Genomic DNA, 71,718 nt, shown 5'->3' on the forward strand with positions numbered 1-71,718 from the left:
CATAAAAATATGAACACCTGCACTTCAGAAACAATCACACAGGTTAGCTTAGCTTCCAAGCCTTACTTGTATTTCAGGCTGCCATTCCCCTTAGAACTTTCTCTATGTTCTGTAGTAAATTAGCCCTAACATACTCTGAAAATTTGTTCTCCAGCCTCCCACTTCAATGGTCAAAGACCACTTCTTTAACAAGTATGAACGTAAATAAATTGTCACCATGTCTGTTTGCAACAGGGTCTTTCAGATCATTATCCTGTTACTGCAGGACACCACCAGTACAGCCCACTTAACCTGCACTGTCACTGTGGTCAGCTGGGAAAAAGAAGGAACAGATCAAATCAATGAATTAGTGGTACACAATCCTGAAATGGTTTCAGTGATATTCATTCTTGCAAGTAAGCACACTGTGTAATCCCAAGGATTGCTTCCTTCTGGTGCTTCCACTGATCTCTTTTCCCAGAAAAGCCCTATGGAGGAAGGTAACGTGGCGAGACAGGGTAACCACTCAAAGATGTGCAACATGAATGACCTACATGAAAAAAGTTGCAATGTGAGGCACCTGAGATATTAGAATGAAATAGATCTTTAAGAAAACAAAAAAACAGCACTTTGAATCACTATACTTTATTAATACTTCAGAACCATCAGATCCTACAGTGGCAAGTTCTTATCCCCACCTGTTTCCAATCACTGTTTTGAAACAACTTCTTGCAATATGCAAATAGATACATGAGGCACTGTGTGAATACAAAAGTGACAGTACAAAAAATTCCCAACAATTCAACCTCATGCAATACATACATATATAAAAAATATGGTAATGTAGCATAATACACACAAGCACTATTAGAACAATCCATGTAAATGAATGTACAATATGCATAGCATTTAATGATCAATGACAACAGGTTTTCAACTTGTGCATAAAACCAGTCAGCTTAAATAAGAGTTTTAAGAGACTAGATAACTGGTCAAGCCACACCTTATAAAACCTGCTGTACTGCAGCTTTTCTGCTCAGGGTCACAAGTGCAGATTAGCATATAAAATAAATAAGGACTATGATTCTACACAACTTGGCTAACAGCTCCTATTTCAAAGTCACTGGCCCTCTTACTTCCATTCAAGGTTCACCAGCCAACACAGTGGCAAGATATGTGCCTAAAGCAACGGCTCTGCTCTTGTACTGTTTTAATACTGATAAGAAGATACATTTTTAAGTCAGCAGGAGTAGTTGCACTCCTCAAGCACGGGACTGGCGATACAGTAGGGGCAGACCCTGAAGAACGGCACTGACAGAGGTCTGAGCTGCTGCTCCCACCCTGCCTGCTCAGCCAGCTGGGGTGGGACAGAGAGCTGGGCAGGGCAGGCAAGGCAGAAAGCTTTTTCCCCCCACTCTCAAACAGTGCAAATGTTTGAAAGGACAAACAATCTGCAGGAATAAGGAAAGACAGAGACAGGAACATTTCTGAAGTAATCAGGGTGAGAGCTGCTGTTACCTGAAATAAGCTGAAGTATTCCTATGAAGTAAAATACAAATATCAGGATTTTCTTCTTACATATCCAATACTGGTCCATACCAAAGCAACAGTTATTGTAGTCTCTTATCTTCCTAGCTGACATGGTTCTTTTTACACTGTTGGTGTTGAAGGCCTCCAAAGATCAGACCAAATTCACTATGGACACAGATGAAGTGAAAATTACAAGGTGGCAACTAAACTGACTTAACAGCCAAGAGATTTTATAGCTAAAAAGCAGCATTTTTGGGAGGGAGAGGGTGACAGTGTAAAAGGACATAAAAGATAGAGAAAAAGAAAATTGGGAACAAAATAGGGAGGACACAGCAGAACTGACTTTCAGAAGAGGAAGTTAAAAGTAATTAAAGTCATTAAGTTAAAGGAACTTAAAGATAAAAACTTCATACTGGCTTTTTTATTTGTCAGTATAAAGTTTTGACCCCAAATAAAAAAAAATGCTATTATTAAATACACTAAAGAAAAAAAAAAGTGGGAAAAACAGACAAAGAAAGCAGCATTAATCATGCAATATTCAGCTGAATGCCTTTTCACAAAGGTTTCACCCTGGTTTCCTAGCTATTATTTCTCTATCCTTGGACATCCAAAAAGAAGCATCATTGCTTAGGTAAAAGGATAAACAGTTCCTGGCAGGAATGATGGTCACACATTCCAGTTCCATTTGCCAAAGCAACAAACCTTTTACCTGCCTAATGTATGGCCTCAAAAGGGATAAATAACTTCAAGGAGCGATCCAATTGATCAGGAAGGACCAATGACATTCCTGTGCATAGAAATCCAAAAACTATTTAATCAGTAATAATTCCAGTATTTGATATATTAATATCTCCTGGAAATTAGTAATCAGGCTTAATAGTTGAGAGAAAATTCAATAATCAGGAGCTAGCACGTCACAAAGCCCAGATATATTTAACTTTCTAGGAACTTAATGTCTCTTGTCTCTTTAACTAAAAGGCACATAATAAGACATAAAACTGACTGAGAGGAGTTTGTTATCAAAATAAAACAGACACTACAACACAGCCAAATTCATTTGCTGGAAACAGTGGTTTTCAGCTGACAGTGCACTGCCAACTCTTTTAGGCTGCCTTTTTTTTTTAATCCCATTGTTTGCATTCCAAGAAGCTTGAAAACATTTCTTTTCCTATTGATTTTGTCCTCTTCTACTTAACAAAAGCTGCATCTTGCTAAACTTCTATGTGGCCAACACAGCTGTCCCTTGTTTATTTTTGTGTGCATCAGCAGCAGCATGTGCAGCTTGGAACGTGCATGAAACCAGGGACACTGAAGAGCTTGTGAGTGTTCAGGTCTGACAGGTCACACCAAAATAAAGGTTTATGTGATTCTCTGGAAGATTTTGGTTTCCTGTTCCATGCAGAGATAAAGTTATCTGTCACAAGATCCTACCAACTCATTTTAAGGCATTACTTTAACAAGTGTCTATGACAGATACATGTTCAGAAGTGCAGTCACTCCAAGTCTCCATTTGTTTACTTCTTAGCTGACACGACTTATATAAATAAAAATAACTTTAAATTAAATAAAATCCAACCAAAATACATGCAGAAAGTTTCTGGCTTAGCTCTTAAGAGCTGTAAATGCTGCAAAACAAATACTCCACAGGGCTGGCTGGTTGAGTGGCTCGATTTCGCAACACAGAGAGGGCCAGCCTCTTGGTTTTGATGCTCTTTGAAAGGTTTTGATGAGCTTGGCAGAAACCCCCCTGGTTTCCAGTACTACTCAAATGCAACCAGAGCTGCTATAAATTTGTCTTTAGGGAGAGTACATAACTTCATGTAGATTGGGCAGTTTCACATTCATTTGAAAGCTCATTTTTCTCTTTCCCCAATCCTTCCCAGGTGGTGTTTTGTTCATCAGAAGGGTTTGCTCCTCAGAAAGGGGGAGTGAACCATTTTTCCCTAGTCTGAAGGCACAGGCCCAATTGCAAAAGGGACAGTAATAGAACTAAGCAGGGAAATTTAATTCAGGCTTAACCAGAGCTAAATTATACATGAATCATCTGCAATCTGCTCTGTTGTGGCTAACATCCCCCCCACCTTATCCCTAAAGCATTTGCTTGATACTTCAGTACTATAAGACTAGACACAGACAATGGCTGGTGCTGCACATTCAGTACCTGCACCCACAAGAACACAAATAATTTAACCTACAGAGTCAAATTTGCACTGAGAGTAGAGCTGGAATATTAACTTAGACTTTGCTGTCTATGCCCTTTCTAGATTGAGGGTATTTGCTGGTTACCTTTCATGCAATGCCATTTATAAATACCATTTACAAAAGTTCTTAGCCACTTGTTTTGGAAACACCTTTTTTAGGTTAGGTTTTAGGTCTTGATTTCTTGGACTTTTTTTGCCTGGGAGGGAAGCTTCAACCCCAAATAACTGATTTAAGCTATCAACTGAACACAGGTTTTCCAGTGCAGACAGCCAACTTATCTCCAGAATTCAGAAAACAAGAGAAGTACTTTTCCCAACATCCAACAAAAAAGTGGAAATTTTAGTGCCTCCTCATGACAGAAGGTTAATGGCACTGGAAATGCTTTTTAAAAGAGCAGTATCACATCTGACTTTGAATTGAGATAAGTGTCTATTAAATGCTATTAAAGTCATCACTGTGATTAACACTACTCAGCTGCCAGCACTGCTGTAACCACTCGGTGCCCAATTACTCATCCTGCAGGGCTCACCATCCCCTCCACTCATTAACACACTCCAGGTTTACTCACAGCAGCACTTGCACAGTGACCAGGAGCTGCAGAGGCTGGGTGCTCCCTCTTAGCACCACTTTACACGGGAGGATGTTTGGAAAAATCCATTTAGGAGCATTAGCTTCCAGGGTAGCGTTGAGGGGTCGCAGTAAGTCACCTTGGACACTTCAGTGCTATTCCTTCTCTGGCTCTTTGAAGACAAGAGTTACCACAGCTGAGCTCTGCCTTTTTAATGGGTGTGTTTCTAATTCTTTCAAGCACTGGTATTTCACTCTAAAGAACTGACATTTGTAGCTCTATTTTCCAGCCCACTTCCTTTTTAAAATAGGCATTAATAATACTTAAATGCATTCCTGTCTCTCTCTTTCACTCCTCCATCACTCAGAGGGTGGATTTTACTTAATCTCCCCCTGTTCTAAGAATTTTCTTCTGTTTCTATCATACGTATTCTCAGAAAAAAAAAAGCCAAAATGAACCCCCCCAAATGTTATTTGTCAAACTTTAATCTTGTCTCTGTCAGACCCAGAATATTCACTGTATTAGGTGTGTGGCTTGGAAGGAGAGGATGGGGAAAGGAAGGGAAGGTAGAAGCATGAATTACCCATAAGCAAAAGAGATGTTGGATACCCACTAAGCAGAATTGAAGTCAGTTTCCAGCCAAGCAACAAAAGAATTTAAGTGTGCTCTGTTTTAAAATTTCAGGCTCCTCTAAAGAGCAATTCTTCCTTCTACTGAGTGCTAAAATGCACTCAGCAGACATTCATTTGGAGTCCAGTAAGACATGAAAATTATTGAACATTTGTCTTGAATCCTTCAGCTAATTTCTACAGCTTCCCCCCAAACTGTATTTGGGATTTTCCTGTAGATGACACGTCAGGAATTATTTATTCTAGCTATGGGATACAAACTGCCTTTTTTGACCCATTACAATTTCTGTTGACCTAACCAGACTTTTTAAAGCTAGTGAGAAGTATTCTGAAATGAGAGAAACACTTTTAATCCATGCTGTAATCTCTACCACTTCTCAAAGACTGTTCCTATTCATTTACATCTCAAAGAAATGAAGCACTATGTCAGTCAGAATGAATGCAAATGTAAGGGAACAGCTTCTAAGAATGCAGAATTTCTTCCCTAGAGCATTGCTTGAGAATTAGATTTTATGATTGCTACAGACAGCTTTCTAAAGGCCCACTTCACTTAGCTCCCATAAAACAGAAATTATCAAATTTGAAACAAAAAAGGATATTCTCACATAGCTGCAAGCATCCATCAAAAGACTTAGCACTTTCTTTCCTCTATAATGCCAATCTGCCCAGAAAACATTGAAAAAAAATAACCATTACAAAGAGTTGGCTTGTTCAGTCCCTTTCAGCTTTGAGGAAATTTGGCAAATTTCACAAATGAAACCATATAATGAACTTACAAGTATTTCACACCTTCCTTCATAAATACAATAATTTGCCCCTCTCCTGATAACCCTCAGATATCAATCAATTCTGCATGATTCTTACTGTATTAATAACAGAATTATTTCTAAGACACCAAGAGGCACTAGTGATCATCAGGATTTAGCTTGCAATTGAGTATCTGGCTAGAAATCAAAGACAGAGGAATTGATAAGTCCAAGGAGATTACTGAACAACTCTAAGAGCTTCCTTAACTGAAGAAAGTTCACTACAAACACCAGGCTGCCATCATGGAAATCCTTCCCCATACATTTTAAGACACCAAAATGTAGGGTGGAAAATTGCTTTCAAGCTTCACAGCAGAAAAGCCCGTGTGTCAAAACAAGGCAGCTGCTGTCTGAGCTGCTGTGTAGTGAGAGAGGAGGTCACTGAGGAGTTCCTACATTAAAAGCTGTAGGATCATCCACAGTAATTGCAGCAGAAGCCTTGGGTCACTGCACCATCCCACATCAGCGAAGGATCCAGGCTGTGGACACAGACAGTGCTGCTCTGTTCTTCCTCTGAGCCTTTCCAACTCTTCTACCTCAACTTCCTCCCCAAGCAACATTAATGCTCACCATATTTTAATCAACAGGACTGACATATTGCAATGACATGTGCTTCTAAATGTGGCATACAATCTTGCTGCCAGATGCAAAGCACTTCTTGTTTAGACACTGAAATTAATAACAAATTTACCATTGAGCCTTCAGATCTTGTTGAGTCCTGCTAGCCAGGCAAGACAAAACACAACCACAGGCTCTAGCACGTCATGAATGGAGCACTTGTGCAAAGACCCTCACATATTCATTACACTTCTTTCATCCTCTGAGCTTCACAGATCCTTAGAAAGTTATTCTGACCCAAAAGGTTCATGAAGTGTGGCCCAATTAACCTTCCATTAGGGAAAAAAATGTTACTAAATTGTTTCTAGTTTGTGTTACTAAATTTTTTTGTGAAGGCCAGAAGTTACTTCTTTTTAAAGGAAATAATTACTCAGATTGTTACTTTATGATTAAACCCCTAAAGCTTTCTGCACAGGGCAGAGAGTAAGTCACAGTGAAGCTTTTACTACAAACCACAAGATTTGGCAACAACGAAATATGTTTTCTTAAAACCTCATTACCACTAAAATAATTCACAAACTGAAACATTTAAGTGCATCAATGAAAACAATAAGTCACATTTTAAAAATTAGGAACTGGCCCACCAGACTACAATAGGCAGCCAGAAATCCTTGGGTGAAATATTTAAGGCACTTGAGGGATAGTCAGTTTTTTTACACCAGGTAATAAAGACAGAGCCACTTTAAAATTCCAGTTTAAATAGAACTCACAACAAAATAAAGTAACACTGCAAAACATTCCTCAAATGTAAAGTTCAGAAAATTAACAAATAAACACTTACAAAAAAATAAATTCTTCCTTTGTTATAGTACACAAAATAGTGGCAGGAAGAGGACATTTACCTGCTTGAGCACATAAACTGTAAAGATCTTTCTCAAACACCACAAGAGGGGTCTTTTCAGGTTGCCAAATAGCCAATAAGCATGTTTGCTAGGGAGAAATAACTCAGTGCAGTTAAATATCAGATTCCAGTTTATAAACCAGAGCATCCTAGAAAGCAGTTGATTTTCTATCATTTTCCCTGGGATATTTCTAGCTAGTTTTCCTGCTTTTCTGGAGCATCCAATTTTATTTTCTCCTCTCCATACACACAAATGCTAAATGTTTCTGTTTGAATAAAGAGGCCACATCATTCTTGTACTATCTTTGGTACAAACCAAAAGCATCTTACACAGCACACTGGTGTCACCCAGTCCCTGCACCCCAAGTCTGTTCCTACAGAACACACAGGAAGAAAATTTTCTGTGGTGGGGACAGCTTCTCCCCTCCACCTTCCAAAGTAACATCACAGTTAAGTACAACATAAATAGTGCTCTTTCAAAGCACTAATTCAAATTTTCACTCAGAATTCATGAAATGCATATTCTCATCCATTAGCTTATACCTAGTATGGTTTCTTACCCTTCCAGGACAGAGGGATATGACCAACAGCCCTGGGACACACTTCAGTGTCTGCTCCCAGAGATGAAATAGCTGTACAAATCTCCACACCTGCTCAGTGTTTTTTGAGGGAAGGGGGAGAAAAAAGGGAGAAGGAAAAGACAAATGGGAACTCAGTAAAACAGGTCTTGCCCTTCTGTTCCACATTTGTCCATTTGTCTTTTTTCCTGATACGTTTTGCCTACTGTATTAGAGGCTTCTTCAATGGAAAGCAGTTCCTTACATGAACTTACTTGAACCTTCTGGACTAAACAGATTCTGTCACTGTGTGGCTGCTGCCTCGCAGCTGAGGAAGTTAAAGGGTGAGCTCTGAGCATCATCATCAGCCCTAGGGCTCTTGGAGTCTCTGAGACAGTCTGCCAGGATGTCCTGAGGATCTCTCAAGAAGACCACCAGAACAGTGATGTTGTCACTGGATCCATTTTCCTTGGCAGCAGTCACCAGTCTCTCTGCTGCTTTGAGCCCCACTCCGTTGGTCTGCATCAAATGATCCAGGACCAAGTCTACAACCTCATGGGGCTTGATGGCATCAAAGAATCCATCACAGGCAAGGAGCAGGTAATCTTCTGAGCCAGTCAGCTCAAAGGAATCTCCATCTGCATCACCAGAGACATAGGGCTTCTGGCAGATGTCACCTGAGACAAACATACAAAGCAAAGGCTTGATTACCTCAGAGGTAAACAGGTACTTCTTTACCCACCAATTGCTTTTGCCATCCTCAAGGATGGTCAGATCATGTTCCAGAGGTACCTGATGCAGGATGAGAGTAGTCAAAATCCATAGAGGAATAAACACAGACTTCTGTTTCTTTGAAGATGCTTGGAACCTACCTAAATCCAGTGGGTTTCTAAGGAGTTACTTTAATTTAAAAACTAAAAGTAACTCCTTAGAAACTGTCCTAGTTTTGCAGGGAAAATAAGGAATTTATTCCTAAGTTTTTTCTCTCAGAAATGTATTTGTGTGAGGACATAGGCATTCATTTTGCAGATGTGCCTCCTGTACAGCCTTCAGAATGCCATGAAAATAAATTTTTTCTCAGCTATCCAGATATACATCGCAATTCCCTAAGAATCTGCTCGTTGTGTTTAGTTTATCAGTTTTGTATGGACATACTTACCAAACATGGGTCGCTGCTGATCCAAATAGCATTATACAAATTCCAAATAGCATTATATAAATTCCATACTAATCTGCTCCCACTCATATATTACATTTATCTACTGTATTACTCAGGGGTTATTTCTCTTTCTAATTGCCCTAATTGGCAATTAGCAAAGTAAGCTTGTTTAATAAGATTGTGAGAATACTACAATTAAAATGCCCTAAATTGCTGGATATTGAAGGAGAATGCAGTGATTTGACTTAAGCAGAAAGATCCAAAGTCAGGAGAAAGATTCATTCATATTAAAGTGGACAAAATCCCCTCACAATTCAGACATTCGAGCACATAAAAAAGGCTAGACAAATATTTATTGTTTCCTCCACTTTCATAAATTAAATGCTGCATATCTGTTAAACTACTATAAAACATTACAATACTTTAGGCATTTATAGGAAGCAAGATCTTAGTAGGAAAAGAATAGGACTATCATAGCTAGTATGTAAAATAAAACAACATTTTATGCACATGGTAAAACCAATAAGCTGATATAGCTGCAAGCCATATAAGTCCTTGCCTTATGGGAAAGACAGTAAGTAGTTTAATATTTGTTTGATGCTGAACAAGACACCATTTACAGTAAACACAGTCTCATGTGGTGTGTTTCAATCAAATTTAATCCAAAGTTTACTGATTCTGGTGGCCTCTCTCACCAATTGCTCTGGAAACAGCCAAGGTGCCATTAACCCGCCAGCAGTCCATGTAGGTTACACAGCCACCCAGAGTCTCAATCCTTGCTCTCTCATCCTGAAAAACAGTGGAATACATTTTGTTTGCTGCACCAGCTTCTGTATTTCTACAATGAATATAGCAAAGACACATATCAGAATCTAGCACAGAAACAGGCACATAGGTTTACTGGAAACAAGCCATTACTTTCCATCCCTGCTATGGCATGGCCACAAAAAGGCAGAATTCTCCAGTTTTTGTACTGTCACATGCTTTCCAATATGGGTGAGTAAATTTTCCTGCCACTTCTTCCCATTCCATACAGCAGTTGGGTGAATATATAAATGTTCAAAATGGAAAACATGATAACTAAGCTAAGTAACAATAGTCTTTGCATTGATACTCCTTTAACTACTCAATTGTTACAAATATTCATGCAGTGAAGGCAAAGGGTCATGCAATGCCAGTTAAATTTGCAAAATCCCCATCCAATTTCATGGAATAAAATATCTGGCTATTTAAAATAGATAGGAAATGCAATACACTTTAAGCCAGTTAGGCCAAAAGATTAACATTAGTTTTTCAATGACAGTATTGCATATAATGAAAGATTTGTGCTATGCTAGTATTTTAAATTGCTATTAATCTCAAATTAGTAAGATATTTTGTAACAGGCAGATTTAAATTCACACACAAAAATCCTGTGAAAGTCTGTAATTGCTGCAAATTTTGAATAGTCTGAGCAGGAACTGAAGTCAGGACTACCAGTACCATTCATTAGTACTTCCAAGCAGGTAAGGTGTAGAGATCACCTTGTCAAGACACAGCAGTGAATGCAAAATGAGAAACTGTTAATTCCATGCATCCTAACATACAGTATATATAATTATGTAAAGCACCAAACACTTAAAAAGGCTTGACTCCAAAAGGCTTCAAGACAGAATCTGACATCACACACTTAAAATGAAAAAAACGAGTCAGACTTACTTCTCTTTCTGGTTTGTGAGGTTCCATTAATGTCACAGCTTTCCCTTGCTGCACCAGCATCACCTGCGAGTCCCCCAGCCAGGCTATGTGCAGTTTGTTCCCTACAATCAATGCAGACACACCCGTTGTGCCACTCCGCAGCTTCTACAGAAGGAAAACAGGCGTGTGAGGTGAATATTCAACAAGCCCTACCAGGATATATGGCAACATTGAAAACTTGGGTTTAATCACACTAAATGCTGCAGATCAGACCTGCTAATCCTAATTCAGGTACTTGAAAAAAGGGTAAAAGATAGTAGAGAGATTTGAAATAAACTCTTTATAAACACATTTTCTAATATGCAGATGATAAATACTGTCTCTTATGTTCTTCCTTCTCTTGCTATTAATTCCAAAACTGATCTAGGAGACTAAGAGCTCTGTTGTTTAAAACAGAGACAGGCAGAAAAGCAAAAGGATCTGAATTTCAGTAAAATGAACATTTCACAAACAAACACATCTCTCCGATCACTTTCACATTCTCCACCCTAGCAACTACAGATACCTTGCTGCACACAGATCTCCTTATCCTTGGGTATGTAAATGAGAATGTCAACAAAGGAAAAACATCTAAGTGTCCTAGATTCCCTGAAAAGATTAGTGAGAGTCAGACCTTATGAAATGCTGGTCCCTCTTTCATACCTCGTTGGCAGAAATAAAGATATTGACAAGGAGTACTTCCACAGCAGTGCTATAATAAAGAGTTCTCAAACAGTGTAATGTAGTTTTGAAGAAAGAATGTTCATTGTACCAACTTAATTCAAAGTTTAATCAATCAGTTTAATGAACTGAGGAGTCTGATTTAAATCACAGAACACATTTTTCAGTTACAATCACCAGTGACACTAATGGTGGGACAAGGGAGAGGAAGATAGCAACCATATTATCAGGAAGAAAAAAACCTCTTTTCCAGGTAAGAGGTAAGACAGCAGAACATCTATAAGCTGCCTGATTTAGACATGGAGGCACCAGTATTCTCTCAAATAATTGATATGTCAGAATCATTTAAATCACTTCAGCACTCCTTTTCAATTACTCATCTTGAAAACCCAAGCACTGGTTTTCCTCAAAATAAGAAATAATTTGATTAAACAAAATCTTTACATGTAGCATAATTTCATAAAGAAGCCAGTGATTCAAATAAACTGTACTGTCAGAATTTTCTGGATAATACTACACTGTCCAACAGTGCTCAATGTCATTTAAATACAATGGAATTAATCTCTACCCACTCACCTCTCTTTTGGCTTTGAAAAGAAACATTTCATCTGTCTTCTGGAAAGAGCATTTCAAGGCCTCAGCTGGATTCTTAACAATCTCTTCATGTAACCCAACGTTTACATGTAAGTGGGTTGCTGAGTAATTGGCAGCATCCACTCCACCATGGCCATCAAACACCGCAAAGTAAGCACGATCAACATCATCCTTTTGCAGGGAGGGAGAGACAGGAAGACATTCATGTTCAAAACCAAAATAGCTCAGACTGGTACCAACAATCAAAGATTCTTTATTCTGGGCTTTCTTCCATACAAATGACAATTTAAGTCCATTTACACATGTACAAAATGGATAAAATGGGTACTTTGCAGGCCAATTACTTTTCTTTGTTTGCTGTTAGTCACTTAATGTCCTTAAAAATAACCTGGCATTGAAGCAGCAGTCTGCTGGTTGGTTATACAGTCCTCCAGCAGTTTCATGAACTGCACTTGTACAACTGCTGTTCTCCATATCATAGAATGATTTGGGTTGGAAGGACCTTACAGACCATCTAATTCCAGCCCCTCTGCCATGGGAAGGGACACCTTCCACTAGACCAAGTTGCTTCAAGCCCCTCTCTTGTAGCCCCTTTAAGCACTGGAAGTTGCTATAAGGCATCCCCAGAGCCTTCTCTTCTCTCCAATCTGAACAATCTCAGCTCTCAGCCTGTCTTCACAGCAGAGGTGCTCCAGCCCTCTCATCATCTTTGTGGCCTCCTCTAGGCTCGCACCAGCAGGTCCTTCTCATTTTTATGTAGGGAGTCCCAGCGCTGGACACAGCTCTGCAGGTGGGGTCTCACCAGAGCAGGGTAGAGGTTTCCCTCCCTCAGCCCACTGCCTTCCCTGCTCTTGATGCAGCCCAGGATATATTTGGCTTTCTAGGCTGCAGGCACACACATCACTGGCTCACACTGAGCTTCTCATCAACAAACACCCCCAAGTCCTGCTCCTCAGGGCTGCTCTCAATCCATATATAAGTTGTGTCAGTCACAAGAACATTGTAACTCCAGCAACATAACACTAGGTGAACTTCCCATCTTCCCATATAACTTATGACAGGAATCCCAAAGTCACAAGATCATCCCTGCATCACTTCTTTATCAGGGCAGTAGCTGGCCCCCAGCAATCTGAGTCACTAAGTCCTAGCTCCAATGCAGACACGACAAATAACTTATGGCAACAAATTCACAGATCATCCATCACCGGGGCCCTGTGCTTACAGCAATGCTGCAGAGCTGCCCAGCCACCCTCCCCGTTGTGTCCAGACTTACCGAGAGCCCAAAGAGCTGATTGAACTCCGGGAGCAGGACGTGGCGATCCTCCATCTTGCGCCGCGCGTTGCGGATGGCGTGGATGGACACCAGCAGGAAGCGCGCCGGGGGCCTCAGCGGCGGCAACTGCTTCTGCCACTCGGAGCACACGTCCCGCAGCTTGTTAAAAAAGCAGCGCTGCAGCTGCTCCCCATCCAGCACTGACAGCACAGAGACAAAACGGTGAGGGCTCTGTCCTGCTTTCCTACACTACCCCATCTTTTGGCCTGTCTTTCCTTCAAGTTTCTTTCCCTACAGCTACATGCACACATCCAGCACCCTGCCTTTACAGGTTCTGCAAGAATTAAAATGAGGGCCTGAGAATAATGTGGAGAGGAAGTTGCAATGGAAAAAAATGTAACATTAAGGATAATAGCAGCTTCTTTACTTGCTAGTTCTTTTTCAAAATAGAAGTTTATCAAGCAGGTGATTACATTACAAAAATCATAAAGACCCAAAAAACTCAGTCCACTATATTAGACACAAATGTTATTATTACATAAGTAAAATCAGTAAGATAAAGTGGTAGGAGTTTGTACATACTGAAAATTAAAAGGGAATCATCAAATGGGCAGAAAAACCTTCAAGGTGACATTGTCTTGAACATGAGGGCTGAAAAAGCAGTGGCCTGGCTTTGGGTCAGGTTATGTCCTACTGAACCACTTCCACTGAAACAACAAGGAAGTCTGAAAATGTTCGCTGAGGTCAATAGCTCAACTCCTAGTTGAGCTGAACAGATTAGAATTTTAAGCTGTTATCTTTATCTTTTTAAATACTCATGGTTGTAGGAGCTGCAGGGACAGAACACTTCCGCTGCTCTCCAGCTTTGTCATTACAGAGCAGAACTGTAAACACCCATTGGGCACAGCGTGAAAAGCTCCAGCCAGACACTCAAATCCCTTTCTGGACAGATCCCAAAGATCAATTAATCCAAACTTGTTCATCAGTGAATGGCTTGGTGCTTGGCATTGTGTCTAGCTTTGCAACACAATATCCTTCCAAACAGGTAACAATTTAAAGTTTTGTTATTTGAATAGGAAACCTGCCTCAATGCTAAATCAACCAACTTCAAAACGCACTGAAAAAAACATTTATTGAGCAAAAGTCATTTGCTGGTGACTAGTGTATACTCTAAAGACCTGCAGTGCATGAACTATCCTATATCTATTTTATCCTGACTCCTGCTAACGCTGCTAGCATTAAAACCTCCTCAGAACTCCTTTTTATAACTCCAGGATGTCAAGCTATTTTTTTTTCTTTAACAACAGTGGCTGGCCAGCTTCAGATGCATCTCTGGGCCTGGAGAATTGAAAGCTTAAATTTAAACACACATCTATGATTAGCACCCACTACATACTAACCAAAATTACTTTTGATTTGCTTAATATGTAGGTGTTAATAGACAAGCTATAAAAACATTGAGATATTAAATCATTCCATACACAAAATAACTAAATAGGACAGCATCTCTGACAGCCTTGCCTACAGCTGTTAGTTTACATATTTGTAAATGTCTAGACTAATACTGACCAGAAGACACATATTACTGTTTAAATATTAAGATTGTGACATCTGACAAAGAATTTAGTATCTCAACAGCAGAAATGCTTCTGCAGTGTACCACAAACAGTGGTACTCACACGTGCACACATTCCCCCCTCCCCCCCATTGCTTTTATATAATCACTTCTCTTTCATTCCAAAAATGCTTTTTTTGGCAGATTTATTACTGCAGTGCAGGAAGAGAGTCCATACTGTGCTGTAGCATGAGGAACAGCTTTCCTTCTAGTTGTACAGTTAAAGTGATGTAATAGCAATTACAAGATAGGGAGAACAAGTACAGTCCAAGGGGGCAGAAAAATGAACTTCTTTAAAGTAGCTGTTCCTTGCTGAGACTGGGCAACAGAAGTACCTGGACATGAGCAAATTTCCATCCTGTTTGATAGGGGAATGAATGGTCAGTAGAGATTTGATCTAAATGGCAATGGTGACAAGAACAAACAAACGAAATAGACAGGAATATGTAAAATGGAAATTAAAGAAGGTTTTAACCATCAGAACAGGGAGGGCTCTGGGACATTTGTCAACAAGGAATAGAGAGAGAGAACATGAACTAGTTCAACACGAAACTCATCCGAGGATTTTCCAACTCTGCCTGCACTATCTTAAAAGTAGACTCCAGTCCTATCTTTATGGCCTTCAGAGCAAAACAGCAGCCTCAATATTCTACACATGTCCCCAATATATAGTAACCAGAGATATCAGATGCTTGTGACCAAGAAAATGTCCACGTCCTATCAAGTTCTTCATTACTCCTTGTTTCTAAACAATATTTCTTTATTATTCAGATAGGATTCATTTTGGTTTGTGGGTCCAAGATTTACATAAAACACAGAACTACAGATTACAATCCTAGGCTCACAAATGTATAGCAGTTCATGTCCTACATTACTGCTCACCTCAAAGATAATTACGTGGGAGTCAAGGAAGAGTCCGCAGCACAGTGACTGCAGGGTGCTCTGGTAACAGTTTCCAACTGCTTTGTGCAAACCTATGTAATTAGCCTAGGTGAGTTACAATGTGCTGCTTCTGACTTTGCTGTAGAGGCTGCAGTGACCTGGTCACACTGAACTCACATTCGCCAGCTCCCCCTCAAGGCAGAATCCTGCCCCAGGCAAGGTTAGCTGCAGTGAGTGAAGACCACAAGCATTAGGGCAAGGGATGACATAATCAGGGTGCAGCACGACTTAATTAACTGAGTTCCCCCTCCTGCCGTTTCAGACTTGGACATGAATTCTGAAAGAGGCTTCTGGGAAGTGTCATATCCTGGCCACTGCACTGCTCTGTTTGGGGCACGCTGAACTGCCTTTCAACCCACCCCAGAGAAATGGAAGGGTGAATATTTCCTCTTACAGAACAGAATGGCTTGCCCAAGGTATCTCTTCTCCATTTTTATCTTCTACTCTGCCTGCATCCTGCTCCATTTAAATTCTTGGCACTGGGACTAAAGGTTTGGTGAAGTCTAATGTTAAACACTTCAGTACGTAAATGCAGTAGGACCATCTGTCACACAAGGCACAAACCCAGCATTCAGTCACCAAGGTCTGTTCTCTCTCCAGTTCACCCAGGAAAAAATGCAGGCATCAGGTAGAAGACATGTAAAACTCTTCTTCCCTCAGTATCCCACCTTTATAGGGGAGAGTGGGAAGAAAAGAAATCATTGATAAAGACACAGACTATGGAGCAACTTGCCAAAAGAAAGATCTGGAGTTTCAGGATGTTTAAGATGTGGAGGAGCTAGAATCTGGTTGCCAAGACAAAAGCAAGATGGTTTATATGGATGAATTGAAGGTGTTGGTCTGGCTGTACAACAGCTGTGGTGATGTCAATGTCAAAACACGGGAATAATTAGCTAAGGTCACTCTGCCAAAGGGAAATGGACACACTCTTCCCTTGCAGAAAGCCAATGCACAGGATCAGTCAGGGCTCCAGACACTGCGTTTGCATGTTGCCCACAAAACAAGCATAGCTTCCTTTCATCCCACAGATACACAGCAAAAGAAAATTAAATTCCATTCACTGCTGCTTGCCAGGCAGCCTAACCAAATAAATCTGGGAAGCATTTCAAAACACTGAGCTCTCCTGAAAGACAGCCTCTGGGAAAACCACAGACGGAAGAAAAAGTATACTTACAGGTGAATCTTTCCTCATCTCCTTCTCCCTCTGTTTCCACATTTTGCAGCTTAAAGTCAGTCAAGTCTGTTTGGAGAACTTCATCAACTGCAGCATGGATCAATGATGCTGCAAGAAGTGGTGAAACATCTCTGCTGGTAAGAAAAGGAAGGGAAAGCAAAATAGACTCCATTAGTTTAAGCTGAGCTACAACCTCACAGTGAGTCTGGTGACCTCAACTTAGAAACCATTACACACAATATTACAAACTTCATTAGTAAACTAGTAGAGCAAACCATATGTTCAATATTTATTCACACAAATCTTTAGTAAGAGTCTCAGTTAGACAACTGCTTTCTCAAGAATGTAAAGAGGAAGAAGTGTATGAATCATATTTTCAAACTGTTGCCTAACACTCCAGTCACAGATGGTACCTCTTTCTCTTGAGTGCTCAGATGGGAACTGCTACCTTCAATTGCAGCCTCTGAACACACACATTTTGTTTCTACTCACTACACAGCATTTCTTGCTTGCAGTCAACAATCTCACCACAGACAGTACCAAGGGCTCAGCATTGTGGCAGATGCAAATCTCTAAAAAAGTTACTTGGAACTCTCTTTCCCTTCACAAGAAAATTCATGCTTAGTGCTAACATACAGCCCTTATGATTCAGTTTATTCTGACTGAAAGTTTTCCAAAGAAGCCACCTAGGTAAAAGGTGCAAAGAGTTGAGACTGGGGACTAGGATAAAAAGAGGCTCCAAGACTCATTATTTAGACAAAGCTTTTAGGTAGGCATCTAGAACACAATAATGCTACACTGTCTGCTCACCATCTCCTGCTCACTCAATGCTTTATTCAAGCCACATGATTTATAAGAAGCACACACTTGTTATAATGTTTTTCAGCCTGTAAACAAATAAGTCCCATCCAACTCCAAAGGAGGCTACTATGAAATAACTCCTATATTCACTACAGTCTCATGGCAAGCACTAACAACTACAGTATACATACAAAGTGTGTTCCAGCCATTTTCTACGAGCACAATGAAGAATAAGCATCAACATCCATAAAAAGCCACTTTATCTATTGTTCATGGAGCGTTTGATTTCCACAAGGTGTTGAATTACCCAACCAAAGCAAACACCACATTAAGGTGCAAGTCAAGGACAAGACTTTGTTTTCCCAGGAAACATTTAGAAAGTCCTGCATGAAACTGGTTTGCTGGGGAGTATGAAATGGTGGAAATGGTCTGTGATGTTGCTCAGCAATGAGTGGTTTGTATGTACAGAAGGGCAGGGAGGGGAAGGCCGTGGGGTTTTAGATCCCAGCGACAACAAGCTGAAATGCATTTTGCCATTGTGCTCCTGAAAGAGGGGCCTTGTCACATCCTCACAGCCATGTACGAGTACCTCCTGTGGCAGCAAACAGAAAGCTTTGTGTCAGTCAGCAGGCTCCAACACAGGCCTGCTTTATGCCACGCATTCTGTGGCAGTGATGGCCCAATTTAATGAGTTATTTCGGTACTTCAAATAGATGGCAACGTGTTTGCAGTCCTTTCAGTGCTAGCTGCAGCCATGTCACATCAAGGGAAAACAGAATGTGGCTTTTAATTTCTTTTTTAAGGCTGATATGTTTAGGGGAGTCAGTTCCTTTCCTAGCTCATTTAAAGTAACAATGCCTGCTTATAATGACTCTGACACTGACAGACAACCTTTTAAAAGGTCAGGCAAGAAATACATCCAAAACAGATAAGGCACCGCTGCCCTCCAAAATCCTTCTTCCTGTTGTTGTTCATGTCAGAGAAAAAAAGAACTGTGAAAATATAAGCCCCACAAACAATGTCAGATGTGTTGTTGACACTGCTGAAAATCAGAAGCTTTAGTCAAAGCACGTTTCAGCTCCAAGAATAGAGACAAGAAACATTAAGAAAATAGCAATGCATTTAGCTGCACAGTGAGAGCCACAGCTTCAGACATCTTCAGAATTTCTCTGCTATACTGGAGGAAAAAAATCTTATCTACCCTGGGTTCACAGCTCAGCATCAGAAGAGGGCTTAATACTTTGATTTTAAATTTTGTACATTTCTGCTTTCCAGAGTTCAAAATTGCTGAACTGGGTCCATAAAAAGCAGCTTAAACAAAAGGAAATCTACTAAGTGCTATAATGCACAAGTCATGTACAAACCTCTGCTTACAGGATGCCTACAACAAAGAGAAAATTCACAAATTATGTCACATCCTTCAACTTTTTCCAGTTGCCACCCAGTTCCTAAAAAGGAAATTTTGGGATTCCTCAGTACTGATATGCTTCATCCAGCTTTGCTTCCTATGTATTTCCTCCCACTCCACAGTTCTGCAAATCTTTAAGACAGTTGTTGTTTATTGGGATTTTGTTATTATGCAGACAGCAACAACATCAAACAATTGATTCTGACACTGAAAAAAGATAGAAGTCTAAAAATTACCAAACCTATTTAGTTCAAACTCAGTTCTGAACAGAACATACTTGTGATTACTTTATTAAATCTTCATCACAGCATTACCATATTGGCAAGACTGCTTTTCACTTGAGCTCAAGTAAATGGAGCTCCAAGGAATGGCATCCTTCATTCAGGTTCAATGTTTACCAGTTCTAAGTTCACCTTCTAAATCAGAGACTTGAAGAGTTAACAAAATATGTCATTAAAAAAGAGCAAGAACTGCTGCTTTAGTTGAGAGCTACAAGGTCTCACTTGGCTGGAGAGTATCTGGAAACAGCCACAGTACCTATGGCAACCAGTGCAAAAGTAACCCACTGCAATTACCATTGCAGACTTCAAACCTTTCCTGTAAGCAAAGAAGAATGTCACTTATTGTTAAAACCTTCCTTTCAAAGAAGCCCAAGACACCCTGGTGATGAGCTGACCCAAGCATAATTTAATCTCCATGAATCAGAAGGAACACTGTAGCTGCTTCCTAAGTGGAAAACCAACTGTATTGGGAAGAAGAGAAAAGCTGGTGGGGTGTGTTACATGCACAGGATGCTGCTTTAGGGGAATCTTAGAAGAAACACGTTAGCCCCATTCCTGACACGCAACACTAAACACTCAGCCTCGGCACACACAGGCTAGTAGTAAACAGACCTTGAATTTCTTTGCTGGAGGCTATTTCTTTGCTCACATAAAGGGTGTGTTCTGACCACAATAAAAAATATTTTAAAAGAATTAAAGCATGTCGTAACAGTGCAGACGAGGCATCATAACTTCACCAGCAGCTGAAGTCAGATCAACAGTGGCTGGAGCATGGAGCTCATCTCCTCCAGCTACTCACAGCAAAATACAAGACTTGTTTCAAAAACCTGAGTACAGATGAAAGAGGTAAGTTCAAGAGTAAAGCAATACTTATGATAATAAAGATGACACTTAAATTTATATGCCACCTTCCTTCTTGAAAGATTCTGGACTACTGGACACACACAGCACTGGTAAAAGGAGCTATGCAAAGCTCCTGTTGATACACATACCTCCAGGCCAAAATAAAGTTACACACAGAAGTAGAATGCAATTATAATGTTTGGCATACTTTAGATTTGGCATAAATTACAGAACAGAACTTACTTCTCTTGTTCACCTTGTTTCTCTTCTGCAATACAATTTAGTTATCTATTTTTTTTTTCATTTCAAAACACCAGCTGTCACACCACCATAGCCAGTGTAATCACATATGTTGGGTCAACCATAAGACTGTTATTGACCCTTTTAGTACCAGTCTTCAGAAAGAAAAACACCAAAATATATACACATTCTTTTGGGAAGCAGAAACACAATAAGATAACTTCTCACTCATTTTCTATCTGGGTCATTAAATCCCCAGTACACTTGCAGCAAGTGTTGCAAACAAGTCACCAGCTCAAAGATGTTCCCACCTCTTCTTCACCTCCCGTTTAAGAGAGTACATTCAGAAGTCTCCAGCAAAGAGTTTTTTGGGTAAAGGGGAAGTATCCAGAGCATCAAAGGTCAGGCTACCACCTTGGCCAGAGCCTCAGCTACAACTACACTTTTTGTGAAGGCTTGAAAACAGCTGACAGACTTCCTGCAGTGCTCCATGCCCAGCTTACAGCTGCTTTGAGCACTCAGAGTCGTGCAGCAGATGGCAGACCCCAAAAAGATGCTCCTCAGCACTGGGAGCAGAGAAATGAGCTCTGTGTCACCTTGGAGGGTGGTACACAGCTTCTCTAGGATATGCCAAACACTCCATGTTTACACAAAGCCTTCTGCATTTTTATGCACCTATTTTGCAAGCAAAAGAATTCATATTCCCCCCACTCCAAATACACACATTCTCCCACTGTACTGTCAGGAAATCTCTTTGTATAAAATAAAGCACAAAAAATTACCAACTGTCTTGGCCAAGTATTGATCACTTGTCTTTCAGATTAAAAAAAAAAGTGACTAATTTTGTTTCTAGACAATATTACCAAAGTCATGGCAACAAGGCAGCAGTGCTACTGCAGGCCAGAGCACCAGTGTGTAATCCTCTTTTCCTTTCAGACTGTGCAAACACACATGCTGGGCAGAAAGAAGTGCTATATCTGAAAGCACAAGCTCCAGCACAAGTCAGCTGCAGCTGCCTTACATCTGAGGGAAGAGGTGCCCTTATTTGCTCCACAGGCCCTGGAACAGAAGAGCACACACAGCTCAGGGTGTGTTTCTAGCATGTTGCAGCTCTATCAGCAGCGGGTTTAGTGCAGATCTGCAAATGCCAGCAGTTCTCCAGCAAGTGAAAGATCCTCTCACACTGCCAAAATAATAGCAGGTCACAAGTTTCCTCATAAACAAAAGCTGCTTGTATTCAGTTTTCTCCCCAATCTGCTGCTTTTATTTCCCTTTTGCTTTTTATTCTTATAATCAACTACAGAATGTTTCCACTCGAGCAGCTTTAAGCATTAGCATTTATTAGAGCAGTACCTAGAGTTCCCAGGGTGATGGTGGCCTGAAAAGTACAAATACATATCCATTAAGGAGAGAACATCTGACATTCTACAATGCACAGGAAGTTGTTTCTTGTGCTAATGACATCAGGTCATTAAAGGAGATGAACAAGAGAGAATCAAAACAAATACATAAACAATGCCACACAGAATTTCCATCTCTTATGGTTACATGAAGCAGTTTTTTCCCAGCTTTTCTTATGAAACTACCAGAAGCAGCAGCTTCAGAATCCAGAATCCATCTGTTCAGGCCCTTCAGTCATTACTGAACAGCTTTTATACAAAATGTGCAGTGAAGAGTCACCTGCTACTTCCATTTTATTCTCAGCAGGAAGAAAAACCCCACAGCAGAACAGGAGAGGCTTAATGCAAAAAAAAAGCCACTTTTCAATTAAATCCTAAACACGTTGTTTCAAAATTGAGTATTTATCCTGAAACAACAACAGAAAGGGTGTTTCACACAGGTTATGAGAGCAAAATATGCAAACATGTTCCCAAGCAAGGAGAAGTACCAGTGCATTACATCAAATTGTTCAAATCAGGAATAAGGAAGTCAGTTTTGGGGAATTTATTAAAAGCAGAGGTCACAGTAGAAAGTAGTTTTCATAGAGGAAGAGACTAAAGAGTGTTTCAAGAAGAGACTGGGAAATCAGAAGCAAGATAAGATTTTCTTTTCCCCCTCCTCATACTTAAATCACATTGGACAGCAAAATACCAGAATTGCTGAATTAACTACTCTAAAAGAAGGGAATACTGGAAATAAAGATACCAGGGCCACACCTTGGTGCGAGCACTACAGGGTAAAGCACAAAGACAAAACAGGATGCAGAGGCAACAGCAGATCGCCTGGGAGGGGGCAGCACAGGAAGCCCAAGTCTCTCAACTGTTATTGTAGTAAATCTCCTCCAACAGGAAGGCTGCAGCAATTTCACATTGTTCTTTGGATAATGTCACAGGATGGCCATACAAGTTTCAGCTCCTATCAAGGGGAAGACAAAATTTCTATATTTGGGGATCTGAGTTCATCTCATGTTCTGTTGCAGTTAAAGTCAGGAATATTTCAGGTTAATTTCTAAAGCTTGGGAAGGAACTAATGGTCACTTCATTAACATTCACCTATTTTCATAGGCTATCAGAACACAGCTATTACCCAAAAGTGTATGTTAATTAAACTTCTACAAAACAAGATTACTTAAGTCTGCTCTGATTTTTCAAAACGTTATGCATGTGTTTAGCTGCAGTTAGCAGCAGGCAGTTTCATCAATTTATTTATCAATGATCTATCCAAAGCAGAAATATCTGCAAAACTTTAGCAGATTAGTGATTTAGGGGCAAGGCCTGCCAGAGAGCAAAATGGTTTGCTGTTTTAGCTGGTGTTTCACCATGGTAGCTGCATTTGCAGAAATTTGTTAAAATAATTCATTTTAGATTAGGTCATTCAGGGATTAGCCTGATGTATCCAGCTGCTTCCACGTCAAAAGATGTGTGCAGCCTTGGAGAAGCAACAGCATTCAGAAACTCCCTGCTGAACCCAACCAAAGCTGCTTCTTGGCCCATTCTCTTCTCAGCAGAAATCCTGATCAGTAGTGGAGGAACAACGCTCCTCACTGCAAAAAAAGTCTGTGCCTCCAAGCAACTGGAAGAACAAGCTAAACATCACCATATGTTGTCTCATGAGCCAAGGACATTGCTGGGCCTTTACTGGCTATGGACCTTGATTGCCTTGGGACCTTCTGGGCATGACCCAAACATCTGTGCACGTGTCAATGAAGCACCTGACAATGCAGAAATGAAAAGCAGAACAGCAGAACTGAGTGTCCAACTTGCTTCCCAATAACACTTTGATCCACACAGAAATCCTTCATCAGTACTAATCACCATGTAAAATACATTCTGTGAGGCTGGAGTGTTAGAGAACTCTCACACTCAGGAAACAGAGATCAAGCAACAATGCCAGAAGTCAGCAAGGTACATCCAATAACCCCTCCAGAGTGTTAAACCCATGTAGAGTAACAGTGATATTTGAGGGTGTGTGTTTTTCACCCAGCTGCCCTCCATGTGTTTGGGATGCTGCCATGACAGCCTGCAGGTTGCTGGATCCCAGCTACAGTGACCTCCTGCACAGCCACTGATCTGGCCCCCCTTCTGCATCTTCAAAAACTTTGATACAAACATTTAAGTGTCTTCTAATGTCAGTCCTCACCCTTATTTTTCCATTTCTTAAAATCTTTAACATCCTTATATCTCTTATTTACTTACTACTCCCTTATCTATTTTATTGAGGCTTAACATCAACAGAAAAGTTTAGCTAGCCTTCAAAGCTGTATTTTGAATTGATCCACAAACATGGGAAAAAAATGTAATGTTGGCAATTTCTCACACAATCAGAGACCTCGGTTTCAGTTCCTAATTACAGGGATTATAAGAAGAAGGCCTGCAATTTCAAAACACAAGATTCCTGTCTTGGCCTTGGGCTGTATCAGTCTTCTCCACATGCAAGAACTCAGCCTACCCAACAGGAAAATGCAGCCTTTTTGCAACTGCAAAATGAGGTTTCTCTTCGTCTTAGGAGTCCAAACCAGAGCCATAATTCTGTAGGGATCTCTACATTTGACACTTCAGGTACACTTCATTAGACCCAAACTCATGGCTTCACCCAAACCCAGAGCTGCCTGCAGCCAGCCATGAGAATTCATAAAACCACTCTTCTTATCTCTTTCTGTTTTTCACAAACATTTTGTGAAAAGAAGAATTAATAAGTAGATTGCTTCACTTCAATTCTGCTGTTCTGCTTTACTTTCTTTAGCTCTCTTTCTCCTCCTTTTTTTCTTTTTTTTTAATTGCCAGCTCAGGACTTGGGCAGCTCCACAAGAGAGGCTGTGGAGCCAGAACTGGCTGCAGGGCAGGTATGTGAAAAATGAAGCTTCTGACACTGGCAGGCTCCTCTCTGTGTAAACACCAGCAGTGACAGGTGAGGTGAAAGCATTGCAAAACCATCATTCCTCTTCTGCTTCCACTTGTTACTGTGCCCAATAGACAACAACAGAATGTCAGCAGATATGCAGCTCAGAAATGCTGATTTTTTAAAGCACTGCAGTTTGAGCAACACACCCCATAACTCTACAGCCTCATACCTTCCTCTCTAAATCAGTTGTAGAGAGCACCAGCCTGGCCCACGTGGCAGAGTGGGTGCCATGTGATAAGTACTTGTTCAAGACTGGCATTGCCCTGTTCTTTAAAGCATTCACCCAGAACCACTCTTGCTCCACAGAGTTCAAAGATTCAATGCATGTGATGAATTTGTAATCTCACTGTGGAACAAAACACAGCTGTGTTTTGTTCAAGAGCAATTTAGTCAAAGCACAACTAAAAAATGCAATGATTATCTGAGCCTTTTAAAACTACAGACTAAGAAATTGCACTTCTTTGGTATTCATTTTTCATCTTCAGATTTAGGCATACCATTTAAGTGAGTGATATTATGTCCACAAAAACCTCTGTAATATGCAGGAGTAACTTGATTTTTAAGGCACATTTCCAGGACAATTTAAATATCTAAAAATCACCTATACACTTTCAACAACAACAACAACAAAATCTATTTGGTGTTCATAAACTCAGTGGACGATAGTTTAAAAGGCAATTAATTAAATCCATGTTTACTATCTAACAAATTCCTCTAGTAACCAGGTAATATTCAGCACATACCAAACCAGAACCAGCCTCCTCCACACCCCAGTACCACAGCACAGCCTGATCGCCACTCCTGCTCTTTTAGACCATCTACAACCAGTGCTCTTGACTCTTAAAAGCAGGTTAGTGAAGCAGATTGTGGCAGGAACTTTGTAACAGCTGGAGTGCACAGGCCCTACTGCCGAAGTGCATTGCGAGAGTAAAGTATCAGGAGACAAGAAATCGGTGGGAGTTAACCTGTTCTCAGCGAAGCACTAACTTGCCAAAAGTCACATTCAAATTCCTAGCAGCATTAAAGAGGCAGGCTAAACTGTTCAGGATGAAGGTTATTAGATGCAGTCAGGGGATGACAGAAGCATCACTGATGAGCAGCTGCACGTTCCAACAGTGACTGCTTTCCTGAAGTTTTAAGAAAACATCAGCTTGAGCAACCCACACCAGCACGTCCCACTCGGGAGGGCTGGGGAGCTGAACCCCGCTGGAGCCGGCTCGCTCTTCCAGGCGCCCCCCGGAGCTGCCGCTGACCCCCCGGGTGCCCTGAGGGACCTGAGCCCACACGGCGCCACCCCAGCACGGAACGGCCCTATCGCCGATTGCGGACTGCGAACCGAATCCGCACCCGAGCGGGAGAGGGGTATTTTGGAAAAGCACATACAAACAATACTATGAACGCACGGGGCCGAAGGCCTGTGGCCTCAATAGATGCATGCTAACAACAGTCACCAAAAGTAATTTAGAAGACGGAATAATAATAAATAAATCTCCAAACCTAAAATTCCCTGGAGACGCTGAGGGCTCTCCCCCGCCCCCGGCGGGCCCCGCGTCAGGAGGAAGCGCCTCCCGCACCTGCACCTGCTGCGGCCTCGGAGCCGGGGCGGCCCCGCTCCCTCACAGCGGCCGCCAGCGGCGCCCCCGGGGCAGCCGGCCGGAGCCCCCGCCCGCCCCTCCGTCCCCTCACCTGCTGCCCAGGAGGCTCCTCCCTCGCTCGGCCAGCGCGCCCGGCACCTCGGCCCTGCTCAGGGCGCCGCTCCCCGCGGAGCTCCACGGCAGCGGCTCCCCCGGGCCCAGCGGCGCCGGGAAGTCCCTCAGGAAGGAGCTGAGGGGAGCCGCGGACTGCTCCACTTCCAGCGCCATGGCGGCGCTGCCCGGCCGGGAGGGGCGAGCGGGGCGGGGCCGGGGACGAGAGCGGTGCCGGCCCCTTTAAGGGACGCGTGGGGGCGGGGCCGGCGGGGCGGGGCCGGCGCGGGGGCGGAGCCGCAAACAATGCCCGGAATGCGGGAGGAGCTCCCGGTGCCCGCGGGGAGGGACGGGCGGCACCGGGCGGGGTGGCCCCGCCGGCCCCACCGCTTTCTGCACCGCGCGCCTTCTGGTGCTCCCCTCCCACACACCCTCTGCCATCAGAGAAGGGCTGAAAGCAGCAGAAAGGAGCACGAAGGTGTTTCCCAGCATACCTCTTCACTGAGCCCTCCCCGCGCTCGGCACTCATGGAATGCTAGAATAACCTCAATTATTCTAGGGACCATCGGGATCACCCCAAAAATCTCACCATGTGCCTGACAGCATTGTCCATCACTCCTATGGCTTCCCCTCCAAACCCTTCCCCATCCTCGTGGCACTCCTTTGGATGCTGTCTAACACCTTAATGTATTTTTTACATTGTGGTGCCCAAAACTGCACACAGTACTCAAGGTGAGTACTGACCCAGGTGAGTGGCTTTTCTATTCTAAAATACTTACTCTACATTAGATTATGAAGAATTACACACCCTGACAAATTACACACAGAGATACATGTAAATGGGAAGGGTGCAAAGAGATTTTACAACCAAAAGTTTGTCTGCAAATAACCAAAGTAAAAGCCATGCTTGGAGGAAGAGGAAAGCATTCCTACTCGGCTGAGAAGCCATGGAGAATGATCAATGACAGGTTTCCCGCAGTTCCAGGATCATCTCCAAGCATCACAGAATTCCCAGCCAGCAGCAGCAGCCAGCTGGGCACACAGGTATGTTCAGGGCAGCTCCTGGTGTACAAACCAGGCCACAGCTAACAGAGGACTTGAACTGAATCAGTACAAGCACCCTGGAAGCTTTTGTAGTTTGTGCCAAGACCTATGACTCCGAGGCACCACAGCAACTTGATTTTTAAAACAATGTTGTAGTTCTTCATGAAAAGAAGCTATTTGCTCCAGCCTGCTTTTACCAAAAATAACTAAAAGAACTATAGAAAAAAAAAATCTACCTGTGGCTGGATCTTCTAAGCAGTACTGTAAAACATAGTTCATGTTTGAGCTGTAAGTGTATAAACAAACATTTGATCAGAGGAACAGACGTGGTGCTGTGGTATTTGGGCTGTGTTCTCTGGTTCACTAAATGCACACACTGTGCCAACTAAAACAGCAGAGTTATAAATTACCTTTGTAGGGACTTGTTTTTCCTCTGTTGCCAGTGCATCCCATGGCAGGTCACTCTCTGCACATTCTGTGTTGAAATGCAGCAGCCTTTGCACCTCCCGTCTGACCACAACTGGTGCTGAAACTGTTTTGGGGCTATAGATGACACAAACTGTACTTGACCAGATGACCAGACATGCTCAGCCATGAGCCCATGGAAGGAAAGGAGAGAGTATTATACATTTGTACCATGAGATTTTGCAATGTGGCACCCAGTGCTGCAGTGGTTAGATACAGCTCCACAGGAAAGCACGAGGACACCAAAACTAACCAACACTGAAATGACAACTCAGGGAACAGACAGCACAAACTGTACTTTGTCAGACATGATCTGCTGTGTGACCACAGAGGAATAAACCAGCATGGATACTCAATCTGTCTTCCAGCAGCAGGAGGAGGTCTCATTTAACTGGATCCCATTGACTGTGAGATACTAACTTGTCTGTGCAGGCCATAATTTGGGAATCACTGCTCAAGGCAGAGCAGTGATTCCCCTTCACATTTATAATTTCCATTTTGTATGTCTGTTGGCATTATTCACTTATGCAGCAGAATGACAGACTTGAAGCAGTGCTCTTGCTGTTGCAGATGTAATTTAAAAATCTGACAGCTACTAATAATTTATTTTTGAAGATTCAAAGTCAGACGAAGCAAGTCTCATGTCACACTTAAAGACTATGGCAGCATAACACTGATCTTAATCAGTTCTTATATTCCTGGCACTTGCATTGCTGACAAAGGCCCCAAAAATGTCGAAGAGACAAATTCCATTTCCTTTATATTAGCCAGAGTTAACAGTCCAAGTCGACTTCTTGAGTCTCCTTACTTTTTGTGAGCTCTAATTGTATCAATGAATCCCAGTTAAAAGCTTAAAGGCTTACTCAGTTACTGACAGATCATCCAGAATAGTTTGTTTTGGGAGCAACCTAAGGTCTTTAACTGTCCTAAGAACAGGAAAGCAGTGAAACATCAGAGATCCTTAAAAAATTAACTCAAACACATTTTTATAAGAAGTTTATTTTCCTGTTGTGTAGCCATTATACAAAGTAAGCAGCCAGAGCTGCCATTTTGTCCTTGGGTTTCTTTGGGTTGAGCCTTCCTCCAGGTCTCCGGCCTTTGCCCCTTCCCCGCCCTTGCCGCTTCCCTTGTCCCCCACGGTGCATGGGGTGCCTCATGGCCGCGTGTTTCAGCTCCACCAGATCCTGAAACACGGGGTCACAGAACACGCAGCCTGAATGCTGGGTCTCATCGCCGGGCAAGGGCGACTTGGCTTTGTTAAAATCCACGTCCACGAGCGCCGCCTCGCACAGGTCGCACGTCTCGGGCGACACCCGGACCTTGTGGGCGTTCTCGAAGAAGTGCACGATCACGTTGCATTTGTTGCAGGCCATCTTCCACTTGGGACCCGACGTCGAGTCCAGCACCAGGACCCCGTTCTCGCACTCCACGCACTGCCCAATTCCCAGCATGCTGAGGGAATGCTGGCACGTGGGGTGGGTGCACTCGTTACAGCCCATTCCTGGGGAAGAAGAGGGAAACCACACCGCCCTTTATCTCACTACTCACTCTACCCAGTCTGAAGGAAGTGAGACACAGAAGCCAGAGACACTTGAGTATAATGTAGATTTTCTAAATCACTGAAGAATGGAACTGCTCCCAAAATGGCAACTTGCCTCTTCACAGTTTCAGAATAATCCCCTGCTGAAAAATTTTCCTATAATGGTTTTCAGAATTGCCACTGTACAGTACAGGCAGTTTAGACAGATTAGTGATGAAAACTCATTACGTTTTCAATTAAATGTATGGCTCCTGCCTAACTGTTATTTTATACTTGAACTACTCACTGTTGGTCCAAGATATTTTTAATTAAAAGATGGTAATAAAAAGATGCTGAAAAGCTTCAGTGCACTACTCTACGTTTCAGTCCCTCAGTTACTAAACTAACTGCAACTTCTATCTCTTCTAATATCCTTCAACAGCTTTTAACACACCATTTATCTCTATCAGAACATTCCCAAGACCTGGTCTTTGTTTATACTCCTATCCAAGCCTACTCAAATTTGCAAGGCATCAGTATCTTGGTGTCTTTCACTGCATGCTGAGTGTTGTGAAGGTCACCTACAGTGCATGCAAGTAAATTATTTTCTTACTTCTTCTATGAAAAAAAAACCCTTCAAAAATTTGTTAACTAATACATTTTAGTCAGTAAGTTTAATGTGAATTTTAGGGATCTACAGCCTAATTTGAACAGCACTTTATACTGATTTAAAAACTCCTAAAAAGCCCATTGTCCAGACTATACCTAATTTATGTCAAGTGAGGATGATGCCTGCATGTTTGCACAACTCCTACCTTTTTTCATGTCCCTGAAGGGAGGATGGTTGTAACAGTATGGACACAATGGATAGCTCTTTCCTCTGGATCCAGACGACCACAGCACCAGCTCAAAGTCATCCAGGGGACAACGCAACTCCTTGTAGAGTTTAATGGTACCATTCTGGGGGAGACTGTAGGTGTCATCACAGTGAGAGCAGTGCAGGCGACTCGGCTTGGCCTGGAAACAGAACACAAATCTCCTGAGCAACTGCAGGGTCAACAGAGCTTAAAACCTGTGGTAACCCCAGCTGGAGCTGCTCTCTGGTTTGTTCCCCAAAGCAAAACCCTATCAGCCTTTTTGTTTTAGAAAGGCATTCATGATGACCACATTTGAACCAAAGTTCAATAACAGAAAAGAAGTTTATACTCAATGCCCCCCAGCAAGTGAAATTCCAATTCCAAGTACGAGGTAAACTGACCTGAATATACTTCATGAAACGATGGCATTTACCACAGCGGGAAAGGGGTTTGCCTGTGGCAGCCAAGGGTGAAAAAGACACTTCCATCAGTTCATCCATACCTGCAAAAGGAATAATCACACTTAGATTAGAATTCTAGTTCTTAAGAGGAAAGTTTGCACAAAATCATCTCTAGACCTGTGAAGAAGTGAGAATTAAAGTATTTTACTCACAATGCTCTTCCTTGTCTACAAAGACAAATACAAAGCATTTTGCACTGAGCATGCACAAGCATACTGGTTCAGCTAATCTCAAGTTTTCAAAAACTCACCACTGCACAGGCACAAAATAAACTTGAAGTAGAGTTTTGGAGACATGATTCAGTCCATCTCCCTTTGGAGAGCAAATTAATTTCGCTGGAAACTTCCAGTCCTGGCACAACTTTTCAGAAAGCCTAAACCTCTGAAAGGAGTCTAATATGTAAGTATTTTCTATGCAACAACTAAGTAATTGTGGGGAAATTCACATGTAGAAAGTTTTACCTGCAATAGAATCCACAAAATAGTGAAATTTCCTTTTGAAAATGTCAAGGGTGTGCTCCAGGACCTGATGATAATTTGCTTTACCCAGAGCTATTAAGTTGAGTTGCTTCTCTACAGCACTGCGGATTGTAGGAAGAACCAGTTCTGCATCTAACAGGAAACCAGAGACAGCAGCAATGAAAGGTCAAAAACTGAGGTAGGAAACCATTCATACATAAACTGACATCAAAATAAGCATTATTTGAGACAGAAATGGTACTTAGACATCAGCCTTTGATATAGTAAAGGGAAAGGGAGGGAAGAAGATGGAAAGGGAAGAGCATTTAACTGACCTATTTTGTAATAACCGTGAACCAGAACAATGCCAAGGTTTGTAGGCTTTAGTCTTCGCCCACTCTCCACTGTGACATAGTTTCGCTGGCAAATGTTGTTAATGTGGACTGGAATACTGGCATCAGTTCCTGCCACACAAAGGAAAACAATATATCCACCCTGAACAAAAAAGAGTTTCCATCAAATGACTTGTGTCTGGCTTCTCTGGTTTAATGTCAAATTACAGGGCTCCTAAGACTGCTTCAATTCAGATCCCTTCTTACTGTTACCCAACTTCCAGTGCATAACTTCTCCCTCTCTAGTAACTCTGACGTTCCTTTGCAATTCTGAAAAGTCTGAAACATATGGTTTAACCTCAATCCTTTCATCTCTTTCAAGGAATTACTATTGAGAAGACACCTATTCTCACAAGTTACTTACTCTGGAAAAACACAGTAGAGTAAGAGACTGTGTTTGCTCTGACAGGACAAATTAATGAAAATACATTAAAAGAAACAAGTCAGACTGATAAAGAAAAGTAGAATTGTGGTAAATTGTATAATAAGATACAGAAGGATTACTGAAGAGAGCAAAGCTAAAGCAAGCTGTGAAGACAAGAAATCATTCCTAAGAATGAGGAGGTGCTTCCTTCCACACATCAGTTCTTTCTGACAGAGAAGTGACAGGAATGTGTTATGAAAGGATACTGCTTTGGCCAGAAACGTTTGGCCAGAAACCAGAAACTACTCAAAACAAGCATAAGAAAGGGAAAGGAACGTGGGGGAAGAAACAATCTACCATCTGCTGAGGGGAGCTATGGGCATGGTGGTTTAAAGGGGAAGAGATGATCACTGTACACATCCAAATGAATACTGAGAGCTCATCACTGACAGAGACAGCGCAGAGGAGTGACTCAGACTCTGCACTCTTGGTGGATGTACTGCAGAACAAAATTAAGTTATGCAAGTTCCTACCAATGCCATGCTTTTCCATCAGAGTGATCAGTTCTGCTTCTGTCAGGTAATCAGGAGGGCTGGTTTGCTTTTCCAGCAACTTTATTTCACCAATTGGAAAAAGATCTCCTTTCTCACAGTGGGGAAGGCTCTCTTCTAATGGGATGCTGTGCCATGGCATAATTTCTGTGAACCCTGTAGGTAAAGAAACAAACTACTTGCCAGTTTACCATAAAAGTCTCAGTAGTGCTGCTACACTGTTTTTACAGATGCCCAAGAAAAAACTGCCTTTGTATAATTTATCCCCCAAAAGGCATTTACTGTTTGTAAAAAGACTGGTCTTCACATTGGCAAATGTGGCATTAAATCTTTGAGACTACTACATGAAAAATAACACTTTTTTATCATAACTGAAGTATGAAAATTAGGACAAGATTTGGCCTCTGGTTTTGAGAGCTCAAAAAATTCTTCACAATTGCACTTGTCCCCAAAGCTTCACTTTCATATCCATTCAGCGTATTATTGGGACAAAAATTAATCTGCAGCTAATACTTTCTTCTGATTTGTCTTACCTGGTGAAGTTACCACCTTTCCAACGCAGGTAAATCTTTCAGGGCCAATACTGAAGGAAATGGTGGTTTGCAGGTACTTGCAGTCAGCACTGACAGTGGCAATGAAGTGCCGAGTTATGTACTCGTACAATCGCCACCCGTCTCCACCTGGGGAGAAACAACACCTCAGCCACAAAATATTATCAAATTTCAGTACTTGGAAGCTACTATTCTGGGACAAATTTCTCCTAGAAACACAGGCATTAAGTTGTTTTCTTTTTCTTGGCAGTACTATAGTCCCAAGGATCAATTGCTGAAGCAGCTCTGAACTTCACTGTCACCAGAAGTTTCAGTGAGGATCAAGTTTGCCTCTCTTCACTTCTTGCTATTCAAATAATTTGATTTTCTGTTGAAACTCAGTCATTTGAAACTGGCACCTTACACCTCAAGGGACTGATTTCCTCACACAGTGTCCCAATACCACTGAATTTGCCTGTACCTAATTCTGCTTCTGTTGCAGCTCTCATTGGGGTGATGGGAGGATGGTCTCCTGCATCATGGCCTTTCCTTGGACGATTGATACCTTCTGATAGCAATACTTTTACCTGGGTGAACAAAGAAATGGCTTACTCACATCAAATCCATAACAATACAACATAAATAAAAGAAACTAGAGATATTTAAAGTTTCTAAAGGCCTGTAGGTCATAATACACCAAGCAAGATCTAGTTTGAAACAGACTAGAGAATGATAGTACAGCTTGGCTTCAGGTACTCACAGTTTCTGCCCAGTAAGGGTTATTGGCTTGTTGTCTCAAACATCCTTTCAGGTCAAAGTTTTCTGGGTAATGGGTAGTTTCTGTTCGAGGGTAGCTGATATAACCCTGAGTGTAAAGACGTTCTGCTATTTGCATGGCATGTTGGGGACCCATTCCTGAGAGGGGACAGGAGAAAACAAAAATCATATACACATCCCTGTGATTATGGTTTGCTGCACCTGGATGTAAACCTCACCCAAGTATTTAAATAAATTATGATTTGTCCTTTCCATACAACTTTTGTCACCTTGATCTTGCCAAACATTTCACTTTTGACAAGCAGCTTTCTAAACTTGATTCTTTGCCCAAAACAATGTATTATTTGTTTTGTTTGAGAGGCCAAAATATTTTGCTTTAGACAGTGTGAAAATCTGAACTTGTGTACCTACCTAAAGCAGCACTGGCCACTCGGAGCATTTCTACTGTATTCAGAGCCAGTGGTCTCTGCTTCACCTTCTCTTTTTTACTCACAGATTCTACCTAGAAAAGAGCATTTTCACAGTAAAACTTCTGACATTTGGTAAATGCATAATTTTAATCATGTCTATAAATATGTATCATACTTACCATTGTCTATTCTTATCATATCTGCTTTGTTCTCTTAAAACAGTAACCACCAGTATATTTTTACTTCAGAAAATCTGACTGGAGATAATTTTATCAAGTTCTAAAAGTAAAGTCTGAAAGTCCCTTTGTGCCAGGACTAGATCAGGTCTGTAACTAACTGGGAACACAGCAAGGCAGCTTATTGCTGTCCTTGCTTCCCACTTACCTCAGCTGCAGCTACTTTCAGTGCTACAAGGATTTAGTGCTCATTCCAAGCAACAGACCTATCTATAAGAATGCAGATTTTTTAAAGCTTCAAGCAATCTTTGAACCTTGATGTCTATAAGCACTTAAATCCAAACACACTGTTAAACAAGTATTGAACAGAGCAGAGTATAAATTAATTGGCTAAAAAGACTGTACTATACATGATTAAATATTTAACTGCAGGAATATTGCCCTCCACATAATTAAATTCCGATTTATTCAATATCTCATGGGAAATAAGAGGTCTGCTTGGAGACATCTGAACAGTATTTCCTAACAGGTTTAGTAATGAAGAGTTCCTATCATGAGTGATGAGTATTTCAAAAGTCACAAAGTCAATACTAAGAAGAGGCTTCTGCTGAGATGATCACACTAGCACAGTACAATCTACAACAAAAAAATCTCTTGCCTTTTACTCTCATTCACACAAAGCTGAATGAAGTAAAAACCAAAATACAGATATTCTACACTCTTTAACAAAAACAACCGAAAGCCTCAATATGCAGCAAATAAAATATTAAATTGTATTTCCTTTATATGAAATATGGATCTACTGGCACTTGGTAAATATTCTTACCTTTGCTTCTCTTGCCATCTTTGTTATATTCAGGAACATTTGAGCAACCTCACGATCAAACACCCTCACTCTATCCCAATCCAAAGTCAGAGAACTTTCTTTTTCAGGATTCACCTATTGGACAAAAAAAAAAAAAAAAAAAAAAATTCATTCCCACCAACTCTACTCCTTGAAGTCTAAGAATGCATATGCATATTCCCAACAAGAGTCCAGCAAGCAACTCCTAGGACATATAGGATTTGTTAGAACAAATTTAAGACAAATCCACACCAGGACACCAGTGCTAATACATGCAGTTGTGCTCTTTTTTGGGGGGCTTTAGTGAAGGATGGAGCACTTGGAGTTCTGGGGTCTGGGGAATGACCAGAACTATTCCTGACTGAACTGAAATACTGTCCTTGCTTAGTGCTGGGAACAGTAAAGACTGAAATAGGCAGAAATTCAAAGTTTACCATTTTGATCTAGCAGAATCAATCTTTTCTATTAAACTGTAACTAGGTCATGTTTTCAGCTCCATGTACAAAAATTAGTATGAAGTGACCAACACAAACCCCTCTGTAAAGAGCACCAAGTGTTTCCTAGCATGACACACAAGACACATCACAACAGATGACAGCAGATGCTAGATTTCACCTTTTTTTACTTTTAGAATACAAAAATGGCAACTTTTTACCATGAATCCCTCATTTGCTTAAAAAATCCTTGTGATCACAAGCCATAAAATCCTGTTGGTTTGCTCTCAAAGCTTGGACAGCAGTGAGGCTGTAAAACTACTCTAAGCTGCCAAAGTACTCTGAGGACTCAATTGCCAATTAACACAATGAGCATTTTATTTGCTTTGAAATTCCAATACTCAGCAATGCCAATGTTTGTTGGCAGGCTAATTAATTCCTGGATTCAAATTAACAACAGTCAGTCCAAGGACCCCAGGGAACAAAAGAGCACCATTTTAAGTAGTTTTTTTGGCAGAATCTAAGCTTAGATGATTAGCACTGAAGAATTCTTATAAGCAGCAGACAATAAGCACTCTAATGCAAAACTGACATCCTGGAATCTGTTCTTGAGAGTGGTGACACACATGTGAACAGAATGAGAACACATGAGTAAACTATAGGCATTGTGAATTCTTGTCAGCAGCTAAGAAATTATGAATGAACAAAATACAAATGCATTTCTTTTGTAAAATCAAGTACTGTAAAACTTACTTTAGCTTGCAACACCCAGTAAGTCTCAGGCTTAAACGACTGGATTTTGTCATGCCTCTCAACACAGAATCCAAGTGTTGGGGTCTGACATGGCCCAAAGGAGATGAGGGAGCTGTCTAAATTCCCGTATTTCCCCTGAAAATATTTAGTCTGGAACCTAAGAGAAGGAGAAGGGGGAAATACAAATGAGAAATGTACACATTAATATCCTCATTCCCATGAAAAGCAGAAGCTTTTGTCATCATACATGCACAAAATATGAGTAATATATAAAATCATTCAGGCATTAGGAAAAGAGCGTTCTGAGAAATTACAGCTTCACAAGGAGCTGGGAGGGGACACAGCCAGGACAGCTGATCCCAGCTGAATAACCAAAGGGATATTCCAGATCATGTGACATCATGGTCAGCATATAAAGCTGGGGGAATAAGGAGGAAGGGGGAGAACACTTGAGGTGATGGTATTTATTTTCCCAAGTAAACATAATGGGTGATGGAACCCAGCTTTCCTGGGGATGTCTGAACACCTGCCTGCCCCTGAGAAGTGCTGAATTAATTCCTCATTTTGCTTTGCTTGTGTGTTTACCTATTAAACTGTCTTTATATCAAGGCATGACTATTCCCACTTCTACCCATCCAGTACTCTCCCCCACCCCAGGAGTGGGGAGGCAGTGTGGGGCTTGGCTGGGGTTAAGCCACGAGCTCCTGAACCTTTACAAAACCGTCTGCAGGCTGTGCTGCTGTCACCTTGTGAAGGCACAGCCAATCCTCAGATCCAGCTCCTGGCGGGCATCCACGGACAGAGCTTCGTTGCGATTGGGCTCTCCCAAGTGATTCATGGCATTGCAGATGTCTGTGTCGGTGATGGAACTGAATTTAGCTCTGTAAATCGTCCTCTCCGTGCCACGGGGCTTGTTCATGACAGGAAGAACAGCATCAAGAACCTAAGGAAAATCAGAAGCATAGTTAAAGAGCATTTGAAAGATAAAGGCTTTCTCTCTAAAGATAAAAAAAACCACTCTCCACAAAATATTCATTTCTGTGTCACTGCTTTCTTAATTCAGCAAGATGTCATGCCAATACATTAACTGATAAGCCAGAGGAGTATTTGTCCATCCACTCAAAAGCATATGAAGAATTAACAAAACTGAAGGGTTTATCTACTACACAGCAACTCCTAGGAGCAAGTCAGTACTTTTGGCTAAGGGCAAAGACATTCACCAGTGCAGCTGCAGCACCTTTTGGTGAGCATGTACCAGTGGCTGTCTGGGTTTATTCTCCTCATTGCTAAGGCACAAGTAATGACACAGGGATATGTAAAGAACTTAAAACAATCACTTCATAAAATGTGTTTTTTTAATCTAAAGAAAATCTCCAAACAAATACTCTTCATGTAGACTTCTGGGAATAGGATGTTAAAAAAAAATAAAGCAAGAAAAGTTTTTGTTCTATGCTGCTCATGTGCAGAGGCCAAATTTCTGCAGTATGCCTACACTTAGCAAGCAGCTTCTGTGCTCTAAGGCATCCACTTGCTTAATAAACAAAAGATAACAGACATTAAGTTTTATAAGGACATAAAAATAACTACTCCAGCTGTGGAATACAGATCAATTCTTGAAGCACTGGAATGTTCTAACATTTAAGAGGCTTGATTGCTCTTTTGAAATGAGCAACACCTCTGAAATTTATTTATACTCTTTAACTGATGTCTTACAGAGTTCAAAGCATGTGAGTTTTTCCACCAAGGCCCTCTATGCCTTTAAAACTTTATTCAACTTTAGTTTGAATTTTACTCTGTATTCATAAAACAATGCATTAGTAGTATTGTCAGACATATATTATGGTATTGTGAGTCTTAAAAATGGAAACCTTACTTCAAAACAGATGTTTTCTCCTTCCTTATCACAATCCAACCATAGGACAATACAATCACAGCCTCTTCCCTCCACCTGTGAGAAAAATTAGCACAGTTCTTCAGCAACTCAAAAAATCACCTCCCCCCTCCCTACCTATATATTTATTTTTCTGGTTTCAGCAGGTGTGTGAAGTGTGAACAGTAACCAACACAGACTTATTTCAAAGAAGGCATTTATAAGCTGTGCCTTGCACTTGCTGTTAGAGCTAAGCTTGCATCCAATTCTGAGAAGCAGGATATCAAAAAACTCAGAAGGCAATGGGAAAAATGAATTTAACAAAGATTGCAGACAGTGTAAGAACAGGCAAAAAAATTTATTTCTACTATGTTAATAAAATTGATCTAACTGTGACAAAGAGCTACTCTCTGGAGGAATTCTTATTTAGGAACATAGAAAATGATAAGTCTAAATACTACTCATAAGAAAGAATACCTGTAAAAACTTCACCATGGTCAGTTTGGGATTAGCTTCTTTCTTTTCCGTGGGAGCTTTACTAAAAAGTTCTGCTGGATCCACTTTGTCCCAGCTGTTATACTTTCCTGAAAAGCAGAAGTATATTAAGTGGAGCTCTGAAGAAATCTTTATAAAACAAACAGCTTTACTTTGCAAAGCACTCGGCTTTCGAAATTTGTATGGAAAATTTTCTACAGTAACACATCTTGCTTTGCTGTATACCAAGGGACCTCAGCTTTTTCTGAAGGACCTGGCAGCTCTATTAAAACATCTGATGAGCAGGCAAATACCTATGAAATCCAAAGTCATGACGTGACCGCACACCGATGTCATCTTGAAGTGGGCACTCTGTCCTATGAAGGAGCCGGTGTACTCGTGCACAGAGCACGCACCGTTGAGGCCCTTGCGAGAGGACATGTTCCCTGTGAAAACAGGATCATAAATATTAATGAGGTAAAAAACCCCGGCTGCTGAAACAAATGGTTTTGTGTGAAATTACATCCCCCTTTCCGTAGATCTTACAGCTAGGGTCTTCCTGATCACAAAACTCTACTCATTGATCAAGCTTTTATTTCATTAACTATCAATTCAGGGCTTTCCTAAAGTATATTCCATCTTCAAATTAAACTATTAATTATCTTCACCAGCCCTTCCCTCCTACCATGAAATCTTACCAAAATATAGCTAGTTTTCTAGATCACACACTTATAATCAATTTATTTTCCAGATTTATGAAACTTCTACTTCAAAAATCTCAGAACAGCCACTTGCTACTCGATCAGCACTTTCCAGACACCGTATGCGCTAAGGCATTCTAGAGCTACACCAAATATTGAAACTAGTTTCCTTTATTTATGGATTAAACAGGGATCCATACAAACAATCAGAACGTGATGGGACATGCCGTTCTTTTATGAAGCTGTCCCAAGGCACCGCTCCCAGGAGGCTCCGGCCCCAAGACAAGCAAGCCACTGCCCAGGGTGTTTCTGACCCTCATGCACCGACAGCGGCGCCGGCAGCTCGCACACAGCCCCGCGCTCCGGCCGTGCCGCCAGAGCGCTCCCGGTGCCGCCGGCTCGGCACCGGGGCACCCGCCCCGCCTCCCCTACCTCTCGAGAGGATCTTGGCGATGGACTGCGCCAGGGACGGCTTCTCGGCCACCATGAGCACGGTCCTCATCTTCGGCCGCTGCGGCGCGGAGCCGCGGGCACGGGCCGGCGGAGCTGGGGCGCGGCGGCTCCCGCGCCTGAGGGGACGGAGCGCCGCTCAGCCCGCCCGCTCCCGGGCACGGCGGCACCCGCAGCCCCGCGGCCGAGGGCCCGGCCGCACCCGCTTCCACCCGAGCGCCAAGCACACAGCGCCGCCGCCGAGGAGCCGCCGCCACCCCGCTCCGCCGGCTCGGCCGCGCTCCGCGCCTCAGCGGGCGGCCATGGCCGCGTCACTGCCGGGTCACGGCGCCGGAAGGCGCGGGCGGCTCCGCAGGGCTGCGGCGGCGCGGGCGGGCGCGGGACACACAGACATACACACACGGACAGACACACAGACGTACACACACGGACAGACATACACACACACAGGCACATGTGCGGACATACGGACACACGGACACAGACATACACAGGCACATGTGCGGACACATGGACACACACATACACACACGGACACACAGACATACACACACAGGCACATGTACGGACACACGGACACACACACAGACATACACACACAGAGGCACATGTGCGGACACACGGACACACAGACATACACACACAGGCACATGTACGGACACACGGACACACACACAGACATACACACACAGAGGCACATGTGCGGACACACGGACACACAGACATACACACACAGGCACATGTACGGACACACACACACAGACATACACAGGCACATGTGGACACACGGCACACACAGACATATGTGGACACACACACATTTACACACATACAGCCACACACACATATACACACTGATACAGATACACGCAAACACGGGCATTTCCACACACACACATATATATATATTTATATGTATATGTACACACACTTTCTCACACTTTGTCACACTTTCTCACACTCGCACCCCTCCCGGGGCTGGCGCCCGCCCGCTGCAGCGCCCCCTGGCGGCGCAGGGCGGCGCCCCCGTGCTCTCGCCGGGCCGGGCCGGGCCGGGCCGGGCCGGGCCGGGCGCTCTCCGGTCACTCGCGGGGCCCGGCACAGGGACATCGGCACGGCCAGCCCTTCCTGCCGAAGCCCTGTGCAAAGCCGAGCCGCGGGAAGCGCTGGTACCGCGCCGTACGGTGCGCAGACGCGCCCCTCCTTCATCCACACAGGTGCGCAGAACGTGAATCACCAAACTCCTCTGAGGACACCCACGCAAATTGTGGATGCTCTGTTCCAGCGACACGGATCTCTGTGCCTGTGCCCAGTCTGTCACTCAGGTTCCTTGCCCTCCGATGAGATAATGGAAACAAAATTGAATGATTCTTGAAAAGGTGCATTTTTTGCACATTAAATTTTAGTTAACGTCAATTCTTCCACACATCCTGAAATCTGTCAAGGGAAGAGCTAAAGAGGGAAGCCCCAAGTTGATGGATTTTATAAGCACTTTGTGGAAGAGGTCAGCTCTCTATTTTTACCCCCGTGGTTGTGCATCGATCATTGCCAATATTTATAGCGCTTTTCCCAGAGCTGCTCAGTACCATACAAACCCAAAGAGAAGAGATTGGGAAGGAGCCAGGATCAGGATGTATATCAGCCTCATGCTGTCTGAAATAAAAAGGAACTAATTCACCTTCCATTTGATTAGTAGACAATTAATAGACGTTGAAGTTGTTAGCAGAAGGGAAAATCAAAACAAACCCAGGCCTTTTAATTCTTTGGTGATACTAAAGTTAGAACGTATGAAAACAAATGTGTTCTGCTGTTTCAATGCCTGGTTCCCTTTGACATCTGGGGAACATCTGGAACAATCAGGATGCAAGTTAAAACCAAGTCTTCAGATATGTCAGATACATATTTTTTAATTTCCTCTGGTAAAAGCCCTCTACAAAACCCAACCTTCCTTTTCTCTTTGAATGCTCAACGAAACATGACATTTCAACTTGCGTTCACCCGGGAAAGCACAGTCGGGACTCTCCCCCACGTGGCCGAGGGATGCTCTGAGTCCCGGTGTGCCCCAGGGCCGGTACCGGGCGTGTGGCGGCAGCGCACAGAGGCGCCCCGGCCTGAAGGGAGCCCGGCCCGGACTCCCACGAGCCCTGCGGGGCCACCGGCTCACACAGTCGCTTGAAGCGCTTTGAAAACCGCCCGGAAAGCCCCACCCCATTCCGAGCCCTCCGGCATGAGCTGCACCAGCCCCAGCAGCGCGGAAGGGATCGGGACGGAGCGGGACCGGGACCGGGACCGGGACGGGGAACGGGCCGGGCTGGCCGCTGGGGGGCGCTGCCGTCGCAGGAGCCGCCCGCGAGCCCCGGGGCGCGGCCGCGCTCGGCGGGACGGGGGGCACTGCCTCCCAAATCCCAAATCCCACCGCTGCCTCCCAAATCCCAAATCCCACCGCTGCCTCCCAAATCCCAAATCCCACCGCTGCCTCCCAAATCCCAAACGCCACCGCTGCCTCCCAAATCCCAAACGCCACCGCTGCCTCCCAAATCCCAAACGCCACCGCTGCCTCCCAAATCCCAAACGCCACCGCTGCCTCCCAAACCCCACCGCTGCCACCCAAATGCCACCGCTGCCTCCCAAATGCCACCGCTGCCGCCCAAATCCCACTGCTGCCACCTATATCCCACCGCTGCCACCTCTGTCGCCCGTCCCTCGGCTGCCATCCCTCTCGCCGCTGCCCCGGCTCTCTCCCGGTGCTCTCGGCTCCGAGCTGCCGTGTTTCCCCGGGGATGGCCAGCCCGGAGCCCCGCGGAGCCTCGCTCACTCCGCCGCCTCCTCGCAGAGGTTCTGCGCTACTGCCAGCCCAGGCTTGGCCGCCCTGCCCTCAGAAGTGCTTCTCACCATACTGAAAAGGCTCCAAAAAGACACCCCCAGCCCCGTGGCAAGCACCCTCATTTCCACAGGAGAAACTGCAGGGAGAAGAGTCCGTGTTTGCCAGCACTGCAGCTGTTCACAGAGCAGGGGCAGGCTTCATCCTGGACTACTGACACCCCATCCGTTATTGCATCCAGCTCTGGCTGGTATTTCTCCACTTTTCCTTTGAAGATCTGGAGTTGTACCAACAGAGCAGAACAATGAAACCCCAAAATAAGCAGCTTCTCCAGTTTTCTCAAAGAAAATGAACAAAGTTTCTAGGTTTAAATAATTAGTATTTTGGTTTACATCAATTTGGTAAGCGTATCAAATCAATAAACTACCATTCTGATAGTTCACTTTGCACTCTGTGGACATTCAGCCTCACCAGTCCTGCTGCATTTTTGGCTCCCTAGTTTTTCAACACCAATTTTCTCCCAGGTTATTCCCATGCACCGTTATTTAGGCAGTCAAAGCCCTCACCCTGACTGAGGCATTCATATTTCACTTGTCCATCAGAAGACCTTAAAGGATTAAAGCCCTGGTCCTCCTTCTTCTGCCACTGACTCACTGATTTGCTTCAGTAACATGCCTTGGTTCCTCCTCTCACCTCCAGGACTCAAGTAGCAACTTCCCTCTTCAGGGATCTTTTACTGATCTATGCATAGAGCTCACTTTAAGAGCAAGATAAAAAAAGCTGCAGAAATATCATGCTCTCTATTGTAATGAGCATGATCATTCCTGTTTCACCTCCCTGGGCTCATTCTTGACCTTAGAGTAACTTTTCCCTGTTTGTTTCCAAACACACTTGAAAAGATTGTCATGAAATTAATAAGTATTGACAGGAGGGTCAGACAGGCAAGACCACATCTGGATGGATACCACAGACATTAGAAATTATTAAAATGCAGGTCAGACTATTAAAATAGCTTTTTTTCTTTTTCTTTTAAAAAACTAAATAAGAACTATGAGGCCACAAAAATGTGCCTGAAATCTTGACTATAAATCTGGGCTCCAGATACTTCAGTGCTGGGAAGAAGGAGACAGAGTCTACTACATACAGAGCAACACCAGCACTTGAAGTGTTTCATGCTGGAGTGAAAGTCATGCTCGTGCCTTTATAAGAACTTTTTTCTTTAAAACACCTTTCAATAATAGGAGGGACAGAAAAGGGTGAATGCTGATGAAACAGGATATTGCTGGGACAGGCACACGTGACACACGACACATCATTGGATCTTGACTGTTGACAGTTGTCCTGTCACTGCTCTGGCACAACAGACTCTCCTGTGCTCTGGCCATGCTGTGCCTGCACTGGATTTTGACCATATTTGCAGTTTCAAAGTCTTGTTCAAGTGATAGAAAAATCTAGATAACAAAATAGCATTCCATGAACAACCTTACTGCCAAAAAAATAATACCTGGATGTGAGCAAATATGTATTTTGCAATTCATAACCACACAGGGGGGTTTAGACATCTCAATGTTTACTGTCTATCTCACTATTCATGTCTCTGCTTTCTAAACATCCAAGTTGTGTAAATTAGAGTTGAGGTAAATCCTTGCCTGTCACTTTGCAGAAATAACTTCATTTTGAACAACAGGTTTTTTTGTGTTTGGAATTTGGAATTTCTTCTTTGAATTGCATTGAATCCTCGGTGCTAAGGGCCAGCTGAACCCAGCTGGAGCCAGCCAAAATCTCATCTCTGCCTGAGTTTCACATCTCACTCATCACATATTTTCATATGTTCTCTCCTTCTTGCTGCAACCACATTTTCTTATGGTCTTTCTCTACCCCACATCTTTGAAGTTAAAATGATTGAAACAAGTGCACTGCTGTTTCTTTGGAAGGACCACCCATCTCCCCTCAGGTCTAGGAGCTTGCTGAGGTTGAAGTAGCTGTGAAAAATTTAAGGACCAGCTTTAAAAAAAAAACCCAACCCAACAAACTCTAAGACCCCTCATTACAAGAAACCTCTCAGAATGCAATTCAAAATTACAATGCTTTTTAAATTATACCTACATGAGATGTTCATATGACCTCTTCCTTCTGCTGGCTGACTTTGCCATCCAGCCTAATCCCAAGATTTGTGAGTTGTGCAGTTGCTGCTTCCCTGCTTGTGGCGCGGGCCCTTGAGCTGTGAGTTGATTTTGCATTATACATTCTGAGCTGACACCCACACTCGTGCTGAAGTCCAAATTTGCCTTGCATCTCTACTGTTTGGAGGTTGCTTTGGATCTGGATCCGTGCCATGGCTCCCTCACCACCAGCTCCAAGCACACACACAGTCCAGGGAAAAGAGCCCCTCTTGTCAACCCACCCAGTTGCTTGTGATAAACCTTTTCCTTCACTCCTGCAGAAACAGCTCTGTCCCTGCTCTTTACAATTTGAAGTAGAACCAAAAAGCTGCTGGGTAGAACTGGTAGAGAAGAAGAACATTTAGTGTTAGATATAGATTGTCCTGCTTTGCTGCTCTAGCAGCACGTTGGGGTGTATGTTGCTAAAACTGGCTCCAAAATCCTCCCAGATACAGCCTGCAGAGCTCAGCATCCTCCTCCTGAGGTATTACCTGAAATCTACAGAGAAAGAGCCCCAAATACTGGTTCCTTCTGTAAGGCTCATGCCAGTGCCTGCCCAGCCATGACCTCTCTGCACACTTCTGGCCAGTCCCAAGGCACCTTCATCCTTCCTGGGTCTTTTTCCCCACTTCACAACAATTCTGAACTGCAGCACAGTGAAGCAGCTAAATGGGGAGATCTCTCAAGCCTAAACTGTTGAGAGTTTGATTAACAGAACAGCTGCATTGTGGCTCTGGCTTGCAGCAGTGTTGGCACTTTTTGAAAATCTCTTTACCTGTTTTTTTTTTTTTTTTCCTACAGCTGAGGCTACCTAACTCCACCTGGATAGTAAAGGCTGTACAACCTCCATTCAGACTGCCTTCAATGAGTTTGTTAGCCCATAAATAACATCAATCAGCAGTTGTTTTTGAGGCAGGGAAGTAACTTGACAGATTCTTTCAAAGGAGAATTAGATTCCTGATTATCTGTGACCTTGCGTGTTTCAGAATCATTACAGCCATTACAGGACATCACTTGTCTTTACTTTGACTGTTCCTGCTTCCTTTGCATTCTCCAACATTTTTCCTATTGATTTTCAAAGAAACTGATGGGGTCACGCTGTGGCCCTCAGCAGACACGAAAGCTTAGTGCCTCCAGCAGTTCATAATCAGCACGTGGAATGAAAAGCCATATATCGCAGGGCCAGTTAAACTCTGCATCTCTGCCTGGGAGACTGAGGCAGAAACAACCTCCATGGAGGGGCCTTGCCAGTTAGGGCAATTGCCTGGAAAATGGGCTAACACCCAGGGGAACTGCTGGGATAATTCAGCCTTCCTGGGACTCTCCTGATTGTGCTGCAGTTAAACCAATGCCCTGCAAAAGCGGCGCCCAGGCACACAGCCCATATTTTCACAGATTTCCCAATTGCCTGCCACAGGCACTTGGCAGGAGCACGAGCTGTAGCTCTTGCAACAAAACCTGAGCAGAGCGGAGAGCTCAGTGCAGTGACGGGGTGGTGTGACTGCTCCTGAGTACTTTGAAACCGCTGCCGTGTTTGCACTGTGGTAGCTCTGGAGGTATTTTAATGCACAGCCCGCTGCCGTCGCGGCGTCACCCAGAGTCCAGGGCAGGCAGCCGGACGAGCCAGCGCAACGCGGGTTTTACACATTTCCTGACTCTGAGCTCGAGCTGAAGCCACAGAGCAGCCAGCTGTCATGAACACTTCCATGGGAGGTGCCTGAGGTAATTTTTCCATAGTTTTCAGAGCAGCTCAACATCTCTGCAGAATTGTCCGGAAAATGCTGTGTGCGAGACACTCTCTTCCCATTTTTAGCATCCATGGGTGCTGTGATGGAAGGGGTTAACTGGATGAGAGGCACGGGAATTCTGGAGACTTTTTCAGATACCTGGGGTACCTTGGGCTCCGAAATGTTGACCTCTGACTCTCTAAGTTTATCAGCACATTCACTAATCAGGGGTGTTTAATGGAACAGCCACATGGATTCCTGACATTCTTGAAACGTTATGACCCTGTCAGTTGTATGAAGACTGAAAGTCTCTTGCTTTTGAACTCACTAGAGTTTGCACTGTCTTAGAAGCCTTTGATAAATACTTGCTGGATTTCTTACCTAGCTGCTCTAATCTGCCCAAGGTCATCATTCCAGAAAAAAAAAAAAAAATTCATTTTGTGGGCATTCATCACTTAAATTGATCGAATTAATGCTTTCTCTAATTCCGGAATGGTGAAGAGTGTTGTGTGTCATGTTTTAAAAAAAACAGCAGATAAAAGGTTTATTTTCCTGTTGTATGTGAGAGGGTTTGTGCTCACTGTCAGTCTCTAAAGACAAGTGAAAAACAAATGTAAAATGTTTTTCTATGAAAAAACCCTAACATTACTGAGACAGATCTCCCTCAAGTACCCAGAGGTTTTATCAACAGTGTCCATGTGCATGTTTTTCCTTCACAGTTCACACCAGAGAGTTTAAGCACAAAAGCCTGGATCCATTTACAGTCAGAGACCCAGGCCTGAAGGTATATATGATCATAGCCTCGTCCAGAATTTAAATGGACCCAAATTCAAATGGGTTGAATTCACCATGAATGTCACTTTCAAAAATTAAGCTGGAATTTAGCAGTCACTTTGAGCACATTTAAAATTTTCCCTCAAGTCCAGGATACAAACATAATAGCAAAGGCCAAGTAAAATGGTTTGAATTTTGAGCAATAGTTTTTTAAAAATTTCTTGTGGATAAGCTCCACACACGGCAAGTCTTGCTGGGTCAGATAAGACTAGATAACTCATCAGTGTAAGAAAGCCATGTAATCAGGGTACTGTGCTGGCAACAGGCAAAGAAAAGAGGCTGGAAATATCAAGAGTTAACAGGTGACTTGATATGGATGGCAGTCTCTGCTATGAGGCTTTTAAAAGCAAACAGTTCACATAATTTATAAATGGTTTCATAGGAAGGCTCACATTTATCCAAGAGGCCATGCCTCAGCATAGCAGACCTCCCAGGAGACTTTTCAGGTGACTCTTCCTTTATCAGCCTCATTTTATTACTTCTAGTTCTATTCTTCTGCTGTTTCTCATCACATTGCTTGATATTTTTAAACTCATCACCTACTGGCAGTTTGTCATTAGGGTACATTGTTCAGCTGAGCTACACACCCTTATTTTGAAATGGGCAACAACAAGAGCCTGACCCTTCCCAGGGCAGGGGAAAAGCACATGAACAGAGCTGAGGAGGTCAGATCCTGAGCACGGTGGGAGCTGAGGTGCTGCTCTGGAGGCAGCATTGAGTAAAAGCCTCTCACTTGCAGGCTGACAGAACAGTCACCTGTGGTTCCACACACCATCCTCTGCCTGTAGGCTTTTACCTGATATTGTGAGGAGCTGAGGAATGGGGACACACAGTGAACAGGTTCAGACCCCCTGAACCTGACCCAGCGCCCAGGCAGACTCCAGCTCACACGTGCTGCAGCACAGCAACCTTGTGTTTCCTCGCGAGCCTCCTTACGTGGGCAAAAAACCTTGGAAGAATTTTGTAGCAGTCCTAGGGATGTCTTGTTCTCACTACCTCCCCTGACCTAGCAAATGGGGGCCAGGATGGGAATGATCTTTGTATCTAGGTCAGATCTTAATCTTTTTTTTCTTTTACTGAAGAATCCTCCTTTTTCCTCTAGTTCAGATTTGCCTTTCAACTCTGGTTGAGCCCTTGTCTGTATTGTCTCCTGCCCTCTTCAGCCCAGGGCAGAACCATTTGTACTAACAGGATGGCACTTTTCTTCATTTTCTGTCTCACACATTTCTTTTTCACCCCATCTGTCATATCCCCACATCTGACTGATGCAACACAATTAGATGTTTAAAACCACAGAAACTGTGCAAACCATTTTTCCTTCCTGGAGGAAGGAAAACAGCTGGGGACTCACTGATGTAAAACTCACTTTGCCAGTGAGACTCACTCACCTGTCTCCAGTCTCACGTCCCTCTGGTCAGTGGAGCAGGAACAACCACTCTTTCTGTCCAGCAACAGCTTCACCCAGCACACAAGCCTGATGTTGGGCATCACTCTGCTGCCTGAGCCCTCGCCCTAATCTGGACTGTGTTACTGTGAACACAGCATTCACAGCTGCCCTTCCAAGTGACTCGGTCCTGTCCTTGCCCACAGCTTCCCTGGCACTTACCCCACACATTATGTGGAAACCCCTGGGCAAACCTCCCCTTGGTCTTCCCTTGGGTAAGTGTCAATCCAATGCACTAATTATTGTTGATAAAACCCTGGCACACACCACACGAAGCTTTGAGCAAAGTAAAATACAGTCACAGATTTAATGAGTATCAAAATAAAGCTCAAAAAAAAATTATGACAGTACAGGAAATTGCAGAGTAATGGCAACCACAGGAGGAAAGCAGGAGAATATCACAAAGGCCCTGAAAGTCTGCAGAGGCCAGACAGACACATGGCTCTTCCTGACCCCTCTCTCCTGGCAGAAGGGGGAAAGCTCTCCTCCTCCACTCAGCAGGGGCCCAGCCTGCTGTTAGTCACCCGTTTTGAACTACTACAAATACATTAATTTAGCCAACTAGAGAGAAATAAAGCTTTTGAGAGAAGCAGCAAATAAATCACAGAAGCCCCATGTATAAAAACCAGGCAGCATGACGTGACACCTCCGCACAGGGCAGCTGTGACCTGTGTTAACCTGCCCAGGCTCTGGCACTTGAAAAACACCAGTGAGAAAACTTTAGAGACAACAAACTCATACAAGAACCGCTGCTACAAACATCCTCCTCTATCTATCCTCTCCTCAGGAAGGGCTGGCAGGGCGACCTCAGCGGCTTTTCTTCTCCTGCTGTGCTTGTGGACTCTGATGCACAACCTGCAGCCGAGGCAGGCTGTGGGCACACAGCCTTTCCCAGCTGCTGATGTTTCAGCTGAGAGCTGGGTTTCCTCGTTTGCCCTCATTTCTCATCTCCACAGCCTCCTCCTGACTTTTAGAGATTATTGCTGTATAAGAGCTGAGCAACTTGTGTGGCATTCAAGAGGAGATGAGTTAGTTTCAAGCAGTACAGCTTTGCTGAGCTGACCTGGCTCTTCTAAATCAGACTGCACCATGAAGGGAGCAATCAACTCCAGCAAAGGGAAGGACAGCAAGCAGATTAGAGCTGGGGAAGGCTGGAAGTGGAATCAGACAGGGGATGAATCTGCAGACACAACAGCTAAGAGAGCCCTGGCTGCCAGACCTACACTCTTCAATCAACAGAGACAAGTATGTCCCATATTTTGACCAGGTACTTATTTGCTATTGCAGTTTCTTTGGTGTGTGTGCGCAGGGAGGTGACAGTGCCATGCAGCAGGCAGGATAGATGGTCAGATCTTGGACCTCATCCCACCACTTAAGAAATGTGTGGCAGAGTGGGAAACCTGCAGGGAAGCCAGGGAGTCTCCCATCTCACCCCTCTCTCAACTTGTCCTCCAAGAGTGAGTTCTGCTCTCCTGGCTGTACACTGAACCCTCAGTAATACTGAAGAAGTACTGAGTTTTATTCCTTCACATTTGTCTTTTCCTTCCTTGTTCATTTTAGGGAAGGAGCAGGAAACAGGGAAGCCAGGGAATCTCCCATCTCACCCCTCTCAACTTGTCCTCCAAGAGGGAGTTCTCTCTCCTGGCTGTACACTGAACCCTCAGTAATACTGAAGAAGTACTGAGTTTTATTCCTTCACATTTGTCTTTTCCTTCCTTGTTCATTTTAGGGAAGGAGCAGGAAAGAAAATTCTAGGAAGTGTGTGAAACCTGCCAGTCCCTAAGAGGCTGAATAGCTTTCCACTCACACGACTGTTACTGATTTGAGACTCTTGGGCAAATTGCTCATTTCTGGCAAAGCCAGTGACACGTTAATGTGGCTGTACTTCTACTGAGGCTGCAGGGTACTTTACCTACTGGTGAAAATTTGCTCATCCAAGCTTAAATGAACAATTTAGCTGAAGTGAACAGTTGGTCTCATGCTTCACTTGCAGAAGTGCTCTGAGCTCTGAGGCTCCCCTTTTGCTGTGGCTTGCTCCCCACCTGTGTGGCTTGTGACTGCTGCTCTGATTCTGGTGTGCACTGCTAAACTGGAGCAGTGAGAGGCTTCAAAGTAGACAAAGTGGTAGCTGGGAACTTCAGCCACTGCCCAACAGTTGGCACTCGTGGGAAGCACCACGATCTCTGTGGCTCCCAGCAGAGAGGAAGCTCAGCCAGAGGATGGATGGCTGGGTCCAGCTGTGCACTTGAAGGCAGAGGCTGCTTGCACAACTCCTCTGCTCCAGCACCTGCAGAGCTCTCCCTCTTTTGCTCCTTGGATGAGAAGTTATTTTTGGCTGTGTTTTGCTATATTAAACATTAGCTCTAGGCTTTTCCCTATGTACCGTGTAATCCTGTTCTGTGCGGGCTTTATATATTGTTCTTTTGACATTATCACTATTGCATATTAATAAATTAAACTTGCAATTCGTGTTGCTCTCTTGGGCCAATGTATATTGCTAGGGGGTGAAAAGAAGGGATTAAACTGGCTTACAGTGTTCTGCTCTTGTACCGTGTTACAGCAGATGCATAAGAAGGATCAAGAAGCTTTCTTGGCTCAGAATTGTTATATTAATAGCAGAATTGTGGGGTCATAATTTTTATTACACTCTTTTAATAAGCTATTGATTCAGACACGTTTTACACCTATGGGAAAATATAATTATGCTGGAACTGTAACATTGGATGTTCTTAGCAGAATATCACAAGGAATTAAGAGAAGAATGAGAGTCTTCAGTTACGTTGAATGAAGTTTTAGCAAGCCTAGTGGGGAGTGAAGATTCAAGACAGAGAAAGAGGAGTAAAATCAGCCTGAATGTCTCTAAGTTTGAGCTTTAAGTTGCTTATAATCATAGCCATTGGGGAGCTGGTGACAAACTGAACTCTCCTGAACTCCTCAACAGGAGCACACACAGGTGCAGGATGCTATGCTGCACAGAGTCAACAAGCCCCAAAAATAAGAATAAATACACTGAGAAAAGCTGTAGGGTACAGCTTAAGCTGGGACTTCAGGGCATATGTTGCATCTCTATCTTATAAAATGCAGTGTCGAGTAGTTGAAAGGTGAGGCAGCAAATGAAACAATGCCAGATGTAAGAGCCCCATCAGCCAGTTCCAAAATAAGGGAAAAGTTGGAGCTGACCAAAAGATCAAACCCCATCCCTGAGATGGAGTTTGATGAGGTAAAAGACATTAGATACTCTATGAAAGTTCAAACAAAAAGCAGAATGACAGGAGTGAAAACCACAGATGAGGAGAGGCAGAAAGCTCTGAGGTGGGCAACTACTCTCTGTTAACTCCCACGCACCAGAGGAGCCAGTGCTCATCCAGATGTTCTGCAAACACAGCCCCTGTGCAGCCACCTCCACCTCCTCAATTAACAAAAAGAACAAACAAAACAACGGAGCTGAAGCCACATACCAGAAATCCCACACCCTGTTTGGCTGTAGCAGGGTGTCTGCTGGAAAAGGTGACTAGTTTTAAACATATTTGATAGTTCCTACAGCCATTCTTACTCCAGTTTGGTTTGTGCTCAAGTGAAAAACCCCACAAAAGCCCTGCATCTGCACTGTCAAATATATTCTGTCTGTGATTTAAAGACACTCCCCTCAGAAGATCAGATTTCCTCATAATCATACAATATCTAAAATATATGCAGTGTCACAAGTAGACAAATACAACTTATTTTTACTGTGACTGTTGTTATTTTATATATTGTAGCACTACAGATGTGACAAGTTCTTTACAATCATTACAGGAAGTCAGTTCCTTACTCTGAAAACCTTTCCCAGGTTAACTCTTGGTCTTAATTCTTATTTTGTGGTTTAGCACTTGCTACCACACAACAGATGAGATACAGCTTCGTTCTACAGACAGCTTTACATTTATGTCCCAATGAGTGACTCCTGGGTTATGATTCCTGCTTGAAGTCCTGTCAAAGGTATCTTAATTTGTTAACAGTTTTGCTCCAGTGGGCTGACTCTGCTAAAAGGCTATAAAAAGTAATAGTCCATTTGTGAGTTTACTGCTATTAGCTACAAGTGTTAATTCATGCACAAAAACCCATACAGCTGCATACCTGCAGTCAGCAACAGAGGAGAGGGTTACACACTGGGGGAGGAAATTTCTCCTGTTGTAGATTTGGTGCATATTCATTTGCAAACAGTCACCCCTCTGCCTTGATAAAGGAGGGATAACTTCTTGGTTTTAATCACACTCTGCCAGTTCTAACTGCTTTACAAACAACATCAAGGGGAGGGTAATTGGACCCTTCAGCTTCTCCATCATAACAGTGTGACTACTCCAGAAAGGAAAACAAATCTTCATCCATTCCAAAAGTTAAAATAAAGCAAGTGATGGAAAGCAAGACTTCTCATTTCTGTGCAAAGTAACACCCACATGTTAATGTTAATTAAAAAAGTAAGAACAGGGGTGAGCGACTTGCCAGGGGATGCACAGACAAAACTGTTGCATTTGGAAAAGCACAGCCTCAAACCTGCACCTGCTTTCACAGCCTTGCAAGGAAAGATGAGCTCGTTGCCACCTTTCACTGCCCTGCTTGCCAATGCTTTTCCTTTTCCCAGGACGCACAGAGAGGGCAACAGAGCCTGGCAGGTGCTGAGCAATAAACTTTTCTGCAGAAGTGCCCATTGCTTCCCCAGGCACTGACACTGCAGGCGCTGCTCTCCTGCCTCACCTCTGCCTGCCAGCCCTGGCAGAGCCCAGGCAGGGCCAGCACAGCACCTTTGCAGCAGGTGTGCAGCAGCAGCAGCTCTTTCTGCAATACCCCAGCAGGGTGACATCACCAAGCACTGCTTCTCTCAAGTTAAGCCCTTAAATTAACCTGAAATACTAGGGACCATTTTTTTTTTTTGTCACAAGAACAAAATCCTTCAGAAGTCAAATGCATCAAGGATACCAGCTGAGCTCAGTGTTCCCTATCCTGTAGGGCAAAGAGCTGTAATTTCCTAAGATGGTTCCTAATTCTATGCCTTTTCAGGAGATCACAGAATAAGCAAAGCCTGACAACTCAGTGTCCCATTGTTTCAGCAAAAAATTGCTCAATGCATTGCAAAAGTGCATCAAGGAGAAGCCCCAAGGCAGCAAAGTGCTGTGTGTGCACCCAGCCTGACTGCTATCTATGAGCTGTGTTTCTTGAGGAGCATTTTCAGGCTTTCTGGACACCCCTACATCAGCACTGTAACACCAAGACATTTTGCCTAACTTTACATAGGAAAAATAAATGTGGCTGTGAAGATAAGATAGAATAGGAAAACAAAAGGACTTATCATTATTAAAACAAGACTCAAGTGAGACCACATGGAATGAGACAACAGGGAAACTGAACAAAGGAAAATATTAGAAAAATGCAGGTTGTATTTGGTGGAACAAGATCTTGAAAATCTGAGGATGTTTGCAAAGCAGTGCTAGTTCCTGTGGATACCAAGTACTAAAAACCTGCCAGAATTTGTTATCCTGAGTTTAAAAAAAAAAAAAGGTAACAATGGCTTTAATTATTTGATTTTTAGAAGAGTAGCAGCTCCCTGGACAAAGGTCTCCAGAAGAAGAGAAAAACAGGTTGTGACTATGGGTGCCAAGAAAACATTAAAAAAGCAATATGCATGCAAGGATCTCACAGTACATCACACAGAGCAGAATGCTCACAGGGGGTGTTACTTTGACTTCTATATTATATAGAGGCTGGAGCATTGAAACCCCTTTTACCTGTATCTGGAGAATTGTTTATAAGCCTTAGGGAATTTATTCTCACCTCACCCTATGAAATGGGGAAAACCAGGACTAATTCTGTGGCACAAGAGTTTCAGGGTTTCAGTGGCACGTGTGTTCTGTGCACTCAAGCCTTTCTATGGTCACATGCATATAAACATTACAGTGCCTTCTCCACGTTGAATCTGCCCTGACTGAAACTGTCCTGAAAATACTTTGTTCAACGCTTAGACCCTGAAAAACAACATTTGCTATGTCCAAACTTCCTGCTCATTCTTAAATGAAATTTAAGAGGGTAACATTTAATGATGTTTTCCTTGAATTCAATCTTGTTGGCATTACGTCACACAAAAATGCACTGCAGAAAGGTTCTTCATAATGCCATTATGCTATTAGTGATAGAGGGAGAAATTGTGATATTTAAGTATCAACAGAAATGGCTTCATTGGCTTTCAGAAGAGATGGGGAAGGAAAAAGGGACAATCAGCTGATATGTCAAACATCCATATACAAATGATGATTCAGAGAAGGGTTATGATGGTACTGAGGCTAATGAGACACTACAGATAATATAAGAGACACAAAATCGAGTTCACTTTAAAATCTGAGTATATTATAGAGCTAATCAAGAGGAAGGAAGAAAACAAATCATTGCTTGTAGAAGTGGAGAGAAGGGGGAAAATGCCAGCAGATGATTCAATGCTCCTGAGTCATTCCAGTTCCAACTATCCATCTACCTACCTGGGGAAGTTTGAAAAACACTTTTAAAAGTGTTCTAAGTCTGTCCTGTACTTTCATGACTGAAAAGGCAAAACCAGGACAAACAAGACTTCTAGGTCTGCCATTTACAGCCAGGGAAAAAACAGAGGGAGTCTTGTCTGTAGCTGGGAGAGATGGCTGTGCCTGCTGCATTAAGTTTGCCCTCACATCTGCCTATCTTGCTCTGTTGATCAAAATTTTTTTTAATATATAAAAAAAAGGTTTGCATGTACTGGTCTTTTAATAAGAGAAGATATTTGCTTTTAAGTTTACATCTCTTTCATCACCCTGCTTTTCCTGGGAAGGAGCTTTTGATGCTTTTACACTTTCTATGCACTACCCCCAGAGCCAAACCTGTGATAACAGCCAGCACCCAGCACTCAGACAGCTGAAGGATTTGAAAGCACCTATCCAGATTCACATCTGAATACTGGAAATGAAAATGAGCCTTCTCAGGGTCGCTGTATCTCTTGGAACAGAACCCAGTGAAAATCTGACCTTTCTGATCACCTCTCTGTGTCCTGGACTTCCCTGAAATCCTGTTACTAAGCACTGAAAGTCAGAAACTCTTCCCATGCTTTTCCTTCCGAATTTCACAGAAGCAAAGAAACCATTTTCAACTTCTGTACAAAGCATCTGATGTTGTTTGGTTACACTGAATAGGTGCCCTGATTTTGGGTATTTCCAGGAAAACTATTTGAAAGCTTCTGTAACTGGAACTGAACCATCCTGTATCAAGTTAAAGAGAAATTCACTAATACATAGTAGCCTTGTGTAGACAATGCATTATATTAGCCTGTGTGTCTTGTCATAATATATTCCAAGTGATGTGTGGTGATGGCAAATCTGTTATCCATTAAAAAGGTGCTGAAGACCAGCCTGTCGGAAGACATTTTTTCCCCCAATTTTACTCCTCATTAGTTTTTGAAGCCTGGAAGTTACAGAACAAAGTTCATGTTAAAGGCTACCACTAATATTATCATGCTGCTTTAATGCTGGAGTAATCAAATACGTGGAAACTATATTCCCAATTCCTAGCACCACATTTTTATTCTAAACATTAGAAAAGCACACACATCCTGGAGAGAAAAATGTTTGCAGCTGACTGATATTTATCCAAAAAGTGTGATTTCCTCAAAAGCAGCTTGGTGCAGCTTCCTGCCTGCATGGCTCACACTGCTGGGGCTCTGGTTCAAGACTTGCACACTCTGCAAGTGGACACTAAGGGGTGTAAATTCATCAACTTCTGCTGAACTTTATATTCACACACTGCCGTAAAGTGAGGTCAGAATAAGACTGCACGCTTCACATAGAAGTGCAGTTCTATTTTCTTGTGCTTAGAAGGATTGTAGGGATTTTTTGTTTTGGGGTTTGAGGTTTTTTTGTTGTTTGGGGAGTTTTTTGTGTGTGTAAGTTGTTGGGGTTTTTAAAATAAAAATGCAAGGAAGCAGAATTAGGTTCTTCTCTAAAAATAATAGATTTTTTTTGGAGGAGGAGGAGGATGAGGAGGAATTTATTTATATTTAGATATCAGACATCTTCCTCTGACTTAACTGATTCAGGTTCCTCCCACTCCAACATTCACATACCAAATTTTTAGAGCTTTCTCTTTACATCAGCTAGCAAGACATTTTGGCCATCTACCCAGTCCTTCCTCTGGGGGTTCAAGATCCATAACAAAAGATTTTGCACATCCATCATTTGGAAAAAATTTCTCCACGCCTAAAGTTTTCCAATCACCTCCACACGTTGCTTCTATGCCTTAACACATCTGATGAAAATCTGTAATATACTTTCATGGGATCTTTTTGGAGGGATAGCTCAGTGCTATAGACCAGAATTTGTGATGATTTAGAACTATTTTCTTAATTGAACGAAGATTGACAAAGAAATTATTGTATCTTAGTATAATCTTGTTCTGAATGATGGCATTAGGAAGTGTCAGACTGGAGATTAGCAGAAGCAGAAACTTGTGGAATCAGAGTTCCCTGGCAAAGCTACAGCCCCTGGCTGCACTGAGGACAGGATGGAGAAAACAAATATCTGACAGACAAGGTCTCTGTCAAGGACTTGGGCACTAAATTTCTTATGGTATAAACACAATTCACAGGCTTTTCTTGGTGTAGATAACATTTCTCCCAAAAAGCTGTATTCCAGAAGGTCTGTTTTTAAGCACTCAATAGTCAGCGTTATTCAGAGTTCTCCCCACCTGAGAGACCCACCAGGACTGGTGCCTGCCCGTGCAGCTGAGCACAGCTAAACAGTAGGAGTGAGCTCTCTCAGGGTAACAGAGAAGTGACTCCTGGACCTTTCTCTGCTCCCGTGAGAAAAGCAAGCCTTGCAAGAGACCTCAGAAAGCTTTCCTGGTAAGACACACCTATCCTTCTTTCCTGAACAGCAGCTATTCTAAAACATCTCATTGTAAGGATAACCCTGGAGAGCACATGGCAGCCTTCCAGTACCAACATGCTTTACTGAAGGTAAAAGAGCTTTATCAAGTAGTTGGGCTTTTCTGATCCATTAAATGATTGCTTGCAAATCCCTCCCTATTTTCATTGAGGTTTTTAAAGGGATGTCTTTAAAAGAGGGAAACACAACAGTAGAAGATCTCTCTGTGGTAGGGCTCCCAGAAAGAAGATTTTGCACTTCCATTCTCCAGTAGTCCCCTTCAGCCCTGCTCTTGCCCAGAAAATGCTGGAGACCTTCGCTCGCATCTCTGAGCACAAGGAAGTTCCAGCACCGTTTCAAAGGGTGGGAGCTGACAGCAGGCACCACCTCCAGATAGGACTGTTTATGCTGAGGGGGGATAAATGGATGGAGACCTCCATTAATTGTGAGCAGTGGAGCAGAGCTGGAAGTGTTTCCTTGCACGGAGATAGCAGCGCAGGAGCGCGGTGGGAGCTGGGCTGTAGCTGCAGTCGGCTCCTTGCAAGGAAGGTTCCTGCTATTAATACCACAGCTATCACAGCAGATAACGCTGTAAAAGGCAGCAGCTTGCAGCAAGGCTTAGGTCAGAGCAAACTGAGGAGTACTCTTTGGATTACAGGGTGGGGTAAAGTCCGCAGGGTGTTCTCCTCTCTCTGCAAGCCAAGCGGCCGCGGAGCAGCGGGGCCGTCCTGCTGTTGGGGCTGCAGTGACACCGACAGGCTGCCCTGCCCTGCCCTGGGTGAAAAACAGCCAGAGCCAGGCCTTCACCTGCCTCAAAGCACAGCTACAAGATAAAGAACAGGAAACGGGAAAAAAACCCCTGTTTGTTGATCACAGTATGCTGGGGCAGACCCTGATCCCTCGAGGGAAGGCAGGTGTCCTGTGACCTGCTGTGAAAGGCAGATGAGCTCCCCCTGAGAAATGATGGGACCAGTTCCACCCATCCTGGCAGTGCTCATGGTGGCAGAGGGGTGTTGTTTGTCTCAGCCAAGCTTTGAACCCTTGGGAGAAGTGCAGCTCTTCTCTTCGTGCACCAGTCTTTCCTGATCTACTTTCAGTTCCTTCCTGCAGAGCTGGCCTGTGCAGCAGGCAAGTCAGGGATGGAGAACTTCCTCTCCTGCTTGAGCCCTTTGGAAATGGCTAATTTACTACAACATAGGGAGAGAAAGGAAGAAGGATAGTGAAACACAGCCCAGCCTGGGCCTCAGGGCCATCTCAGGTTCAGGAGGAAAGGAAAGGAAAGGACAAAGAGCTCAGAGACCCCCCAGTCTGGCTTTTCGCAGGACCTCAACATATCAAATTGAAACGGGCCTCTTTTTGCCCCTGGCTGTTCCTATAGTTTAAATGCTTTAACCTTTAAAGGTAGCGTTCAGGAACCATGGTACTTAAGTGTTAAAGCTAACTTGGAGGGTATTTTTGCAGAGGTGAAAGAGTTTTACAAGGACTTTTACCTACCAGACTGGCATTTCATTTCAGCACAGGTCATGTGCAGTGCTGGCTCCCTGTATAACCCACCCATGGTCATTCATCTTATCAGTTTCCTCAGTCTTGACCTGAGAAGATTTGAGGTTTCTTTCCAGTGGTGCTGAGTGCCTGCTGCTCCTCATGCTCCTGATAGAAAGGCTGCTCAGCACTGCTGCAGAAGGCAGCAATTCATCTCTCTCTGTGCTGCTCTTTGCCCTGGTCTGAAATATTATTTGAGACACTGGACAAGAAATGAAGAAAAGCCTTTCCCTATCAAAAACCATCAGAATTCTCCTCAATTTTGTTGATCCCAGTATCTCTAAGCACAGACCCTGTTCATTCTCAGAGCAGGTCCTGCACAGCCTTTCTTCCTCTTCAACTTTTCTTCTTGTTCTGCTATTAAGAAAGGCCACATCAGATGTGTCACTCTCTCTTTGCTCATGTAGTTGTTCATCCAGTCCTCTAATTCCCATTTTTGATCTCCCTGTATATCTCTCTCATTTCATCTTCGCTGTTATTTTCTGTTTCCTTTGTTTGCTCCTACATGTACAGACCTCAGAAAAGGCTCTCTTGACATAATCAGCCTTCTGCCTCTTCCTTCCTGTTGTTTTCCAAACTTTGCTATTTTTCTACATTGAATTGCTTTTCCATTCCTCCCATGTGGCTTGAAATGTCTCCTTCCCACAACCACTATCAGAGGCAGCAGTGGCCTTCTTACAGCCAAGCTAAAAGGGGATCTTTTTCTTCTTGCACTTGAAAATCACATCCTCCCTGGACACAGGTCAGTGTTCCCTTTTTCCAGAGCTCCTCAGCTACCCATTTCTCTGTCTGATGCTCAGGCTTCAGTAATTTATCTTCTGTCCTGCCAGTATCCTGGCACTATCCATGGAATTCTGTCCATTTGCTAAGCTCTATTATGCAATTTTTTCTGCATATTTTACCTACCAACATCTATCTCTGTAGGTGACACTCCAACCATCCAGCAGCAAGGAGGGAGTTTGTTTTCTGGACAATTCTCCCATTAGAGTCTGTTTGCTGAGCCCATTAAGAGGACATTTTCTGGTAAGGACACTTCTACAATAAAAACAACAATCAAGGAGTTTGTTTCATGCTCTGATTGTCATTACAATTCTAAGGTTTGGGGTTTGCAAGCCACAACCTGCATTCCTTAAATAACATGGATACAGAGAATTTCAGCAGCAATCTCCTCACACAGGGTAGTCACCAGAAAATACCCTGCCTTGCGTGTGAGGGCAGGCTGGGGAAGTGAACATCTCTGTGTGACATTACAAAACAATTTCTCCAGTATGGCACAGCAGCCAACAGCTTCCCCAAGTCCCCATGACTGTGTATCAGGAAGTGTGGAACTAAGCACACACACTGCACAACCAACCCCAACCCCACACACCCAATTTCAGGAAAGTCTCCAAGAGCAAATATGTTTCAGATTCTTAGCTAATTCTTCTCCAGCACTGGAAAAGAACATGTGATATTTCCACTTAACCAGGTATAACAAGTTAAACACACTGCCACCAACATTTCAGCAAAGTTTCTCCTACTCCTCCCATATCCCCATGATTTTACTATTTATGACTTCTCAGGACAGAGGAAGCCAAAGCAAGAGATTAACTATATTAGAAACCAAAGCAGGAATTATTAGGAAGGGCTTAAGTTCTTGTGGACATAGACTGCAGTCAGGTTCCAAAAACCCACGAGACATTCCCCCATTAGTAAGGTGGTGGAGCACAGGCCCATGTCTGCCTCTTCCTCCAACTGAGAAATGCAGCCAGGACTCACAAGCACATACAGGAGTTAAGACACATGCAAATTCCTTCTGGAATAAAAACAAAGATGCACAAACAGACTTAGAGCAGCCTTAGCCCCAGCCAAGTCTCAGGTTAACCAGCCCCCAGCACTCTCCAGGTGCCTCTAGACAGTCCTGGAGCTGCCAGGCTCCCAGCAAAGAGCAGAGACTGCCTGAACTCAGCACCCCTGGATGCTCCAGTGCATGAGACACAAGCAAGTCCCACAGCCTTGGCATCCCAAGAAGACACAGCAGATGCCCAGAAAGGAGAAAAACCTTAAAAATTCATTAATTGCCTGTAGAGTTGCATTAGATCACTACTAACAAGCCTAAATAGGTTTTCAAATCAAAGGTGGTTGATTGTGTTTTGCCTCGGTTTTTCTCTTCCTCTTTTTTTTTTCTTTTTTTTTTTTTTTTTTTTTTTAAGTAGGTTTTTACGAAACAATCTTTGTCTTTCCTAAATTCTTTTTTCTCCTCTTTTCCTCTTTTTCGTTAAATCTGGGCTGAGGTTGATTGCTGTAGGACAGAGGTATGTTAGGAAATTTGATGCAAAGGACAAGAAAACAAAAATCAGAGGTATTTGGTCTGAAAAGAGGCTTTGTCCAAGGCATAATTCTTGTGTGTTTAAGGACAGAGTAATAGATTTGGAAGGATAAGTCATATATCTTAGGATTTTCTTTCCTGCCCCCTTTGATTGATTCATTCCAGTCTCTTCAGATCTTTGCCTGTTCCCACAAACCTGGAATCTCAGGATTGTTTGATTAAGTCATGGTTACCATGACAATAAAAGTGCCTCTGGCCAGTTTGACCTTTGACTGGATTCAATTCACTGAGAGAAATGGACAGAGACTATAGAAAAAGCTTCAGCTTCATGTCCACTACTGCATAAAACGGGCTCTCCCGCACTTTGAGAGGGTGAGCTGGCTGCCCTTTTAAAAACATAAATTGGGCTGGAATGCTTTGGAAAGCATTTCTAAGGTTTTGGGAACCAATTTCTTGAGGAATATCACTTCAGATATAAAATGCACACAGTGGTATGGTTGGAGACTTATTTTGAAATGTGGCATTTAGCACAACAAAAGCAAAAGCTGGCATCAGACTTTGCATGTCCGATCTATACCCACAGAATTTAAAAATCGTGTAATATCCATATCCATCAAATATTTTGTAGGTATTTGCAAATACCTAGCTCTTTTTAAGTATGTACACATGTATAAAAGCAGATTTCAGACTTAGAGCTCATTTCCTCTGATCGTAGCCCACCCTGCCGCTGCAGGCATTGTGCTGCAGTTGCTCATATAGATAATTATTCCTTTTCAAATACTTTCATTATAAATCCATTTCAGCAAAAATAAGGAGGGGAGGGGGGAGAAGAGAGAGGTTTCAAAATTAAACCTGTGATGTGATTTGTAAATGGGCCTGACAGAATGACAGCCGAGTGGCCGTTGCAAGGCAATTCATGCATGCAAGATTGCCAGATCCCTGGTGGGAGCGCACGCGGTGCCCGCGCACGTGTGGGGCTCTGCTGCCCTGCTCTCCCCTCCCTGTGCTGGGCAGCCCCTTGTTTTGCTGCTTTCTCTTTGCAGAGGAGACAAATATATTCTTTGGTCTAGCTCAGAACAGTAATTAAAGCCAGCTAAAAAGGGGGCTTGCTTCTGGAGCCGCTGGCTCCCCAAAACGCAGGTGGCAGGAGGAGTCAATGGCTCGAGCCCTTTGGGAGGAGTGGGCTCCACTGGGCACGCCACGGAGAGAGCAGTGAGCAGCCCTTCCCTGGCATGTGCAGCCAAGGTGAATGTTAGCAGCAAAATGGCACGGAGCCAAGCAGAGGGAAGTAAAATAAACCCAAGCACTGTGGAAACGAGGGGAAGAGGGTGTCTGGGCTGGGGCAATAGTTGCACTGACCTTACATGGGTAACAGATAATGCTTGTTTAAAAGACAGCAAGCTGGAACTTAGAAATTATTTTTCCCTCTTTTTGTTTGATTTGTTGCTCATTCACTGTCATAAAGTTCTTCCTTCTTCTCACCTAGTTACCTTGAATTCTGAAGCCATGGGAAATAACTGATGGGGATTATTTGAGCCCTCCCACACATTCTCTTGGATTCAGAATCCTCCTGTTTCCATGCTGGCCATCAGGACCATATCCTGTCAATTTTCAACAAGTTCAGTTGAACTGAACCGTTGTTACAGGATTTTGGTTTCCAGACCAAGAATTGGAAGAGAGATTTGTCTGGGACGGAATAGGGAATGGAAGATTCTGTTTGTCCCTTTTTTCCCTCTTCTTTTTTTGGTGAAAAACAACTGGGAAGATATCAAGAAGTGTATACAGGAAAATTATTGATCTGAAGTAATCTGTCCCTACTGGAAAAAAAACATTTTTGCTTCCAAGAGAAGTCAAAGTAAAATTTTGAAAGGCACTTACCTGACTTTCAAGGAATACAAACTCCTAGAGATCCTCTGGCTTCAGAAAAATGCGTCTGAATCTTCCATAGTTCATAAATGAAACTCTTTGTTTTGGATGAGGATGATTTCCCTTCTGAAGAAATAGCAGGCACTCACCCCACTGGCTTGCTCACCATCCCTTGCTACAAGATGGGAAAACACTAATAAGCACAGAATATTCCTGATCCATCTTGTCCTTTCCCTCTCCTCATTCTTTTGATGCTGAGTGCTTCCAGTTGTGCCAGTCTGTAAACTCTCGTCAGTATTTTGTATTTTCCTTCAGTCTCTCTCTCCCTCTCTGTAAGATTTCACCAGCCTATTACTGTTAGAATGTGTTTATTAAATCCAGATATCTATTTATCTATTGCTCTATCTTTATGCAATTCATATACATATGTGTCTGGTGAGGCATGGTCCTGGGTATAATGTTCCATTAGAGTGAAATGTTTACATAAAGGAAACTGAGGAGTTTAGCTATTATAAACCTGGACACTGTCAGTTTACTTACAAGAATGTCACATGCAGCCCATGGCCAACCTTAAATTGAGACCCTATCACATCTCTCCTTTCATATCTGTGCCTTTATGTCTTCACTTGTGACCCATCACAGACTTATTGTGGGGTAGTTCAGATGCAACAAGAATCTTAATATTAGAGAGTAGCATTATTGGAAATACACTGTGTATGTGTAGAGTGAATATCAGACCATTCCTTTCTTTTTCTGAGGGGATACCTATTCCCATAAACTCAGAAAATTATCACATATTCTGTAACACCTGTCTCTCCCTCAGAAATAACTTTGCATACAAGAACTAATTGTTTTTCCTTATTGAATAAAAAGCTGCATGGCAAGCCCCCAGTCCCCATCCATGGAAAGTAAGCAAGGATTTGAGAAGGATTACAGGAGTAGCAAGGGTTGTTAGATGAACCAGAGGTTCCTACCATATGGAAAGCAATTTGGAAATACCTGCCTTTTCCAACAAGGTGCATTCTCTGCTCTGGGAAAACACAGTTTATTTTTAGATACAGCAAATAACAAGACGTTGGGTGACCACCGAAGATAGGCACTGCTCTGTTTCAAACCCTGCCAGCCAGCCTTACTCATTTCCAGAGTAACTCCTGGCACAATCACAAGCTGGTGTGATTTTAGACACCAGCAATACCATCAGCTGAGGAGAGGGAAGCCCAGCCTTTCCACCCCGGTCCCTCTGCCCGAGGCTGCTGCTGGCAGGGCGGCTCTCGCTGCCGGCAGCGATGCTCCTGCCTGCCCACCCCGCAGCCCCCCAAAGGCAGCAGAGCTCTAATGACCTCCCATGCACTTACATCTAACAGACAGGTTTTTGAAAACAGAATCAGACCTCACACATCTACGACCACTTTAAAAGGCTTCTCAGCACACCTTCTGCTCTCTGTTCTCTACACTCAAGGGGAAGAATGGCACAAAGCCCCCTCTCTTGCTGCCCTTTTCACCCAGTTCCTCCCGACAGCAAGAAAATCTTAGAAGGGCCAAAGGAAAGCTGAAGAAACAGCTCTGGGTCCTGTCTGCCCAGGGAACAATTTCCACATCTGGCTTTTGCTGCTGCTAGAGGGCTGGGTGCAGCTTTACTATCACTTCTCTCCCTCTGTGTCCTCTGCTTTCTGTGGATCCATGAGGATTTTGTTTGTTGAGTCAAGCCAGTCAATGGCAGAAACCTCAATGGCAGAAAACAAACAAAACAAATTTCCAAACACTGTCCTTCTTTCCATCTGATGCTCACCCATTCATGAGAAGGGGAAAAACCAAACCAAACCAAACCAAAAACAAACAAAACAAAACAAAACAAAAAAAGGGGAAGTAAAAACAAAACCAAACTAAACAAGCAAAAAAAACCCAGAATCAGTCTTGGTTCTCTTCTTTGTTACTCCCACACGTGTATCACTGACACCTTATTGGGACTGTTCACAATTGCACTGGTTAATATGCACAGTCAAAACTGGGCAAGAGCATAAAGGCTCTTGACACTAAAATAAACAAAAGCCCTGTGGTAATGAGCCATGATATCCCACCTTAGCTGGTACACCCTTGTACCATCTCTGCAACAGAGAACTGCAATGATGTCCTATACCTCTGGACACAGAGAGCAAAGCCAAAAGGGCTACTCTGTTCTTAGATAAGTCAGTAATAAAGAGGGTAACTACTTGGGAGGTTTTAATCACTCATTCAGAAAAGCCATCATCTGATAAAAATCACTGCTTGGATATAAATCCAATCTATGAATTCTTAATTTATAACAGTTTGCTAGGGCAGTGCTCGTGTTGAGAAGTTTTACACCAGATCAGGCATCACCTGTCTGTGCCTTTTCCTTGGTGCCATGCCTGGTGTGCAAAGCCAGCAAAGCATCTGCTGGGTGCTCTGTGGAACTCAGTGGCACCACAGCCACATGGGCATGCCCAGAGTCTGGCAGTGCCTGATGACACCTGAGTTACTGTCCTTTACTTACTCTAATTGTGACTTCTTCAAGTAAACAATTCAGTAAGTTATTTTGTGAAAGTAGACCAAAAAGACAGCTACAATCCATTCACACTCCACTGGGGGAGCACAGCACACCTTTCTCCATGAGTTCCTCTGCTTTGTTACAATCCCCTCCTTCCCAGCAGTCATGCTCAGGGCTGTCTCAGTCCAGCACCGCCTGAAACCAAATGGGTTCTTGGGAAATGGTTTCCCTTCCCCAGATGAAGATCTGACCTACTGATTGCTTCTTACAAACCTCATCTCTTCTACTAATTATTGCCCTCACTTTCACCTGCTCATTGCTCCTTTTTAGTCTTCTCTTCCCTAATACCTCTTTGCTGACTAGAAGAGAACAGAAGCAGAGGAGATGATTCATACAAAATAAATTGGGGGTTGAACTTTGTTCAGTTCTGCATTTTTTTCTGAAACAGAGCAGGGGAAACTGCCAGCAGAGCCTCCACAACCAGTCCATTCACTCACTGCCATCCCAATACTAACCCCATTTTTCTGCAAGCCATGAGAGTCACTGTAAAGGAGGTGGTGATTTTTTTGTCATTCTGAACCCAAAGAAAGTCTCTGGCTTGGTGCATATAAGGTGGCAAATTTAATTCTCTTCTCTTAACTGCTTCTTCACTAAATCTATGCTGCCTGCTAATCTCCTGCATCCCTGTAGAAAAGTCACGACTGAAGACTCAAGTTGTCAAAACATCACTTGTCTTTTCCACCAACGCTGGTGGAAGCATGGCCGTGCTGAGCCAGAGCGGAGCTGAGCGAGCTTTGAGAAAGTCCCTGTTTCCAATTTAGCCCAGCTCCCAGGAGGTATTACATTTCCTGGTGCAGAGCAGAAAACGCTTTGAGATCCTCAAGCACAAAGCCTTGTTGTTTTATTCATTTGTACTGCTGAGCAAATTCTCTTTTTGAGGCTTCCAGTGGGGAAATTTCCTCCAGTTTCTCCATAGCAGAGTCCAGATTAAAGCTACCTTTACCCTTTTAAGGTCTAGAAAGCATGATTTCTTCAAAGACAGCCTTTATTTCCTGTACTCCTAGAAGATCTTTTTAATTTCAAGAAATACCCTCTTCCTAATTACAAAAGCATTTGAGCTCATCCTCTATTCAGTTGTATTGGCAGAGCCCCTGGAAGAGTTCTCCAACCTGAAACTTCCAAGGAATCTGTTAGGAAACCCATCACAGCTTCCAGATAACACGCTGCCAGCTTTATTAAAAGAGCAATGCTCGAGCAGGCTTGCACTCGCATTGCAGTCATTCTTGGCACTCCTGCAGCCTCCTCCATCCAAGAATTCTGGATTCTGCACCGCTCATTCCACTGGCTGCCTCTTCCTACCATGCCCACAAGGAATGTACCAAGCACCTCCCAAGATCACCTGGAGCACGTGATTTTTACAGCACCTCAGGAGCTGGTTTCTGCAGAGGCTCTGTGATGTCCTCCCACCCTCCCCAGGGCGCTGAGAGCAGCAGCAGCAGCAGCAGCAGCAGCAGCAGCAGCAGCAGCAGCAGCAGCAGCAGCAGCAGCAGAGGGCTTTGCACAGTGGCGCGTGCAGGGGGCTTCTCATCATCCTCTCTGCTGTCCCACACGTTTAACACAACTCTGTCCCCAAGCACTGGGTTGCAGTTAACCAAGCAGATCCCAAGTTTTTTCTTGAATTTTCCCCAGATTACAACAGGGGCAAGTTTGCTGCTGCTTCAAAACAATGTTTCTCTGATTACAACCTAGGCTGACAATTATAGTGATTTAAACCCTAACTAATTGTGAAGTACTTTGATCATGCTTAGCACAACTTGTGGTTTGTAGGCTGCAAACAGTTGAAAGGAACTCTTGGGTTCACAATTTCCTTGAATATAAATTATATTTTGATATATAAGGTATGATTTAAATATTAAAATAACGCTTGTGTTTGTTTTTTCCCTCATCCTATTTTTCTTCTTTGAATATTATTGCTGGTATAATTTTCTCTCTCTGACCTTAATATTTACCACACAATTTGTTTTAGCTTAAACCTACTTTCCTTGTTCATTTGTTTTATTAAGAATAATTTTATAAAGGTGTTGTGGTTTTGTTTTGGGGTTTTTGTTTTGTTGGTTTGGGGGTTTTTTTTAAGCCGTGAAAATTTTACTTTTGGGTTGGTTTTGGTTTTTGTTTTTTTTTTTTTTTTTGTACTATTGCTCAGAGAACATGGGCTGGCAGCACAAATGGCTTTCTCTGGGGCAGAGAGAAGGTGTTCAGCAGCACTTGACTGACTCCAGACAGGGTTACTGAGAGGATCTCTGCAGGCTTTGCAAAAGTCCCAGCAGCAGTTTGCACTGCACCAATTCAGCCCATGCACTTTTTGTTAACAAAGTATATGGGCAGTAAATCCTTCTATTCCTTTCTTTGCATTTTTAAGAGTTTAGGACACTTGTTTTTACCACAGCAATGAGCTGCACCCGTTGGTTGTAGCCAAAGCTCCTCTAAATGCTCCTAGCCAGGACCTGCACTGCAGGTCACATTTGCCTGCAGCATTCCTTGGGTACAACTAAAAAGTGATGCAGATGCTGATCCTCTTTAGGGAACTTTTATCTTTCCCTCCGCTATGTTCTGCTGCTCCTGCCCACTGCTGGCACCAGCCTCCATCCAGGGCAGCCCTGGACCTTCCCCATCTCCAGCCCTGTGTGTGCTCGCTTTCCATGGGGTTGCAGGTATGAGTGGCTGCTTCAAAGGGAGGTGCACATGTTGGCCCCATCCCCGAACTGGCGCCTCTCTGCCTGGGAAACCTGAGAGTTTCTGTCCTTGCTTATGAACCGTGACATCTGCACATTCCTCGGGCGCTGACCCCCGGGGGCCAGAGGTCACCCCAAGGTCAAGCAGTTTCCTCTTTCACCACCAATAGAGACCTTGACTAGAGGTAAATTATGTTGCAGTTTAAGGAAATAATTTGAAACACTCTTGTAATTATAATAAATTTTGCTGTTTACATTTTAATCTTCAACCCTTTCACCCTCTGGTTCTCTTGTTTAAGAAAAAAAAAAAAGTAGGGAATTACATATTTAAGAGAAAAATTCCTGCCATGGTGGACAGTTGAATAAATAGATGAAGTTCCAATAGAACAACAGCTCCAAGGTCTTTGTCTGCCTTCAGCATGAGCATGCACATTTTAAAGTGCAAAATCTACTTACTCTTCAGATAAGTATGTTCATGCAGCAAGAATGGAAACATAATATTGTGTCAGGAATATCACGTGATTCCCAATTCTCCATGTTGAATAACTGTAAAGTTACTTGAAGAAAAATCTCGAGCACCTTACTCAGGCAAAATTCCAGTGGACGCCAATGAAATTTTACAGTAAAACAGATTTTGACTCATTGCTATAGCAAGAGCAGCTGTTTTCCTGAGCATATTGTCATTTGATCATTTTCTCTTGCAGCTCACAAGTGCTGATGGGCTTGGAAAACCTTTATTTCAAAGGAAAATGATCAAATAATTGCAATAAAGTCCTGTTACTTTTCAGCTGGGTACCATTATTCCATTTGATATTTTAAAACAAGACCCTGGACATGTACAACAATTCCTCATTTATCCAATACACACCGTCATCTGAAAACTAAATTTAGACCAACACAAGGAAGAAGCAGAGCAATTACAGCAATAAGGTCTACGGTGATGTTCAGAGTTGAGAGAATGAACAATTGAGGAAAGCAGAGAAAACAACAAAACTATTTGGCACAAACAGACAGGGCTTTCCTTACAAGGATATCTGAACTTTGTGCCGACCACTGCTCTGAAAGAGCACGTACTCAAGTTCCACCTGTAGGCGTGGGGGTGTTGGCAATCCTGCCTCACTGCCAGGACCCTGGTCGTGTGCTCCCACAGCACAACAGGGCTGAGGAAGCAAACAGAGCGAGATCTGCGCTCCACAATCCGCGCTCTGTCCCACATGAGATGAGTCCGAGGGCAGGCAGCTCCGCTTCTCTACTGCAGAAACAATCACCTTCACGAAATGCCTCGAGAGTTACAATTGCAAGCTGCTGCTCTGAGCAACATTGTGCCTGTGTCTATTATTGCAGAGCCCACGTGTTTTGAGAATCTGGGATAACTACAGCTCCTGAGTGATAAACACCGTGTCTAACAAAGGAAAAAAACGAAACACAGAGAAGTAACACAGGCTAAAGGTACTCACTCGCCAGCAAGCAGAGAGGAACCTGCAGCAAGGAACAGTCAGAATAAAGAGAAGTGCCCTGGACCTGCCCAATTTTAAACCTAACCCCCAGTGCAGTGGGGCTTTCTGGGAAGGAGTTCCCAAAATGGGAGGCTCCGTGCAGTTGGGGAAGTGCTGAGGGGCTTTGCCTGCTGTAATCAAAGCTCGCTAACACCAGGTGATCCTACAGCCTAGGCAAGATAAGGCACAGCACAGCTTACTGGGAAGAGAAAAGGGAATATGAGGGATCCCTGACCAATCAATTTTTTTGATCTTCATGTACTTGCTCCTGGGCTGGCCTGTGTGAATGAAAGGTCTCTACAACAGGATTCTCCCGCCTGTCAGTGCAGCTCTCTGCAGGGGCAGGGCCAAGGGGCTGCTTCAGTTCATCCCCTCCCCAAGCACAGCCCTGGCTGCCCCACTGCTGCCCCCTCCCTACACCGAACTCTGAGCTGTGCGAGTGATGCACAGGGGGCTGTCTGTCTGTCCTCAAATGAAATAACTTCTGGTCTGAAGGGTAACAGTGGCAGAGAGCAAGAGTGGACTCTTCTGCTGCAGGAGGATGAGAGTAAGGTGTCTCCTCTCTGCTGGAGAGCACAGGGATCAGCAAGACACTGCTCTGAAATGTGGCACGTTTCTGTAGCCAGCGAGTGCCACCTTTGTGATGGCAAGACAAGATCTAAGTCTCTCTATCGCTTCTTGTTCATCCTGGGCTGCTGTTCTCTGGCCACCTGGAACAGACTACCAATGTCTTGGTCTCTTGTCTTGCCAGAAAAAAAGAATCATCTTGTAGCAAGCACTGAGGACAGTGTTTGAATAGACGCTCTCCTTTGGGGCACACAGGCAGCCTCCTCAACCACAACTGCTTTGTCCAAAAGCGCAGTTCCAATCCTCACACTGATCCACATCAATGATTTTAACAGGAGATACTGTTGGCTGGGTAGGAGCTGGAAGCTCTCCAGACCTCTGTTCTGGACTTCAGCGGAAAATCTGTTTCTTTAGCACTCTGGTGTACTTTTTGTGCTGTACTGACACAGCCTGACAGTGTAATTCTACCTGCATTCAAAATCAGCAGCTAAAGTCTCACTGCTTTCAGATGGAAACTGTTCCAAGCTCTTAATCTTAATTAAGTGTCCAAATTAGAAATTAATCAGCGTTCCATGTTCAAAGAGTTGGAAACAGTGATACTCTGTGTCTTCTTAAAACATGACAAATGAACCGTTTCTAAACACAGTGTATAAAACAAACCTGGACAGAAAAGCATTGAGCTGGTACACAGGCAGAAAAACAGAAACTCCTCTACATTGGACAGTACTGCTAAATCTGATCAGTTCCCAGATCTGGCATTACTGACACTCTGTGCAGAGTATGGGAAA

General features: G+C 43.3%; 2 protein-coding genes across 3 annotated transcripts; both read right to left on the bottom strand.

Moving 5' to 3' along the window:
* Positions 1-608: 608 nt before the first annotated feature.
* On the bottom strand, positions 609-26,711 carry PPM1F (protein phosphatase, Mg2+/Mn2+ dependent 1F). Of its 2 annotated transcripts, none has more exons than XM_041410060.1 (7): positions 26,485-26,711; positions 16,885-17,015; positions 13,154-13,353; positions 11,863-12,051; positions 10,588-10,731; positions 9,585-9,678; positions 609-8,407 (listed from the first exon to the last, which is right to left on the bottom strand). In XM_041410060.1, the coding sequence occupies exons 1-7, from the start codon at positions 26,658-26,660 to the stop codon at positions 8,034-8,036; spliced, it is 1,308 nt and encodes a 435-aa protein (XP_041265994.1). In that variant the 5' UTR covers positions 26,661-26,711; the 3' UTR covers positions 609-8,033. The 2 variants fall into 2 exon arrangements, with proteins under 2 accessions (XP_041265994.1, XP_041265993.1); XM_041410059.1 differs by having other exon boundaries at positions 16,885-17,018.
* Positions 26,712-28,975: 2,264 nt separating this feature from the next.
* Positions 28,976-40,322, bottom strand: TOP3B (DNA topoisomerase III beta). Its single transcript, XM_041410344.1, has 17 exons — positions 39,996-40,322; positions 39,177-39,308; positions 38,866-38,972; positions 38,392-38,466; positions 37,265-37,461; positions 36,519-36,675; positions 35,314-35,427; positions 34,313-34,403; positions 33,885-34,039; positions 33,606-33,711; positions 33,128-33,274; positions 32,577-32,750; positions 31,623-31,751; positions 31,291-31,440; positions 30,770-30,870; positions 30,327-30,528; positions 28,976-29,493 (listed from the first exon to the last, which is right to left on the bottom strand). The coding sequence occupies exons 1-17, from the start codon at positions 40,063-40,065 to the stop codon at positions 29,012-29,014; spliced, it is 2,589 nt and encodes an 862-aa protein (XP_041266278.1). The 5' UTR covers positions 40,066-40,322; the 3' UTR covers positions 28,976-29,011.
* Between the last annotated feature and the right edge of the window lie 31,396 nt (positions 40,323-71,718).

This window comes from Onychostruthus taczanowskii, unplaced genomic scaffold, assembly GCF_017590055.1.
Source record: "Onychostruthus taczanowskii isolate IOZ18803 unplaced genomic scaffold, ASM1759005v1 scaffold32, whole genome shotgun sequence".
Taxonomy (NCBI): domain Eukaryota; kingdom Metazoa; phylum Chordata; class Aves; order Passeriformes; family Passeridae; genus Onychostruthus; species Onychostruthus taczanowskii.

What these genes read in the sequence shown, in the direction of transcription:
- PPM1F (XM_041410059.1), bottom strand. Translation starts at nt 26,660, where the DNA reads ATGGCGCTGGAAGTGGAGCAGTCCGCGGCTCCCCTCAGCTCCTTCCTG. An exon ending in AGGAGCCTCCTGGGCAGCAG is followed by an intron (nt 17,019 to 26,484) that starts GTGAGGGGACGG and finishes TTTTCTTACCAG; the next exon opens with CAGAGATGTTTCACCACTTC. An exon ending in AGATGAGGAAAGATTCACCT is followed by an intron (nt 13,354 to 16,884) that starts GTAAGTATACTT and finishes CTGTGCTGTCAG; the next exon opens with TGCTGGATGGGGAGCAGCTG.
- TOP3B (XM_041410344.1), bottom strand. Translation starts at nt 40,065, where the DNA reads ATGAGGACCGTGCTCATGGTGGCCGAGAAGCCGTCCCTGGCGCAGTCC. An exon ending in CCATGGTGAAGTTTTTACAG is followed by an intron (nt 38,467 to 38,865) that starts GTATTCTTTCTT and finishes TTTTTCTCACAG; the next exon opens with GTGGAGGGAAGAGGCTGTGA. An exon ending in ATTGGCTGTGCCTTCACAAG is followed by an intron (nt 36,676 to 37,264) that starts GTGACAGCAGCA and finishes TCCTTCTCTTAG; the next exon opens with GTTCCAGACTAAATATTTTC.